This window comes from Chelonia mydas, chromosome 4 (genome assembly GCF_015237465.2).
Source record: "Chelonia mydas isolate rCheMyd1 chromosome 4, rCheMyd1.pri.v2, whole genome shotgun sequence".
In the NCBI taxonomy this organism is placed as follows: Eukaryota; Metazoa; Chordata; order Testudines; family Cheloniidae; genus Chelonia; species Chelonia mydas.
In genome coordinates, this window is record NC_057852.1 from 131,142,614 (window position 1) to 131,214,702 (window position 72,089).

General features: G+C 43.2%; 1 long non-coding RNA gene across 1 annotated transcript; it reads right to left on the reverse strand.

The window, feature by feature from the left end:
* Positions 1 to 31,693: 31,693 nt before the first annotated feature.
* LOC122465413 lies at positions 31,694 to 53,761 on the reverse strand. Its single transcript, XR_006290259.1, has 3 exons — positions 53,645 to 53,761; positions 50,901 to 50,998; positions 31,694 to 31,824 (listed from the first exon to the last, which is right to left on the reverse strand). It is a non-coding gene; the product is annotated as an uncharacterized LOC122465413 (long non-coding RNA).
* Positions 53,762 to 72,089: the final 18,328 nt, after the last annotated feature.

Below are 72,089 nucleotides of genomic sequence, written 5' to 3' on the forward strand. Positions count from 1 at the left end.
GATGTTAAAGTAGCTGTTGCAATAAAATATCTACACCACATCTCCATCATCAAACAGGCCAAGAGATTTCTAGCCTGCTTATGATCATCCTTAATTGAGGCTTTATGGCTTTTAGAGTGTTAGCTTAGCTTCAAATGGCTTCAGAATTTGAATGTCATGTTCTACTGTTTTAAAACAGAATTTTGCTGAGGCTCTCAGGAAAGAGCCTCTGGCCAATTGTCCCTCTGGCCAATAACTGGTTACTTCCAAATTCCTAAGCACAGTCTCAACCCACCCCAACCCATAAACTCCCAGATATCACTGCTATGTTCTGCCCAGTATTCCCCCCGTTTCCCACAATTGCTAATTCAACCCGCCATCGCTATACTCCTCTATGTCAAGTCCATATCCTCCCTTTGCAGCTCCCACACCAATCCATTATCCTTTGTCACTCATCCCCCCATATGCTCTGATCAATTGACCTCTTTACTATAGTGTCTTCTGGCCCACTACCTTGCCCTTGCCTTACCTCCCAGCCCTTCCATGCACACCAGCAATTCTCAGTCTCCCGCCCTGGGATTTCTTGCAAATCTACACAAATCCTGAATCCCAAAATCTTGCCTTCCATCTTCACATCCTTCAGCGCCTCCTCCCTTCCCAGTATCACTCAGCTCTTTGGCTTAGTTCTCCCATTTCTGCCCCTTTTGCCAACTCAGCATTCCCCCAGCTTCTTCCGCTGTCACCATGAATCAGGACTGACAGGCCTCCATTCTCACATTGTGGACCTGACCATCCAGCCAGGCTGAGCAGGTCAACGGCTCTGCACATTGCAATGCTTGACACCTAATCATTCTGTGGCTGGCAGAGGAGTCAGCCCTCTAACCACCATTGGCCATGACAATGAACTTCGTATACTCTTCAGTAAGCAAGGCCACACCTTGACTCCTCAGCCCAAAGTAGACAAAAGAAGAGATGGGTTTTAAAAGAGAGGGAGAAGAGATGGACTGTGTAGGGAATAAAGAGAGGGGAGCTAGATTTGGTTTGGACATGGGCTGCAAGCAATGAGAAGATTGTAAATGGAACTCTTCTGAAATAAGCTTCTCTTGTTCCCCATCACACCACATATATGTGTGACATCACATCACAACACTATGATGCAATCACAGAGTTTAAGGTCAGAAGAGACCATTATGACCATTTAATCAGACCTCCAGCATAACACAGGCCAGAGAATTTCACCCAATTACCCCTGTCAAGACAGCCACCAAACTGGTAAGCTTGGTTTGACCTTTCTTAACAGCTGCTCCCAGCCTTTGTTGACCCAATCAGTTTGACACAAACTTGTCTCTCACACCTGGGAGTACACTCACTATGAGGCAACTTCTGGTAGTGGGGCCTCAGATGTGTATTTGGTATGGTGCTGAGAATGAGGAACAGCAGAATTCAAATCCTGCTTCTACCACATGATTGCTATGTGTCTATGGCAACTCACTAGCTCACTGGGGAAGGGTCTGCCAAAGGCCTGGGCCTAGCCATGCAGATTGAGCTTCCTCAGCAGGTGGTCGGAAGGACTGGATGCAAAAGCTATTGCATCTCCTTCTGCGTCAACATTTTCATGGATTTCCTGAAGGTTTGGCTGGGGCAATGTACCTCCACCCCAGCCCTTCTTTCAGCCCTCCCGTTCTTCCACCTCTTCAACACAGCTACTGGGAACTGCACAGGAATGTGCATGGGGTCCTGGAAATGGGCAGCAGAGAGCCAATGCCACAGAGACACCAACTGTCCCTAACCCCCACGCTCGCCCCTCACCCCCACACACCTCCTTTGTTACTGGTTTGTAAAGAATTAATCAGAAAATATGGCCCATTTATGGTCTCATTAAGATCTTGTACAATTTGTTCCTTTTCATGCAGCTTTTTTTAGGTCGAATAAGTCATTTTTATAAGGGAATGTGCGGTTGCTATGCAACTGTGCATATACCAAATGGAAGAGAGGAAGAAGGAAAGATGAAGGGGAGGGAGAGAGAGAAGAGAAAAATCTAAGCAAGTAGTTGCCTGACCCTCAGCCTGGGTTAGGCCACAGTATCTTTCAGTCTTTTCCCCCTGGTTCCCCGATGTGAGCCCCCCCTCCTCTTCCTCCCTTAGGCAATCTCTCTGTTCCTGGCAGGAGTTCAGTTCACTCTCAGGATCCCTTTTGAGTTCAATAACCTCTAATCCCTGGCAGCATTCCCCAGGTCTTGTAGTGGTGCCAGAACACACTGGAGTGGCTAGCCAGCACAGAAACAAAACAGTGTCTGCCAAGTGGCCACTTGGAGGATGCCATTTTGTAGAGCAAAATGGCATCTTCCGCACATTGTAACCTTACATGCTCCATTGCATTAGTAAGCTTCGCCTTATTAACCCCCCCTTCTCCAGGTGGAGCATATTCTACAGGTACTTATAATTGGTGCTGATTGCAGAAATGCTCTTCAACCTTTCTATCAATGGGACAGGGGCATGTCCCATCACAAGGCGTAACTTCTGCAACACCAATGTGGTGAAGTAGGATATGCAGAGAGTTTTTCGGGGGGGGGGGCAGAGAAATCTCACAAATGTGATTTCCCCCCCCCCCAAAGCCTATACACTCAAGCATCTCTCTAACCTTCCACACCAAGCACAACCACCCCTCAGATTGTTTAGACTACTGTATGCCAATTTACTCAGCAATAAGAGAGGATTGATACTTCTGTGCCTAAAGTGCCAGATTAGGCCTCAGGAGATCTGGGTTTTATTCCCAGCTCTGCTACAGACTTCCTGTATCATCTTGGGCACATCACTTAACATCTCTTTGTCTGAGTTCTGTGTCTGCAAAACAGGGACAATAATTCTGTCTCATCCATTTAGATTGTAAGCTCTTTATGGCCGGCACGGTCTCTGGCTGTACAGTTCTAGCAGAATGAGGCCTTGAACTTGATCAGGTTCTTTAGGTATTACCATAGTACAGATAGTTGTAACTGTAAAATAAGGAGCTATCATCCCCCTCACCCCGGCACACTTTTTACCGCATAAACCAGGCTACAAATCTTGAAACAGGAACGTGCCTGGCCTTTCCACAAATCTCATCACAGAGACAGCACTTCCTCTGTCCTGTGCCTCATGGAGCTCATACCAGTGAAGTACATCTCAGTGCAGAGCTGTGCTTGAAGCCCTGGGTCAGGACTGTAATGCTGCCTGCAGTGACTCAAGAATATGAATACCAACCTCAGGGCAGACTATTGGATGTGAACTCTATACTCAGTTGTCACCAACCAATTATCAAGTGTAAACTCCTCAGGCGCTACACATGCTTAAGATGCAGTCACAGACAGTCCCCGCGGCTGCTCCCATCTGTCTCACCACACAGGTGAGTGTACCTTTGTGATAGACGGTCTCTTGCACCAAGAATCACAGCAATATCCGGGTTTCTCCCGATCTTAAAGGACCGGTCACTTACCCCAAGTCAATTGCATCTTAGACCTCACACCAAAGACAATGATTGTAGCCAATCCTACAATAAACTATATAAAGAATAGGAACAGGAAACCAGAGAGTTATTTGCAAAGTTGAAGCAGGTAAAGAGATATACACAATGAGTTGCAATCTCAAGTTTCAAAAGGTAATAGAAGCTTCTATAATCGGCAAGCTCTGCATGTCCTTTAGGGCTAACCCAGGCTAAGAAGCTGGGGCTCTGTCACTTATGCCTAGAAACACTTTGCCCCCCAGAGTCCAAGGAGCATAGAGATAACAAGTTCCTTTTGTTTGGGATTTTTAACTCCCTCCTGCCATATGCTCTGAGTTGCAAACTCAGCTGATGGAAGGAGTCCACTTGCAGGACTCATGTTCACAGGGAGGCGGCAGAATGAAAACAAAAGTCTTTTGTCCTCGTTGATGGTATGTAGGGAAATACCAGTTGCAACGTCTCACAGTAATCCTTCTGGCATTGTTGTAACGTGTAGTAGATACTCCCTTTCTTCCCTGCTTACTCTCAGGAGTGAGATCTCTGGCAGAATGAACCCCGCCTGTTGAAAAGCATGGGAAACTTTAGAATATTGTCCCTAGACTACTGCACCACCCTTTCATAATGATTTCCTCCCCATGTACAATGCCCCCTGGACCGGGGGGAAACTCACCATGCCTGGGGTGTTCACCGGCGTGCAGGCTTCTCAAGGTTCAGTGTGAAAGTGTTTGGCATGTTAGTCGAAGTGTATTTTACTGTCCGGTTTCAATGCTGTGCATGTACTTAACAATCATGCCTCTGTGTATTGTTCTTTGTGCTTCTGAAGATGTGGCCTCAAAGGGCACCCATACACATTGGCAGAGCGCCTATGCTGGCTAAGAAAGCATCAGACTCAGAGGAAGGAAGACATGTTCCTGGTGGTGATGGAACACTCGGATGCCAAAAACAGGGAACACAGGCAGAGGAGGGAAAGAGAATCAGCAAAGAGTAGAAAATGAGGCCTACTCTAGGGACTCAATGGAGAGGATGATTAAAGTCATGGAGAAGCAAACAGACATGCTACAGGCCCTCATAATGTTCCAGACTGAGCAGATGCGGCCTGTCCTCCCCTTCAGCACATTCAGAACTCTCTCCCATGCTGTCCCCAAACTCCACCTGCAATTTCCTTTCCGCTATCAGGCATTTCTCACTAGCCTGCTCCACCTCCATGGACACCTTTTTAAATGAGAGCTGGACATATGCACAGCTGTGAAAGTCGGTCCTCCCCTGGCACCCCTTTACCCAAGCATTTGTGTGTGTGTGTGTGTGTGTGTGTGTGTGTGCACGTTGTGTAATGGATTTTTTGTGTGTGCAATAAACACAAAGTTTTTGGAACAATAAGAACTCTTTATTTCTTTCCAGCAAATTATGATAGCAGATGCCAGCAACAAATAAACAAGCAGTGAAATCATTTTGCTTACATTGACTCTTAGGCCACAAAAATCACAAGTGCTGCCTTGCAAACATTGATTTCATTAAGCATTGCATTCCATAGCATGGCAACATTCATTACTGGTTCTGATGTTTAAAGTATTGCCTCAAAGCCTCCCTGATTCGAATAAGCCCTCTGTTGTGCCCCTCTAATAGCCCTGGTATCTGGCTGCTCAAAAGAAGCTGCCAGATGTTCTGCCTCAGCATCCACCCCTGAGCAAAATTTTCACCCTTCCTTTCACAAATATTGGGCAATGTGCAACACACAGCTATGACCATGGCAATATTATCCTCATTTAGGTCTAACCTGCCATAAAGGCATTGCCAGTGCACCTTTAATCTGCCAAATACACATTCCAAGGTCATCCTGCATCTACTAGGCCTATTGTTGAAATGCTCCTTACAGCTATCTAGGTTTCCCATGTAAGGCTTCATTAGCCATGGCATTAAGGGGTATGCCTGGTTTCCCAAGATCACTATGTGCATTTCAACCTCCCCTACAGTAACCTTCCGTTCTGGAAAGAAAGACCCCTCTTGCAGCTTTCTGTACAGGCCAGTGTTCCTGAAGATACGAGCGTCATATACCTTTCATGGACCAGATCCTCAAGGAATCATTTTTGAAGCACTTAGAGGAGAGGAAAGTGATCAGGAACAGTCATCATGGATTCACCAAGGGCAAGTCATGCCTGACAAATCTAATTGACTTCTATGATGAGATAATTGGCTCTGTGGATGAGGGGAAAGCAGTGGACGCGTTATTCCTTGACTTTAGCAAAGCTTTTGACACAGTCTCCCACAGTATTCTTGCCAGCAAGTTAAAGAAGTATGGGGTGGATGAATGGACTGTAAGGTGGAAAGAAAGCTGGCTAGATTGTCGGCTCAACGGGTAGTGATCGATGGCTCCATGTCTAGTTGGCACCTGGTATCAAACGGAGTGCCCCAAGGGTCGGTCCTCGCTCCGGTTTTGTTCAACATCTTCATTAATGATCTGGACGATGGCGTGGATTGCACCCTCAGCAAGTCTGCAGATGACACTAAACTGGGAGGAGTGGTAGATACGCTGGAGGGTAGGGATAGGGTACAGAGGGCCCTAGACAAATTAGAGGATTGGGCCAAAAGAAATCTGATGAGGTTCAACAAGGACAAGTGCACAGTCCTGCACTTAGGATGGAAGAATCCCATGCACTGCTACAGACTAGGGACCGAATGGCTCGGCAGCAGTTCTGCCGAGAAGGACCTAGGGGTTACAGTGGACGAGAAGCTGGATATGAGTCAACGGTGTGCCCTTGATGCCAAGAAGGCCAATGGCATTTTGGGATGTATAAGTAGGGGCATTGCCAGCCGATCGAGGGACTTACTAATGTACTCTACGAGGGACGTACTAATGTAAGCTAATGTACTCAATGCTTTTTTTGCCTCTGTCTTCACTAACAAGGTCAGCTCCCAGACCTTGGCAATTGAGGATTAGATCATTATGCATAAAGGGTTTGAAGTGGGCAATTAAGGGTAGCAGGCTGTGTGATGTGTTACAAATTGATGTAGGGAGCCATAAAACCAGTGTCCCTGTTAAGTCCATGTTTTTTGGTGTCTAGCAGAGTTATGAATTTAAGCTTCCAGCTTCATTTTTGAAAGTGTTGTGCAATTTTCTGTTGAGGATTGGTATTGTCTTCGGTTGCCCACTCCATTTCAAGTGACCATTTACAACATGTATTACCCCTTATGCTTAACAATCTGTCCCAACTTGTATTTAGCTCAGAAACTCTGCTTCCTTTCCCAGACCTAAAGAAGAGCTCTGTGTAGGTCAAAAGCTTGTATATTCCACCAGCAGAAGGTGGACCCATAAAAGATATTACCTTACCTAACTTGTGTCTCTCATATTCTGGGACTAACACAAGCTACCACAACACTGCAATCAAATGTTGGTGTTACCTTAGCCTCCCTTGCAAGACTGGAATTCCCTATTTCACTTGTTTTAAGCTATATCATTTCAACACTTTCACATAGACATATAAACAGTGTGTAATATGTTTTAAATCATGTTAAACAGAATCACCTAAAACTAATATTTTGGGTAAGCAGACAACTTTCACAATAATTTGGAAGTACTAATGAGAGAGTGAGGACATTGATCTTATACCATAAAAAAGAAAGACATCTTAGCCTAAACAGACAAATAGTTGTTCCTATTGTTCTAGTAACAGAAACCATTCTACCCAAATGTGCATTGTTAATCATTGGGTCATTAACCTTAACAATGTCAATGTGTTCCCACTATCAGATTCAACTAAATGACTGCCTAAGGTAATAGTTAAGCGAACATTTCACATAGATGAACATATTAATGCGTTATTTCATTCTAAATGCAGTGTGAAGGATTTAGGTGAGAGCTAATATATGCTAAACAGAGAAAGAAAGACAAAGAACAATCACAAGGAGAAAGTTAAAACTTACCAGAAAGAATGAAGCACAGAGTCACCAGTGCTCTCCCATTGTTTCTCATGGGCACATTGCTCAGGGTACCTTGTGTCAGGTTTCAGAGTAGCAGCCGTGTTAGTCTGTATCCGCAAAAAGAAAAGGAGTACTTGTGGCACCTTAGAGACGAAAAAATTTATTTGAGCATAAGCTTTCGTGAGCTACAGATCACTTCATTGGATGCATACAGTGGAAAATATAGTGGGGAGATTTTATATACACAGAGAACGTGAAACAATGAGTGTTACCATACACACTGTAACAAGAGTGATCAGGAAAGGTGAGCTATCATCAGCAGGAGAGCCGGGGTGGGGGGGGGGGGGGGGAAGAGACGACCTTTTGTAGTGATAATCAAGATGGGCTATTTCCAGCAGTTGACAAGAACAGTAAGGGGGAAATAAACAAGGGGAAATAGTTTTACTTTGTGTAATGACACATCCACTCCCAGTCTTTATTCAAGCCTAAGTTAATTGTATCCAGTTTTCAAATTAATTCCAATTCAGCAGTCTCTCCTTGGAGTCTGTTTTTGAAGTTTTAGTGTTGAAGAATTGCCACTCTTAGGTCTGTAATCTAGTGACCAAAGAGATTGAAGTGTTCTCCAACTGATTTTTAAATGTTATAATTCTTGATGTCTGATTTGTGTCCATTTATTCTTTTACGTAGAGACTGTCCAGTTTGGCCAATGTACATGGCAGAAGAGCATTGCTGGCACATGATGGCATATATCACATTGGTAGATGTGCAGGTGAACGAGCCTCTAATAGTGTGGCTGATGTGATTAGGCCCGATGATGGTGTCCCCTGAATAGATATGTGGACACAGTTGGCAACGGGCATTGTTGCAAGGATTGGTTTCTGGGTTAGTGTTTTTGTTGTGTGGTGTGTGGTTGCTGGTGAGTATTTGCTTCAGGTTGGGGGGCTGTCTGTAAGCAAGGACTGGCCTGTCTCCCAAGATCTGTGAGAGTGATGGATCATCCTTCAGGATAGGTTGTAGATCCCTGATGATGCGCTGGAGAGGTTTTAGTTGGGGGCTGAAGGTGATGGCTAGTGGCGTTCTGTTATTTTATTTATTGGGCCTGTCCTGTAGTAGGTAACTTCTGGGTACTCTTCTGGCTCTGTCAATCTGTTTCTTCACTTCCGCAGGTGGGTATTGTAGTTGTAAGAACACTTGATAGAGATCTTGTAGGTGTTTGTCTCTGTCTGAGGAGTTGGAGCAAATGCGATTGTATCGTAGAGCTTGGCTGTAGACAATGGATCGTGTGGTGTGGTCTGGATGAAAGCTGGAGACATGTAGGTAAGCATAGTGGTCAGTAGGTTTCCGGTATAGGGTGGTGTTTATGTGACCATCACTTATTAGCACCGTCGTGTCCAGGAAGTGGATCTCTTGTGTGGACTGGTCCAGGCTGAGGTTGTTGGTGAGATGGAAATTGTTGAAATCATGGTGGAATTCCACAAGAGCTTCTTTTCCATGGGTCCAGATGATGACGATGTCATCAATGTAGAGCAAGTAGAGTAGGGGCATTAGGGGATGAAAGCTGAGGAAGAGTTGTTCTAAGTCAGCCATAAAGATGTTGGCATACTGTGGGGCCATGCGGGTACCCATAGCAGTGCCGCTGATTTGAAGGTATACATTGTCCCCAAATGTGAAATAGTTATGGGTGAGGACAAAGTCACAAAGTTCAGCCACCAGGTTTGCCATGACATTATCGAGGATACTGTTCCTGACGGCTTGTAGTCCATCTTTGTGTGGAGGAATGTTGGTGTAGAGGACTTCTACATCCATAGTGGCTAGGATGGTGTTTTCAGGAAGATCACCTATGGATTGTAGTTTCCTCAGGAAGTCAGTGGTGTCTCGAAGATAGCTGGGAATGCTGGTAGCGAAGGGCCTGAAGAGGGAGTCTATATAGCCAGACAATCCTGCTGTCAGTGTGCCAATGCCTGAGATGATGGGGCATCCAATATTTCCAGCTTTATGGATCTTGGGTAGCAGATAGAATACCCCTGGTCGGGGTTCTAAGGGTGTGTCTGTGCGGATTTGTTCTTGTGTGACAGTAATTCTGAAAATGGATGATGCTCTTTGGGAACGAATGTAATGTAGTGGCCTGAGACCAACACTATAAGCCATGAACTCCTGACTTCTAATCTCTGCTTTCTTTGATCCATATAAATTCTCTGCTTTAATTTCCCCTTCTGTTACATGAGGATGCTAACACTTCCCCTTCCTCACAGGGGTGTTGCGCTTACGGTAGCTAACCATGCAATCACTGAAGTTGATGTATTCACACTGTCTCTCTTCCAATGTTGGATCTTTTTATATTACAATTTTTGGTGATAGTGCTTTCACCAATTTCCTTGGAAGAATATTACACCAGATTATGCATTTCACTACCAGGAAGCTAGTTCTGATATACAATTGAAGATCCTGATCCTTCAAACACTTAGTATCAAGGTGACATTTGCTACTGTTAGCAGTCACATTGAAGGCTGCTTTGGTTAGCGATGGCCAGCCACGTGATATTATCATATCTGTCTACATGAAATCATTTAGGATGCTTCATGTTAATAGAGCTACTCACAGGTCTAAGCATGACGCAAGGTGGCGGGTGTTTGAAGGATTGGCCACATGGGTGGCAGGTGAAGCTTCCCCTTGGGGAGGCTAGCCCCCTGCCCCACCTCTTCCATCTGAGGACCCGCTTCTTACGGCTGAGCCCCCACCCCCACTCACTGCTCTCAGTCCCCCACTGTGCCCCCCCCCCATTCCTGGGGTGGGGGCTGAGAGCTTGGTCAGGGTTATGGGGGGTTGGGGGGTCAAGCTCTCAGCCTTGGCTGGGACCATGGCAGAGCGCTCTGTCCTGGCTGGAGCTCTGAGTCTGGAGCCCCTCCCCCAATCTGTCCTTTCCCCCACAGCCCCGCCTCCATTCTGCCTGTGGCCCTGTTCACGTTCTGGCCCTTCTCTTGGGGCCCTGCCCCCATTCCTCCCCCACTCCACCTCTTCGCCCCGAGGTCCCACCCCCCACTCCCTTCTTCCTCCTTCCCTGCTGCAGCACCAAGACCAGAAAAGCTCTGCGCCCCAGCTGCAGCCCCGGGACTGCAGTGGGGAGAGAGGAGCACCTCCAGCCCCAAGACCATGACTGGGGGAGGTTTTTCAGGGGCCCCCAAAACTGCCACTACCTCTCACCCCCGGTGGCATGAGGCTTAGCCTCCCCCAGCATCCATTACGCGCCACCCATGATTGGCGATTAATTTTATCCTTCCTAATTTCATCCCTGATTTAGGCCAGGTCTACACTATACATTTTCCCTGGTATAACTGTGTCGCTCAGGGATGTGAAAAATCCACACCCCTGAGCAAAGCAATTACACTGATCTGGTTCCCCTGTAGATAGTGCTATGTTGACATAGCTACTGCCTCTCGCGGAGGTGGATTAACTACACCAATAAGAGAAGCAGCTTCACTGAAGTACTACACTGGTGCAGCAGTGTAGACCTGCCCTCAGTTGAGAGGCCTAAGCCAGCCAGAGGTGAGTTTGGTGGCTCCCACAATGGGAAAGGTGGAAAAAATGACAAGATGGGATGGGCCTCAAGAGATTTGGAACCGTGACAGAAGTCCTGTGCTCAGGGCCACTTTCTGTTTGCTGGTTTCAAGCAGCCAATCACCCTAATCTAGGTCACTGCAGGATATGCTAGTTGCCACTTTGGAGAGGGGAAGGAATATGTCCCTGTACCATGAGATTGGCTGAGGCTGGTCAGGTTTTTCAGCTGCCTCACAGCAAAACCTAGGGTTTGGGTTTTAGGCCACCAGAGAGCTGGAATTCTCCTCCGCCGGAGGGCGCAGTTTGGAACTATGGGAGAATTGTTTAGATGTTGAAATTTTTGGCAGGTGCTCAATGCAGGAACTCACTGATTTGGGCTCCAGATCCAAAAAGGTAACATAGTGGGCATTCTGAGGGCATGTCCTTATGAGATGCCCGCAACATGTCTAAACTCTTTGGGGCAAATGCGAACCAAGAGCTGGGACACTCTCCTTGGGGACCGCCCCGTCAACGCGCTTTACAGAGGTGCTGGCAGGGGGTTGAGGTCCCCTCGTGCCTCAATCAACCTCTGAAATTGGGAGAGATGCTAATGGGTGAATGGAGAAACCTCCTAGTGTGATTATTGGTTCTCCCTGGCATGGGAGCACCCCAGGAATTGGCAAAGGTTCAATGGGATGCTAGTGGCTGCACTGGGTTATGCTCAACAAGGAATCTTGGATTTAATTTGACTAATAAAATTGCAGCCTGGTTAAAACCTATATAATATGTCCTTGCCTTCTTCTGTGGGGTGAGCTCACCAAATACTCCCATGAAGCACTGAAATAATTTATCTGAGTCTCCTCGGTTCTAACGCTGTTTGTAGACTCTTATTTCTCCCTTAGTCATCGCTTAGCACAGCTGTTTGTACACTTGCAAAGGGCTTTGAAGATGAAAAGTGTTAATTATTATTACACAGGTATTTGTTTATTAGTGTGTTGTAAACATAATGGAGCATATTTGCATCTGATCAGCCTGATTCTCTTCTCATGTATGTTCGTGTAAATCTTTAGTAACACCATAGATTGGAATACTGTTACACTTACATTAAACTAGTGTAAATAAGAAAAAAATCAGGCCAATAATTCCACATTGGACAGACTTGCAAGGTTACTGGTGTGCCCGGACCTAATTTTAAAGTCCAACCAGGACCCATACCCAACCTGGGCACAACTGGCCCAAACCCGACCCAAGAGTGTCAAGTGATGTTCAGAGCCAACCCAACCTAGACCTGACACTTCCCCCCCCTGGCCTCGGTGGGGCTTCCCGCTTCCCATGCCTGTGATCCATCTCCAGTTACCTCCTGCCCATGGGGTCAGCACAGCAGTAGCTGCATACCACACTCCCGCCGGCTACCACCGCCTCACTGTGCGGTGTGAACTCCAGAGTGAGAGGCGCTGTGACTTGTCACCACCCTCACTTCACAGAGCACAGCAAGGTGGTGGGGACCAGCAGAAGTGGGGCATGCAGCCACCACAGATCTGACGACAAGAGCAGTGGGAGGTGATCAGAGGTGACCTGACCAAGCCCCAGATGCTTCGGTTGGTCTCAGACCTGACCCAAACCTGACACTGGTAAGGCTTTATGCCAACTCTCCCACTCTTTTGGAGGGGAACTGCTTGATCTTGGATTATTTTTTAAAAAGTTTTTAAAATCCTACCTCTTGTGATGAAGACTTTTCTGCTATTAGTTTCAGTGAGACACTTAAAATCTCACTCACTTATAATTTGCTGAAATCTCACTCATTCGACCTGTCACTCTGTGACAGCACTGTGCTATATGGATTTAAAAAATAAAAAGCTGGAATGGTCCAAATCTATTTTGAGAAGGGCAAAATGAGTGTCAGATAAAGTTATTTCTCTGTGTCTATAAGCAGACACTGACCAAAGTGGCAACCAAATAAAAGTGACTTCTGCAAGCCAGACAACAAGGCAAAATGCCATTGTTACAGCCACTGACATATAGGAGGGTGACATTTTTAAATGACATGAACTGCCATGGCAATTCACAGGTATTGTGTGTTTAACCTATGGGAAAACAAGTAAGCAGCAGCAAAAATAATTCAGCGATGTAGGGGAAGTTTCAGAGGAAATCTTATTGGCTGTGACTGCACCTTCTTCTGGCCCCTTCAGTATTTAAGTTAAACCTCAGAGAACGGGGGTAAGTTATATGCTGAGGGGCTGGAAGAGGAGTACAGTAGGAGGAGCAATTAACAGGGTGTGGAAGCAGGAGAGGACATGTAAGCTAGAGTGGGAAATGGTCAGTATGTTTTCTAAAAAAGTGGAGGGATACATTATTTAGAGGGAAAAGCAAGGGGGTAATGTAACAACCCCACCATCAAAGGTGATCAGTAGAGACTGAACCTTGTTTCTTCAGTGCCAGAGTGCAGGTATCTATTACCCGAGCTAAAGAAATAGCTATGTTTGCTAGTACACCTCTACCCCGATAGAATGCGACCCGATAGAACACGAATTCGGATATAATGTGGTAAAGCAGTGCTCCGGGGGGGCGGGGCTGTGCACTCCGGTGGATCAAAGCAAGTTCGATATAACGCGGTTTCACTATAAGGCGGTAAGATTTTTTTGGCTCCCAAGGACAGCGTTATATCGGGGTAGAGGTGTAGTAGTAGTAGACTCATCCTCTGGGTATACCAGCCATCAAAGGAGGATGTAATGTGGTTAGCCAGTGTGTCACAAGCAGTTCATCCCAAGCTTTTGAGGTAAATGGGTTCAAATCCCCATCCTCGTCAACACTTTGAAAAGAGCCCCACTGTGGACCGTCAGCAAGGCTGGAACCCTGGACTTTCAGCTTTAAAACACAGACCTCTCCCACTTGAACTAAAGCAGTAGTACTGTTAGCTGGTACCACTATTAGGCTATTATCCTCTAGTTGGATCACCCACAAGAGGGAGGACACAATAGACTTAGCCAGTGTGGAGCACTGGGAGTCCCCTCCCCTTGTAACCTGTGCAAGGACCAAACACAACAGCAGTCCCTGTGACTAGAGTGACCAGATAGCAAGTGTGAAAAATCAGGACGGGGGTGGGAGGGTAATAGGTACCTATATAAGAAAAAGCCCCAAATATCGGGACTGTCTCTATAAAATCGGGACATCTGGTCACCCTACCTGTGACTGCTCAGTCCTTGTTCCCTCCAGACAGCCTATAGGTGAGACAGGGGTGGGAAGAAGGCAGAGCAGCGGTCGCATGTTGCCCCAATACTGATTTACAGAAGAGAGCCAGAATCGATCAGAAGAGCAGTCTGTGCTATTCTACGTGGTCACCGCCTTCGGCATGCTAGGGGAGATTCTGCCTCCACTTTCAGTGCTTTTCCAGGGCACTTTGCCACCTGATCACCCACTACACAGGGTAGTGTGCAAACCACACAATCCAGCCCCTGCTGTGGGCTTTAAAAAGTCATCAGAATTTGCTGGGCAATTCTTTATTGACTACACAAGACCCATTTTCTCTCTCTCTCTCTCTCTCTTTTTTGCAACAAAATACTCAAAGCATCTATAAAAACCACTTGCATCCTGGAAGGCCTCGTGCTGTGTAAATGTAGTATTAGTGCCAGGATCGACTGTGCTGTGATGAGAAGCAGCTTGGCTTCGTGGCGTTTCCTTTTTCCCCTGTGATGCTATTTATTCCTCAATGGGAACAGAAACGCTGCTGCAAGAGACCTAGATCTGCAGTCTTGCTTATCTTTTTGGATACATAATTAAGGCCTGATTCTAATCTTAGTTCCACTGGTGTCAGTCAGCAATATCAGAGCAATCTGTGAAGCCAGCAGAAGGAAGATCAGTGTCAGGTCCAGGTAATGGAATTTAAGGAGGAGATTAAGAAAACTAGGGAGAACTGATGCTGACCACATGCTAATTTTACAATGGGGGAACTCCATGGAGTTCATTGGAGCTATTGGTGATTTACATGGGGGTACATGAGATCAGAATTGACCCCTGCTTTTTTTTTTTTTTTAACTATTCTGGATGGATGTTAAAGAAAGGGCCCCTAATCTACCTCTCACACTGGTTGTACAGTAGTGAATTCCATAGGCTTCTGTGGAGTTACTCATAATTTACACTCGTGTAAATGTCTAGAGGTTAAATCAAGGAACTAGGCTCAGGCTAGCTGGGTTCTAGCCCCTGCTCCAATAGTGATTCTCTCTGTGACCCGGGGTAGGTCATTTTGATACCTGAATCGCATGGGTGCTGGGAAGCTTAATTCATTAAATGTTTGTAAGCCATTTGCCAGATACTATTATGATGGGTTCCATGGAAAGATAGATAGACCCTAAGATAGAAGGCTGGGAAGTGGATAAAGGTAAATGTAGTATTTTTATAGATCTCATGGCACTTGTCATAAAATGGCAGTATTCTGGTGTCTTTGGCCCAATTTCCCTTTTCTGTTGGCTGCTGTTCTCCATACCACCAGAGGCTGCATTTCAGTGGTGCTAAGTGTCCATAGAGTGTATAAAGTCAGATAATTCAGGATGCAAAGTGCTGTGTAAATGTAAAATATTATTACAAGGTCAAATGCACCCCCTCCTGCTCTGGGGGTTCAGAGCCCAGCAGAGCTCTGGAGGAGAACTGGTCCACAGAGCATGACTCTCATCCTGAGAGTGGCAGGTCCATGCAGTAAAAACCATCAAAAGTCTCCCTCAAAGGCAGAGTCTCCAGCAAAGGTAGAGTCATGGACTATGGGACACTGAACGAAGAGTGATGTCAATGTGTAATCTCTTTGCATATCCCTGAGCAGCCTCCTTCAGAAACACAGTGGCGGGCAGCATACAGGAAGATTTGTCAGCTGGTTACCATTCACCCCCAGGGAGTAAGGAAACCTCTATCTGTTTTCTGCCACCCCTATCATGGTGGTCAATTAAATCTTCATAGTGGGTTTACTAGGGATCTCCAGGGAGTTTTCTATTCTTCTACCCCCTTTGCAAAATGATACTCCACTTAGGGAATATTTTAATTTAATTAAAGTCATCAGCATGTTAGTTCTGGTGGAAATGATTTCTCAAAAAGGAGAGTTTTGCAGCAGGCCCTGATGTTAGCCTCATCCCCTCCAGAAGTTTGCTCCAGAGTTGAATCTCCTCAACAGATCATGCCTCGTCTCTGACTCCCACATGCCTCTTCCCGGGCATTGTGAGCTGCGCTGTCCCAGTCACGGGCATTGTGTTAGGTTCTGAACAGAAATGTAGTCAGTGATGAATCTGGGAGGGCAGTCCCCTGTCGACTCTGAAGATTAGGACCATTGACTTGAACTGGCAAAGGAACTGAACTGGGGCCCTGATCCACAAAGAGACTTAAGTACCCAAGCCCCAGATGTAGGTGCCCATGCAATTCACAAGCCTCACCTTGGCTGCTGCTTATCCCTGTAGGTGCCTAAACTAACTCAGCACCTACATCTTTGCTGTAAAAGTCCCATAGGCACCTGCATTTTTTCCTCTGGCCACGTGCACTGCTGCTTCAGGCACACACCTGGCCATCTAACTCACACTTAAACCTCAGGACAGTTCTCAAACCAGGTGAAGAAAGGTGTCCCCTTGACTGGCGTTCCCGTGACTGTCTTGTGAATCTGGTAGGCATGCTCAGAGCCAAGCCTAACTCCACAGAAGATGACAATGGTAGAGGCCTCTTTAGCCCAGTGGTGACGGGACTCATCTGGGATGTGGGAGATCCCACTTCAATTCCCCCCTCTCCCTAATGAGGAAAAGTGTTTTGAACAAGGTGTCAGGTGAGTGATTTAACCACTAAACTAGAGTCATTCTTATTTTCTCTGTGCCCCAATTAATATTTAATTGTTGGGCAAAGTGAAACAGCTTCAAGAGGAGAGACTGAGAAAGACCTCACTCCCTCCCCCAGAATATCCAATAATACAGTGGCTAGGGTACTTACATCCTGGGTGAGTATCCTAAACACTAGGCTAAAGTTCAAATGGTAGATCACCTCCTCTTATACACCCCATTCCAGGCCGTTTTGTGTGGACATAGGCATGTGTCATAACCATACAGCTAAGGGTAGCCTAGAATTCCTCCTTACCTGTAAGGGGTTAAGAAGCTCAAATAACCTGGTTGGCACCTGACCAAAAGAACCAATGGGAAAAGAAGATACTTTCAAATCTTGGGTGGGGGGAAGGCTTTGTTTTGTGTGTTCTCTTGGGAAGCAGAGAAGCATCAGATCAGAAAACTCCTTTTCCTATAAACCATCCTAAAAGTCTCTCATATTACAAAAATTGTAAGTAAAAGCCAGGCAAGGCATGTTAGATTATCTTTTGTTCTGCTTGTGAATTTTTCATTTGCTGGAGGGAGGTTTATTCCTGTTTTTTGTAACTTTGAAACTAAGCCTAGAGGAAGTTCTGCTATGTTTTTGAATCTTTTGTTATCCTGTAAAGTTATTTTCCATCCTGATTTTACAGAGGTGATTATTTCCTTTTTTAAAAAATAAAATCCTTCTTTTAAGAACCTGACTGATTTCTCTATTGTCCTAAGACCCAGGGGTTTGGGTCTGTGATCAGTTTGTAACCAATTGGTTAGGATATTATTCTCAAGCCTCCCCAGGAAAGGGGGTGTAAGGGCTCGGGAGGATATTTTTGGGGAATAGGAACTCCAAGTGGTCCTTTTCCTGATTCTTTGTTAAATCACTTGGTGGTGGCAGCGTACTGTCCAAGGGCAAAGAATTTGTGCCTTGGGGAAGTTTTAACCTAAGCTGGTAGAAATAAGCTTGGGGGGGGTCTTTCATGTGGGTCCCCACATCTGCACCATAGAGTTCAGAGTGGGGAGGGAACCCTGACACCCCCTTCCAGGTCATTTTGTGTGGACATAGGCATGTGCCACTACCATTCTTTCAAGGTGCCTCCCATCCAAGAGAGGGTTCCTGGCTGTGGAGTGCAAGCAGAGGTAGGCACCTAGCTCCATGAAGGCTTTGAACACACCCTTCTTGGCATCTCCCATCGGCTACTTTCGACAGCTCCCCACCTACAGTGCTGATTTTTGTGGAGCTCATTCTCAGGTGCCTATATCTGCCTGTGCTTTATACAGGGAGCTAGGCAGCTCACCCACAGTTTGTGGCTTCCAGTGATTTTTGTAGGCACTAAAGTGTAAGCATTGCATGTTCTGTTGTGGATCTGGGCCTGGCAGCCAATGGTGGGAGCCCAGGAGTCATCTGCTCAAGGTGGTTTAGCCTAGTGAGGGCAGCCACATTCTTGTCAGGCTGGAGCCTCTGCATTGCATCAACAGATACAATGAGTTTCAAAGCAATCTGGTCTGGTGGGGCGAATGTGTGGCCAGACCCTATGATGCTACCTGATTATTTAATCTGGAGTGGCTGAACGGACATGAGTGTGAGGACCCCTAAATGTCTGCAGTTGTGTCCAAGACTCCTGCTGCATCCTGGACTATACCATGTTTTACACACATGGCAGAAGCAGAAAACAGGTGTGCTCTTCATCTACACGAGGGTTAAGTCATGTACGCAAGTGGTGTAATATCTGTGTCAAGCATGCAGTGTAGAAGCATTGTTTCCACACCCACATATGAATACTCTCCATGTACACACTCATCTCTTTCCTTTTTCGTTGATTACAGGATCAGCTCCTGATTCTCCTTTAAACAAGCAATTCTGATCATTTAATTCTGTTTTTTTTTCTGAATGCATTTTAAAGCAGGCATGTGAATACAGCTAATGATCTAGGCATACGGACTACAGTGAAATACTGAGTTGATAAATTGATATGCAATTGATTAGTCCCAGCTATCTGAAACTCTCCGAGCTGGAGGATTCATGGGCAGACCTAGTTATTCATTGTCTCTGTCTTTCTACCTTTGTCTTTGTCTGACACAACCTCCTTTCAAAACAATCATCTCTGTACTCAGAGAAAAGAGTTGATAGACCTGGACATACTATTATAGTATCACTGTCTCAGTTCTATGCATGCACTATACAGCTGGCAAGGTTATGGGCCTCACACCTAGAGAATGAAGATGGCCAGGCTCTGTCCTCCCAAATAGCTTCTTATCTATAACTCCAAGTAGAAGGTCAATTTTCTTCTTGCAATAACACACAAAAACATTGAATTTTCTTTTGCTTGAGTTTGCACTTTTCTCACCGAAGTTCATCAAGGGAAATGGATGCTGTGGAGTAGGAAATACTAGTATATGCTTGCCTTGTGAAATAGCAAGGAGCCTGGTTTAAGACCACAATCACTGCTGTTGTTTCTGGAAATACAGCTTCAGAAGTGGTTATGTTAGCCAACAGCCTTGTGGCTGAATGTAAAACAAGAGGTGGGGGAACTTGAGAGAGGGGGTAGTGGATGGATCTCCAATTATTTTATGATGAATCATGGGTTTGAGATGTTTTATGACTCTGTTACAGAAAAGAAGAACTTTTCCTAAATAGATGCTGATGTATTCCCCATCTCTGATTTTACTTTCCTGACTCACACACATGCATTAATGTCCCATCAAAATTTATGAGAACACACTTAACACTGACAGGAATGCTTTTTTAAAATGAAAACTGTTGATGTATTTTTGCCAGATGCAGAAATGTTGTTTCAGTCAGAGAGAGAATAAAGAGCCATTACTTTCAGAAGAAACCCTGCAGTTTTCACACTTGTTCCTATCAGTGTTTTTTGCCTATGGATACTGATTTCTGTATGCCTCAGACAGTCTAACAGTCCCCTACAGAAGTAGGGATATTGCAATGAAAAGCATGAAAAGAGATTTCTACCAGCTTAAATTTGCACATTGGCAGTATTTCAATATTTTAAATGCACATGTTAATTTATTAGATCACCTGCAAATGGAGTGTTAATAATATTCATAATACAGTTACATTAGTGGGAGGAAGACAGGTCTATTGTACCCCTGTCGCTCAGGCATTCATCCTACAAATACTGGGCCAAATTCTGCTTGGTTTCACAGGTGTTCATTTGGAATAACTCCACTGACGTACGGCGAGATACACATCACTGTAACTGAGAGATGAATTCGGCCCATTATATTTTAATTATAAAACTTGTGAAAATACATGTCAGTGAGGCATCTGACTCATTGATACGGTTGGCATGTCTTCCCTTCAGATGATAGTAGGTTGATAGATTCAATACTAGAGCTAGTATTAATATTAGTCTAACTGGGATGCACCTAGAACAAATCTATAGGTAGAGGATGATGGCTCCTCTATATCCATCTGTTGTCTCTCGTCTTATACTTGGATTGTAGGCTCTTGGGAACAGGGATTGTGTTTTTGTTCCATGTTTGTGCAGCAACGACAGGGTCCTTGTCCATGATTAAGTTCCTAGGAGCTACAGTTATTACTTTTATTTATTTATTGGCATAAGTAATAATTTTACACCTCCCCGGTCCCGAGTTTGGCGAATACACAGTTTGTTCTAATTTATGCCCATCTAAGTATGACCTCACAGAGCCAGTCTGGCAGCCAGAAATTAAGTAGATATAGGAATTTTGCAGTCTTATGGCCTGTCTCAAGATCACAGTACCTGCTCCAAGAGCTAGGAGAGGGGTTGGCATAGGGTCTATTGTGAAGGGCCTGAACCACCCAGGGAACTCCCAGAACACCAGATCAGCTGGATCTATGGTTGCTGTATGCCACCAGAGTGGCACAAGTAACTGGTCCCTAGTTTTTCATATTTAGATCATGCTCCTGCCTCCACTGAACTCAACCAAGACAATTTCCACTGACTGCAGTGACTGCTGGTTTAGACCCTTACTGTGTCTTGAGTATTCTTTATTGAATGCACACTGCTGACTGTCCTAAGTGGCTTCCTGCCTTTCAATCTGTTTTATTAAACAATTATATAAAAAAAGCTTAATTTGCCACACTCAGACAACTCCATTGTCAAAATCGGGCTGACAGGGTTTCAGCAAAGTTACAGCATAACACAGGAGAGTCTGAGCTACAAAATACAGATTCTGGCCAGCATCCAAACATCAAAAACCTCAGCCCTCCTCAAAGGGAGCTAGTCTCACACAATCACCAGTGGGTTACATGGGGTATGATTCACAAAGGGACTTAGATGCCTAAACCGCAGACTTTGGCACCAAAGTCTTGGGGTTAGGTGCCAAAGTCCCCATTTTGGCTCCACCATGATCCACAAGACTCCCGCTGAACATTACCTTCACTCGGCGCCTTTGTTGGTGCCATCCAAATGCCCTAGGTTCCTATGTTACTGCCTCTGAGGGTGTGCACTGCTCTCTCAAGCTAGGCGCCAAGACCCGTAAGGCCCAGAATGTCTCATTAGCTGGGGAAGATGTGAATTTTGCTGCATACATAGTATTTGGTGGCTTGATCTATTAGGTGTGCTCAGAGGTCATCTACCAGATTGGGCCCCACAAGTGAGTTTACACAAAACAGCGTGTTGATAACTTAGCTGACACGAGCAGCCTGAATTTAAGACAAAACAAGTAGAACTATTGTGAATATGTTTATAGTAAATAAGGAAGGCAGAAACTAGCTAAACTATTATGGGTATGTCGTGTTGTAGCTGTGTCGGTCCCAGGTTGGGTGAGTAAGGTAATATCTAACTCCTTCTCTTGGGATTATAGCATGCCAATTTTTAGTGACTATTTTCCCTTGCTGATGATAGAGACTTACATTTGTTCTTTTTTTGCTTTTTTTCCTCTATCTCAGATAAAAAAACATCCCACTGGAGTACATATTTTGCTCTTTATGCATGGAAAACATACATATTTCAAGATTCCTTTATTTGATCTGATTTTAATAACTTGAATGTGCTCGGAGACATTTTCATGAGGGTGCATGAGTGACTGGCCGATAGGTGGGACTGGGCTGATATCAGATTGCTAGAGACTAGAATTGCTATCAGTCCTTTCTTATTTGACTGGTATGTCACACTGATCCTTATGAGGACTTTATTGAGGGAGTGGGTTTTGAACCATGCATCTTTAGAAGAAGTCTTTTTTTTTTTAAACCATAAGCAAATAACCAGGACGTCTCTGTTATACATTTCCTACCTCCACAAGGGGATTCCCTGACATTTTTCCATTAGTACAGAGATGCTTTTCAGCCACTACAGAAGCAAACAATTCTCAGCTTGTTTGACACTATTTCTCCTTTGCTTCTTCCAATTGCCTTCTTTGTCATACTCGGCTGATCACATCACCGGTTACCATGACATTTCTTAGTACTGCAGCTGTGGAAGTGGAGTTTGGTATATTCCTCAAACTCAAAGTACACTCTCTATACACAACCAGATTACTGGGGCATCCAGAGGGCAGATCACAGTATCCTTGACTGCTACTCAGACTTAGGTTGCATGAGCAGTTGTGGTGACAATGCATTTTAAATCAAAAGGATAAGATATGGAAAAACCAAGTATGATTTATTCTATTCCTGAGCCCCTGCACTGCTCCCTAGGTAGGATATATTCTCCACTGCTTTATCAAGTTGAGTTCCAAATATTTCACACAATGGGGCTCCTACAAAATCACGTGGGAGATTGCTCAACAGTCTCACTAATATTTTTAATTGCATCCCATTAACCGTATTTGATCAACCAGCAAATTTCTAATGATCAATTATTGTTATTACAGTAGCGTCAAAACACCCCAATTAAGGCTGAGTGTGTTGTTGTGCTAGGCATTGTATAGGAAGCAACACAGACAGTCACAGGGAGGTATGGGGGTTGTTGGGAGGATGAATTTCTGATAAAACAAAGGTCGTTCAGCAGGAAAGTAGAAGTCGTAGCCAATACTAGATGGGACTGACACATAGGCTGATTTTAAAAGAGCATATGGGAGTGGTCTGACCAGTTTTGATGTGGAGATGGGGCAACATGGGGAAAAGTGCAGATTTGCTTGAGAGAGAAGCGGATGATCATGGCTGATATCTTTCACAGATCAAAGGGGATGATTTGACAGCCTGAGGAGTAAGCAGATCTGATAGAGAGGATAAATGGTGCGGTCTTAAAGACAAACACAAACACAGAGATCTTGGTTCTGATGTGCTGGAAGAAGGGGAACCATCAGGAGAATGTCATAAAAGGGGTAATGTGGTCAGAGTGAAAAGATGGTCCTAGCAGCAGAATTTTGAATGTCTTTAAGGGGGTAAGATGACTAGTATCAAGGCCAAGGAGCAGAGATTATGGAGGAAGGGTTGTTTGCCCATTTTACCTTCATTAATAATAAAGTAGTTGGTACATCACACTACGCCAAGAACTAACACTGGAATGATGACTTGAGGTATCTGAAAATTTTGCCCCTTTTTTTTTTTTTTTTTTTTTAAAAACAAACACTCACAGTTATTTACTTAGAAAATTTAACGATTTTGCAGCTCTTCCCACAGAGCCTGTGCTCTCAGTATTTATACGGTCTGCATACAGCAAGATTTCCCTTGATTGTTAGGCGATTAGTGGAACAAAGAATGACCAAAGCCATCCAAACACGATGCATGCTTTGACCTATGGTAATGTATTTGTATAGGAAGATGTGTTAAGTGCACTTCCCTCTAGCAGTGATGAAAATAGGCTCAATGGCCTGTATCATCAAATTACAGACTTTTGTGAAGCAGCACAATGCATGATACAGTGGGAAGTAATGGAATAAGAATGAGGCACTGAAGCAACAATTTGACAACCTTTTAGGGTTTGTTAACCTGCAAGAGCAACTACTTTAGCTACAACTAATTAAATCTATATTCAAATTGGTTCATTCCCATCAACGAAGTATACACATGGCTGAAAGGAGAGAGATGATGGTCATTACAGATTATAGACGGCTATTGAAACCATTTCTCCATTGTGAAAAAAAAGAGTTTAACTAAAAGCTGTGTATAATGTGCATGGAGGTCAACTTCTACACTTCATTTGTGCCCATACAACCGCACTGGAATAATGAACTATGCCCTGTCCATCTCTAACTGTAACATTACATCTCCAAGCCTCTGATTTGCTACAGAGCCCTGACTTATTCACCATACAAGGTGCCCACTAAATGAAGCAGATGTCCTGCATTACCCCCTCTTTCCCATGCACACTCTATGTGTGATCATGTAATTAAAGGCTGTATCATAGCGCATAGGCATAAAGGGACAGAGATAAGATTGTGCAGACAACCTTAACTTTGACATTTGTTCTTAGTAAATCCATGCTGGATGCTAGCGATCACGCCTTCAACCATCCAAACTGAATGTTTTATACATTGCTCTAGTAGCTTTCCAGGTATCAAGGTCAGGCTGACTGGTCTATATTTCCCTGGCTCCTCCTTTTTACACTTTTTAAAGATGGTCACCATGTTTACCCTTCTCCAGGCTTCCGGGACCTCTCCTGTCACCCATGAGTTTGCAAATATTACTGCCAGTGGCTCTGAGATTTCTTCAGCTAATTCCTTTGGCACCCTGGGGTGAATAGCATCAGGTCCTGCTGATTTGAATTCATTCAAATTAGTAAGAAGATCTCCGACATGTTCTTTACTTATCCTGATCTGGATCCCTTCCCCTTTGTTGTCTATGGTAACTTCACTAGTCATCCAGTCACATGCTATTTTTTTAGGAGAAGACTGAAGCAAAGTAGGGTACACAGCAATTTTTAGCCCCATAGCCCAAGCCCTACAAGCCCGAGTCAGCTGACAGGGGCCAGCAATGGCCACACTGCGGGTCTTTTATTCCAGTCCTTGTTATTTAGGGTCTGACCCTGCAAGGTTCTGGACACCTTCAGCAACAAGTATTGAGCAACCTCAGCTCTCACAGACCGCAATGGGAGCGGAGGGCATTCAGAAACCTCCAGGAGGCACACACCTTAGGTTGTTTACATTGCATTCTTATGTGCTCTGTAGTAGCCCTCCAACAGTTGCCATGGCAACCATCACTACAGCACAGCATATTACCCATTGCATAGGTACAACACATGTTTTCCTTACTTCTGCTGTTAAACATTTTATTTATTTATTTTTACCAAAATAACAGCGTTAGTACAGTTAACACTAGCCTGCTGTACTGCCAGAGGAACGCTCCGGTAGCTTCCCTATAGTCCATTCTGCCAAATCATGCAGTAATTATCTTGCATGCCTTTTTTATTCCACTGCTTCTGGAGACTAATTTATAAGAGGCACATTGGTAGAGATACCAGCAAAGTGCTTGTGTTTGCACTACTAAATCTTCATACAAATGAAGGCGAATTAGAAATTACTGCAGTCATGCATGATCTTTTTTGTATCCTTTTGGAGCCACTGTACAGCATTTATGCTTTTGTATGGCTATCACTTATAATTATGTTCTTTCAACTGTAGCCCGGTTGAAAATCTTGTGCATTGGATAAGCCTATTTCTTGCAATGCAGTATTAAAAATGACAGCATAAATTTTGCACATAGTATTGTACTATCCTCCAAATCTTTATGGAATTTGTCTGCATGAATACGGTTTAACTAGTACCCACGCTGCAGTCTCAAGGAAGAAAAGAATATCATCAGGCTGTCCGAAGCAACCAATATCTGCTTTTGGACATTTCATATTAGTGCTGACATTGCCTACAGGAAATCTTTTCAGTGGAGAAACTTTCTCTGTTTCCTAACAAGTGTTCCGACGGAGGGTAGGGATGGATGGGGGTGAGACAAAAAAAAATGTAATCTGAGAGAGAGAGAGGTTTGATTGGCAAATGGCTAATTGAGAAATCTTGGAAGGAAAATGCATAATAGCATAGATATGGCTTCTACATGTTCCTCCAGTAGCACATTTGAAGGGCCACTGTCAAGTATTTATCCTATGATGACTTACTTAAAACCTCTGGCCCATCCCTCTTTCATCTCTCTTTCCTTCTGTGTATCCAGAATGCTGCTGCCAAGATCATCATGAATAGGAAGTGTGCTGTAATAGATACAGCTCTGGCTTGAAACACAAAAGATGTGGGGTTATTTCCTGGCTCAGCCACAAATGTCTTGGGTGACCTGAGGCAAGACACCTAACCTATCCTGTATCTCTTTTGCTCACCTATGAAATGAGTTTAGTATGTACCCCTGGGGTGTTGTGAAAATAAAATCCATTAAAGATTGTGAATCACTCAAACACTTGGATGATGAGGGCAATACCTAAATTTCTCATGGTGCTATGACTATGACTGTGCACATCCCGATGTGCAGAAAGAATAGCAAATATGGCAGGCGACCAGCTTGGCTTAACAGTGAAATCTTCGGTGAGCTTAAACTCAAGAAGGAAGCTTTCAAGAAGTAGAAATTTGGACAATGACTAGGGAGGAGTATAAACATATTGCTAGAGCATGCAGGGGTGTAATCAGGAAGGCCAAGGCACAATTGGAGTTGCAGCTAGCAAGGGATGTGAAGGGTAACCAGAAGGGTTTCTACAGATATGTTAGCAACAAGAAGGTGGTCAGGGAAAGTGTGGGACCCTTACTGAATGAGGGAGGCAGCATAGTGAGAGATGAACTACTCAATGCTTTTTTTGCCTCGGTCTTCACAGACTAGGTCAGCTCCCAGACTACTGCACTGGGCAACACAGTATGGGGAGGAGGTGAGCAGCCCTCAGTGGTGAAAGAACAGGTTAAGGACTATTTAGAAAAGCTGGACATGCACAAGTCCATGGGTCCAGATCTAATGCATCCAAGGATGCTGAGGGAGTTGGCTGATGTGATTGCAGAGCCATCGGCCATTATATTTGAAAATTCGTGGCAATCGGGGGAGGTCCCGGATGATTGGAAAAAGGCAAATATAGTGCCCATATTTTAAAAAGGGAAGAAAGAGAACCCGTGGAACTACAGACCAGTCAGCCTCACTTCAGTACCCGGCAAAATCATGGAGCAGGTCCTCAAGGAATCCATTCTGAAGCATTTGGAGGAGAGGAAGGTGATCAGGAACAGTCAACATGGATTCATCAAGGGCAAGTCATGCCTGACCAACCTGAGTGCCTTCTATGGTGAGATAACTGGCACTATGGATATTGGGAAAGCGGTGGATGTGATCTATCTTGACTTTAGCAAAGCTTTTGATACGGTCTCTCACAGTATTCTTGCCAGCAAGTTAAAAAAGTATGGATTGGATGAATGGACTATAAGGTGGATAGAAAGCTGGCTAGATTGTCGGGCTCAAAGGGTAGTGATCAACAGCTCGATGTCTAGTTGGCAGTTGGTATCAAGTGGAGTGCCCCGGGGGTCGTTCCTGGGTCCCGTTTTGTTCAACATCTTTATTAATGATCAGGATGATGGGATTATTCACAGATGACACTAAACTGGGGGAAGAGGTAGATACGTTGGAGAGTAGGGAGAGGGTCCAGAGTGATCTAGACAAATTGGAGGATTGGGCCAAACAAAATCTGATGAGGTTCAACAAGGACACATGCAATATCCTGCACTTAGGAAGGAAGAATCCCATGCACCGCTACAGGCTGGGGACCGACTGGCAAAGCAGCAGTTCTGCAGAAAAGAACCTGGGGATTACAGTGGACACGAGTCAGCAGTTTGCCCTGGTTGCCAAGAAGGCCAATGGCACATTGGGCTGTATTGGTAGGAACATTGCCACCAGATCGAGGGAAGTGATTATTCCCCTCTATTCATAGAATATCAGGGTTGGAAGGGACCTCAGGAGGTCATCTAGTCCAACCCCCTGGTCAAAGCAGGACCAATCCCCAGTTTTTGCCCCAGATCTCTAAATGGCCCCCTCAAGGATTGAACTCACAACCCTGGGTTTAGCAGGTCAATGCTCAACCTACTGAGCTATCCCTCCCCATTCGGCACTGGTGAGGCCACACCTGGAGTACTGCATCCAGTTTTGGTCCACCCACTACAGAAGGGATGTGGACAAATTGGAGAGAGTCCACGAGAGGGCAACAAAAATGATTAGGGGGCTGTGACACATGACTTACGAAGAGAAGCTGAGGGAACTAGGGTTATTTAGTCCGCAGGAGAGAAGAGTGCAAGGGGATTTGATAGCAACCTTCAATTACCTGAAGCAGGGTTCCAAAGAGGATGGAGCTAGGCTGTTCTCAGTGATGGCAGATGACAGAACAAGAAGCAACAGTCTCAAGTTGCAGTGGGGGAGGTCTAGGATGGATATCAGGAAACACTATTTCACTAGGAGAGTGGTGAAGCACTGGAATGGGTTACCTAGGGAGGTGGTGAAATCTCCATCCTTAGAGGTTTTTAAGGCTTGGGTTGACAAAGCCTTGGCTGGGATGATTTAGTGGGTGTAGGTCCTGCTTTGAGCTGGGGGTTGGACTAGATGACCTCCTGAGGTCTCTTCCAACCCTAATATTCTATGACTAGGTCATCACTCCTCTCCTAGAATTTCTGTTTGTTTCCCCCCCACACACACACACCCTCAAGTTCCTCTCAATGAGATTCAAATCTTTCCAGAACTCTTCTCCTATCCCTACCTTAGGTCTTTACTTCCTCCACCATCTTTTCAAGCACTGTGTTACTCACAGGATTGTCTTCTCCCCATTCCCAAGGTTATGCCTCTTTCCTCTTCACTTTTTACACTTGGGACAGCCACACCATCACCATGCACGAAGAAGCCTTGTTCAAATCACATCTGATACCTCATCTGTTCCATGAAGCCTATGAGCAAAAACCAGCTTCTGCTATGTTATTAATACTACTTTTTAAGAGTAGCACCAACCAAAGCCCTATTTTGCTAGGCACTGTATAGGCACATACTGAGAGTCCCTACTCCCAATAGACGAGAGGACAATACAGGCAAAGGGAGATGAAGTGATTTGGCTAAGATCACATAGCAGATTTGGGCAGAGAGGGATTAAAACCCACATCTGATTCCCAGCCCCATTGTCCAATCTACTAGGCCACAATGTCTCCCTAGGTATTCTGCTCTTTAACTGTGTCAGACCTATTCACAAAATTAGATTGTAATTTCTTAGGAGGGTTGGCAAATGAGAGGTGCAAACATTCTCTGAGGTGCTGATACCCTCAACTAACTGAATGCAATGGGAGTTGAAGACACTCAGCACTTCACAGAGGTACTCAGTATCTCCCAGGGTTTTGCTTTCGGGTTTGTTCAATTAAAATCCGGAGGACTTTCTCCATGATGCTTAACAGATATAACATACTCCTGGGTCTGATTCTGCAACCCTTACTTATGCAGAGTAATGTGAGTAAAGGGATGCACAACCAGGCTCCTCTATATTATTATTAATAATTCACCACTCAATTAAGAACTTTTTAAAAGAAAAGCATTAGTCACTGTGGATATATTATTTTCTAATGTGCACTGCACAATGTGCATTATTAACTGAGCTCCGTTGCATTTTGTGCACCAGTGTCATGCACAGAGCTCCCATTGACATCAGAGGGAGATCTAGGCATGGGACTGTTGCTGAATGTGCAAACTGGGTTTTCAAAGGAGCCTTAGGAAGTTAGGCACCCAAATTAGGTGCATAACTCCTTTAGGATCCTTTGAAAATCCCTTCAGTGTAATAACTTTTCCTTATCTTAGGTAATTATATTGCCCCTATCACAATAGAATTGAAGTACCTCAATCTTTAATATATTTGTATTCACAACATCCCTGTAAGGCAGAGAACTACTATTATCCCCATTTTACAGATAGGGAACTGAGGAACAGAAGGAATGAGACCCAAGGTTATACAGTAAGGCCATGGCAGGGAAGGGAATTAGACCCAGGTCTTCAACAGGAACCCTAACCCCTAGACCATTCTCTTCCCCCGGTGCACAGTACAACATTTTCTTCTCTGTTGTTGTAGCGATAGTCACCGAATCCACAGAAGAAATAGCCACTAATTAACCCATACTGTTCCCAAAGCTGCACCGATGTCACCAACAATGCAAGGTGTATGCATCCATGTTGACTGGTGTTCTGTAAGAAACAAAGGAGCGATCATATGGAAAAGAGATAAGACGATCTGGAAAGATGTTTCACCGTTAAGAACGAACATTAGAGGCAACAGTGATTGACAGAAAGAGGCAAAAATACTCTGAATCAGGGTGAAGGATGTATTCAGGAATTTAATGTACTTCATATGTGAAATTAAACAAAGATTTATTTTAAAGATAAGAATACCCATTGGTATATTGGTGTGAAAAGTCTTTAGCGTATCTGCCTTTTATCATCATCATGCAACTATAAATTAGTGACTGGTGTAGGAGAATAAAACAGACACAAACACAACAGAAGGAACAAATGCAAGACACTAGATAACTTAGAATCATAGAAAATTCATAATAAGATTTCATATTTTCAAATGCTGAAAAACCGTTGATGCCAAAATTTTGTCCAGCTCTAAATTTTGTCTGTCCTAGTTACGTTTTTTCTTATTTGAACACAAGCCTTTTAAGCACTTAAGCCTTCCACTAAGGTTTGTAACCCTGGCCTGATTAGCTGCCCCATTAGATAGTAACTTATTTGGACAGCATTTATCTTTTGCTTTTTAGGATGTGAACTTGAGCTCCAATTTTGCATTTTGTCTACATTAGCTTGGCTTTGCTACTAATGGGTGAGTGCCACGTGAAGGCAGTAGACTTGCTCCCCTTATTATACTTCCTGTTGACAAATGCCCCTGTTTCCGACAGGAAACTCCCAGTGCCAACTTGAAGATCTGCTCACATTCATCGGAGGAATTCCACCCCGGACAACCGGGGTGTGATACCATGATTGATCTCTCAGCACCCCTTTGCTCCTGCAGCTCATGCACTCCTGGGCAAGAGCACTACTGTATGGATGATCCACACCACCAAGGAGCTGAGAAGTATGTTCTTATAGAGTGGAGGCATCAGTGGGAAAGAGAGTCTAGTACATCACAAAGTAAATTCAGGAGTCCATCGCTGAACCTCACTCCTTATCCACTTGATCCTAGATACTAGACGAGGCTCAACAGGCTACTCTCTGGCTCATCACAGTTGCCACAACTATGCATCAGATTGACCTGGTTTCCTCTCCACACTGTGACTGTGGGGAAGGGTTGCAGACAATAATTCATGTGATGGAAGAGTACCCTACCTGACATCTGGAAGACAGTTTACAACTCCTGAGTCTCCCTCAAGAGGTTACCTTGTGGTTATGGAATCTGGACATTGAGCTCTGATGACTGCATATGACAAGAAGGAGAAGGCCTTCTAGTGGGCAAATCAATTGGGTAACTACTCCCCATAAGATATTTTCCTTCTGTTCTTCACCCTCAGGCTTCCCCAAAAATATCAAGTACAGTTCAAGACACCTTAAAGATTGCCTAAAGCTCCAGAATGAGAACCATGGTTGACAACTTTTCTCCAATGACAAAATGTAACTTACTACCCCCACGCTTCTCTATGCAGAATAGAGTTTTCCTGGAGGCTGGTCCAAGACTGTGGAATTAACTCTCCCAGGAAGTAAGGGTGGCCACCACCATCTGCTTCAAGTTCAAGGCACACTTCATCAACTGGTCTTCTCCAATATATGCACAAAATAATGTGGACATGTGAAAAGAAGTGGTAGTTATTCATAATTTTTTTCAAAAAAATCCCCAAACCAAAATTTTTCCAAACAAAATACTCCACTGAACACACTCCCTTTGGGGAAAGAAAGAGAATGAATGACCCATGTTAGTCACGTTTCTTAATACACTACTGAAAATGCTCAGACACTGTGGTGATGAGGGCAGTATAAGCATCTAGATAAAACAAAATTCTAGTCTGAATTCCCAAACCCTTTCTGGATTCATTATTCCACAAAGAACTACTCACTCACCTCAAGAATTTTCATCCTCCTGGGACAGGAGTCAGGCTGAGGCATGTACAGGGGTAGGGCAGTTAGGAGTAAGTCCTCACAAAACTGTTACTCTTCCAGTCTTGAGCAGGATATTTATTTGGTGCTTAATGTTCCACAGCCCTTATCAAGTCAACATAGGATGCACTTTCCCCCATATTTCAGCTAAAAAGCACACAAAGAAGGATAGAGTGTGATACACAAGAATGATTTTCTATTGCTTATGAAAATATCTAGTGCTGCCCCTTAAACTTTAAATTGTTACACCATTGCCCTTTAGTTGGTCAAATCATTTGCGCACCTAGGTATTTATTCATGCCCCCCTTGGAACTCTCCTTTCTTTCTAGGTACCTATATATCAACCAACCCTGTATATAAGCACCTCATAAATGTTCCTTCATTTATTCTTCATCCCTGTCTTTCAGATTGGGAAATGAAGTGGAGACAGATTTAGTTACCATACCCAAGGTCACACAGCAAGTCTCTGGTAGAGCCATGAGCTGAACATAAAGCTCTGGAGTCCAAATCTAATGACTATGACCATATTGCCTCTCCACCCAGCAGGCATTACCACTCATGCTGATTGCACTAAATCTCCATCTCTTGTGAACCAACACAAATTGCTATCAGACTTTCCTGAGGAGACCATCTAACGTAGTGGGTTTCAACCTTTTTTCATTAGCAGACCCCTAAAAAAATTTCAAGTGGAGGTGCGGACCGCTTTGGAAGTCTTAGACATAGTCTGCGGACCCCCAGGGGTCTGAGGATCACAGGTTAAAAGCCACTGGTCTAATGCATTAAATTAGGACATTGTTGGGTTCCTAATCTACACGATAACACCCATTTATGTTTTGCTTTGAATTAGCCACTGTGGTTATTGCAGATGAGCTGGATGTTTTTGAGTTGAAGTGCTGGAGGCTGAAGAACAAAAAGGTATTGTAAATTTAATAACCGTAATGAATAAGTAATAACATAATTAAAAAAAATAATAAAGATACTGTACTAAAATCCTCCCAATGAAAGGTGCTCTGGTCAGATGCAACCTTTTAACCTCTATTATTCCAGTGCCTGGACTATGGACTGTGTCCAAATATATTACTTTGAGTAAGCAGATACGTATTCTGATTGTGCTGATAGGGTGTCTTTATCCTGCATGGCCTCCACTCAAAATCAATCTCTGCTTATTAAAGCATTTCCTCTGGATGGAAGTGTCACAGTGTTGTGGTTCACTCTGCTTAGAATTATGCAGTTATATTTCAAGACTCTGCCTCTTTGTTAGTCCACAAACAACAACAACACTAAAACAAACAGAGGTGTAAAGGTAACAGTCATGTATATATTCAGTTAACACAGTATAAAAGCTGGCAGATAAGAGTTAAAATTCAGATATAGGCTACCATAATTCATTTGCCTCTATGAGGTTAGGAGACCTAATGACATTAGATGGCTACAATTCCATACTTTAAAAAACAAAATAAAACATTACTATATTTGGGTTTATTCTTTGATTTACTGCATAGATGTACAGTAAGCTGATGAAAAACCATTTTTTGGAGAGAAAGGTGATTTATATGCAGTTACCAATAAGTAAGGCTATACTTTAGTCATGGAAGTCATGGCAGTCACGGATTCCCTGACTTTACCGGACCTCTGTGACTTCTTCAGTTTCGGCTGTCAGTGACTGCAGCTGGGGCCATGCACCCCTGCCCTGTGGCTTGAATGGTTATTTTAGTAAAAGTCACGGACAGATCACAGAGTCTGTTAATTTTTGTTTATTGCCCATGTCCTATCTGTGACTTGTACTAAAAATAACCATGACAAAATCTTAGCCTTACCAATAAGTATTCACTACCAGGGAGGCTGTTTCTGGGGAACACAGAGGACAGCCCTTGTCCCAGTGGGGAGTGTGAATGAAAGAAATATGGATGGACTGTCTCGGGGGAAACAGGGGTATATATGTAGAGGCCTATGTCAGAGCTCCAGTTAGCTGAACCACACTAGAAAAAGTAAAAAAGACCCTCAGGGAAGTAATAGTCTTCTCTCAGGATGAAGAATAAATCTTTCCAAATATACAAACCCCAGTAGATTGAAAAATATTGGGAATTTACATTGCATACAAACAGCCATTGAGGTGGGAGAATGACCCCTCAATGATCCACATGTACAGGAGATGTTCCGCTCAATGAGTCTCCCTTCCATATGAGAAAGGGAGGGTACTTCCGGTGGCACTAACCTCCTTCCCTATAGGGCATGCCACTGTGCCAGAAATCTGTGAGAGGAGAGGGTGGGAGCAGGCAACACCAGAGCACAGCTATGGACATCTTCCCTCCATCAAGCTCTGTGGAGAGTTTTCTAAGACGTGCATGTGCCTTGAGGCTGTGCTGACTCTTGCCTTTCCCTGTGCAACTCACCTTTTCAGGAGGGTTCTAGGCACAGCTGTGCTTCCTGGGATCCAGGGTGGAGGAACAGGAGGTGCTGCAGCCAGGACATGAATACAAGCTCTTCGAGTCTTAATTCCAGTGGCCATGTCCTACTGTCGAACGCAACCTATGTTTACACTGCAGCTGGAGGTAGACATGCACTCACAGATTTTGATCGAGCTAGGTCCTAACAACAGAAGTGTGGCCATGTCAGGCACAGGTTATATGCCCGAGTACAGTCCTGTGCAAGATGCTAGGTATGTACTCAGGCTGCTAGCCCAAGCTGCTGCCTTTGCCACTGCTATTTTTAGAGCACTAGCTCAATCAGCGCTCAAAATTACACCTCCAGCTGCAGTGTAGACTACCCTATGGGGACGGCAGGTTCTGAGGAGGGATTGTTCCATAGGGTGTAGGGATTGGAAGGAAAGAAATATACATAGGATCTGGGGTGAATATGGAAATTCTCAATATTATATTATTTGAGAAACAGTCTGGGATCATGTAATTAAAACTTAAGGTGAAGACCTGTCCCTTGCTTTGAAGCCAATGGAGATATACTAGTTTACACCAGTTGAGCATCTGGGCCAGCACTGTCATGAATTAGCACAAGGGGGCAAAATTAAGGTTATATGGGTGACCCTAACTTTAGCATTTTCTGACTTCTGAGCACTTAACGTTGCAAGTATAACGTTCTCTTTATATATTTTTCTTCTTATTTTTTTAAAAAGATCTTTACCAATTCCATGCAGAAATACAAATAAAATATTGTAAAAATTGCTTTGGAAACTGATCAAATAGTTATCCATAAGTGGATTTAACTCCCAAGTTTGTCTGTGCTCTCATTTCCTCCTGTTAATAAGGAAAAACATTCAGAAATATTTATTATGTGGTGAATATGAATATCTTATCCATTGTAAAACTGTGTTCTTATCTTGGCAAGATTGATTACATCAATCATGAATAATTTTCTTGCACATCATCTGCTCCTCCAAATTAAAAGTAAACACTTTACACATATCATACTAAGGAGAAACATATTTTTAATCTGATCATTTTGTTCGGACAGCAAGTAGTCTGCTTTATGGAGCTACTCCGTTATCACTCCTCTCAGAGATCTACCCATGCAGCATCTCATAGTGTAGTTGGTATTTTTAATAACAACAAAACAAATCTAAATGGTGCTACTGATATTCAAAACAGTAGGCAGCAGCTTCTGTTCATCTCGAATTCTTTTGTACCTGGATTTGCTTACTGATGCAAGGCAGAAAATTTGCCCTTTCATTTTTGCCTGCTCACAGATTATTAACATCTCTCTGCCCACAAAAACCTTCACTAAAAAGTTTTGCCATGATTATCCTCTCTAATGTCAAATAAAAATTACTTTAAAAATCCTACTAAATCCCTCATTTATCTAGATAAATCAGCTGTTTTATACCCATGTTGGCAGCCTCAGTAGGATGCAGCTCAGGGACCAGGTTCTTTGTAATTTTCAGCCTCTGCTAGCAAAACTGAGAGGAAGAGCTGTCAGGGAGCCAGTCACAGCAGCACCTTGCTTTGTTTTTGGTCAATCCCTGACCCTGAAGAAAGGTTAGAACAGCCTGCAGACTGCACTAAACTATGCCAGCTGGCTATGGTCCCCAAGGGACCATATCCCATTTGGGAGTCTCTGGAGCACATCACACTCCCGCTATTCCATGTGCTCCACCTGACAGACCTCTACATAGTGGTATTTCCAGCTGGCAGGTTAAAGGCCATCTCTGTAGCCTGAGCAGCACAAAGGGAGGGGAGCAAGACTGAGAATCCAAACCTTTATTTTAAAGGGATCATCTCTTCCTTAACATGAATTTGGGATTTACTAGGATTTTTCCCTCACATCATATTAGTAATGTCTTGCAAACTCCTAACAATTAAATACGCTTGGAGTAGGTTATTACTCCCTTCCCACACACCCATCTTCATTTTGCAGGTTTTCTAGCAGCATAGCTGGAATAGCTTCTCAAAAGAAAAAAAACCTCTTTCCTTCTTCCTCTAGCCACAAGGTCCCACAGGATGGGTTATTGCCTTAAATGCCAGAGCTCAAGCAGCGATACCTTAGGGGAAAAATTGACCTCATGTTGTCTTTGCCCTTTGGCTATCTGGGTCAGCTTAAGCAAGGCCTCTGGAATTCTACCACCAAAGCCCGGAGCAGCACTAGAGATACAAGGAACTTTACAAATATTAACTGTGTCTCATAACACCCTTGCGGCACAGGTAAGTGCTGTTCTAGCCATTTTATACATGGCAGAATCTCAGCTGCAAAGACGCTAATGGACAGATTGCACAGCAATTACTAAAACTGATGACTCATACGTGGGCCTATTCACTTCAAGGGCATTACTCACATGAATAAGTACCCACTAGTCTGCGCAAGTGGTCCATAATCTGGCCCTATGTGATTTCCTTACACTCAGTGATGAAGATGGGAATAGAACCCAAGAAGTTTGACTCTTCTGCTTTTTTTCCAAACTGTAAAACTTAACCTTCTATGACACAGCCTATTAAAATTGGAGGGCTGACATAACAAGTTACTAGAGCTAACTATCTTCAGTCACTTCACTGATTTCTGCAGAATGCCATGATTGGGCTAGTTTTTATAATGACTTGGGTGTGGAATCTCTTATTGATTTGTTGTTTTATTTAATCTGTTAAGACTTGGGTTATTTTCAAGCGCTCTGGAATTCCAGTGAAATGAGGAGATTGTATGCAACAGTGAGATCTATTTGACTCTAATCCAAATAAACTGGAGATAGTACTCTACATTAATGAATTTTCAGTCTGGAAGAAATGCTTATGATCATCTAGTCTGATTGCCTTCATAACACCATAGAAGGCCATAGAATTCCACGCAGTGAATCGAGCGCTGCAAAAAAAATCATTTCAGGATGAACAGATTTTTTTTTCCCCCCCCGCAAACAAAAACATTTCAGGTGAAGTGAAATATTTTGATGGACTCAAACCAAAATGTTTCATTTTAATTTTGAGCATTTAACATTTTCTAAAATAAAGTTAGAGGAAATGTTGAAATGGAAAGTCATCCAGAAACAAAAATAAATCAAAATGTTTTTATTTTGAAAGCAGTGAAGCAAAACATTTCCATTAAAACCAACAACAATTCAATAAAATTGACATGAATTTTCAAAATGTTTCAGTGTCACTGAATCTGCATTTTGAAAAGAAGTTGTGAAAAAACGTTTCCCTGGCCTATACGGTTAATACATTCATACTATTAATATATTGCTTTATCTTTTTTGCTGCAGCATCACACTTTGAGCTCATGCTCAGCTGAGATACCACTTTGCATCACTGGAGCTGCACAATGTAGCTGGAGTGTACCTGCAAAATTGACCATGAGATAAGGAAAATAGACTTCAGCCCAGTTCTTCTCTCCGGCTAGAATAAATCAGGAATAATCCCATTGAGATTAACATGGGCTTTTGCTTGAGTTCAGTTTCCAGCTCTGCCACTGGTTTTCTGGGTGACCTTGGGCAGGTTTATTTCCCTCTTTGTGCCTCAGATTTCCCCATCTGTAAAATGGGGACAAAGATACTGACCTCCGTGGTAAAGCAGTTTCAGAACTTTGTATGAAATGTGCTAGATAAGATCTGGGTATTTATTATTAAAAAGTTTTAGATTAGAAGGAGGAGTCAATTAGACCCTGTTTTCCAAAGGTGGCTATGTATATTGTGATATTATTGTGTGCCATTTCATTCTTATTTCCATTTTTACACTGCTTTTGTTTTTCTAAAGGGAGAAAAATTACACACACAAAAACAGACTGTGGCATGATGTAATCAAGAAATAACGCAATCACGTTTCCAGGCGTTGCTGTCCAATCGTCATTGTTTCCAATGTAGTTATTGTGAAAAACAACATGTTTATTTAAAATGCACAATTAACTTGTGCAACTACTTTACACAGTAAGGCATTGATCCTGCTTTATATTCCACTGCTCTTAATCTCCTCAAGAAGACACATCCAATCACAAACACAGGGTACGTGTACCACACAAAGAAAGTCATTTTATTCTTGAATAACCTGTGAGAGAACATTCAGTTGTCATGTGATTAGAGAAAAGATGCATGCAGTGGGAAGCTGACGATATTATTCATACTTTTTTTTAATCTGATTGCCCTTCTTAATACCGCTTTACATACAGTTTGGATTACCCTCCTGGTAACCAAATTCAAGCAATTATCATTTCAAATGTAGTTGTATTTGGTTGCTGTCTGCAAGTGTGCCCATCTTTAATCTATCATCATCTTATTTGATTTAGCTCAGAAAAGCAGAAGGAAAGCATCAGGAATTGTGGGATGGTAGTATGTCTTGTCATTGTGTGATTATTTTACAGCCCCAAGCGTGATTCAATCGCCTGCATTGGTTTTGTATTTGTAGGTGGTGTCAGGAGACCAATAAGAAGCAGAGTGAGGATCGAGCAGCCAACATACTGATCTTTCAGCAATGAAGACACAGCCTCATTCCTCTTTCCCCCAAGCTAAATGCAGAAATGCTGAGTATTTTCCACTAAGGGCTTAAATAATTTTGCCTCTTTGGGCCAAGTGGTTAGCTCCTATTCAAGGCCTTACATGGTTGTTTCTATTTGGATGAGAAATCATAGAAGTGTAGGGCTGGAAGGGATCTCAAGAGATCACCCAGTCCATCCCCCTATGCTGAGGCAGGATTAAGTATACTTAGACCATCCTTGACAGGTGTTTGTCTTAAAAACCTCCAGTGAGGATCACAACTTCCCTTAGAAACCTATTCCAGTGCTTAGCTATCCTTATACTTAGAAAATTTAACCTAAATCTCCTTTTCTGCAGACTAGGAGGATTACTTTTTGTCTTATCCCCATGGACATGGAGAACAACTGATCATTACCCTCTTCATAACGGACTTTTACATATTTGAAGACTTATCGTGTCCTCCCCTCAGCCATCTCTTCTCCAGCCTAAACATGGCCAATTATTTCAGCCTTTCCTCAGGGTCATGTTTTCCAAACCTCTTATACATAGTTGATATCATTCAGGTATATTCTTGGTGTAATCTTGTTCATTTACAGGGTGGGAGAAGGTACACAAAATCCCATTGCCCTGGACACAGGAGAAACAAATAGCTGCAGTCCATTCCCTTACTCAAAAAGAAAAAGAGTACTTGTGGCACCTTAGAAACTAACCAATTTATTTGAGCATAAGCTTTTGTGAGCTACAGTTCACTTCATCATATGCATCCGATGAAGTGAGCTGTAGCTCACGAAAGCTTATGCTCAGATAAATTGGTTAGTCTCTAAGGTGCCACAAGTACTCCTTTTCTTTTTGCGAATACAGACTAACACGGCTGTTACTCTGAAAGCTGTCTTTGTAAAGCTCGTTGAAAAAGAAAAAAAAACATGCAGTTCACTGTATCAACACAATAATGTCTTCTGTTGTCTTGAATTGTTTCTAGAGAGTAAATTATTGATATCCTTGCACATACAGGGCCAAGTCCACGCCTGTGCAAAGAACCACCAAAAACCCCTATGTACCACCAGCTTCTACTTAAATCCTGTTCTGAGGATTTAAGCAAGATTAAAACGTTGTACCACCCTGGGACAGACCCTCTGCACAGGGGGATATTTAACTAAGGCTTTGTCTTCACTGCTAAAAAAAAGGTGTATTTTTAATCTCAGAGTAACTAATGGCATGAGCTACACTGAGGCAGAACAACATAATGAAGGCCAGACACTTCAGTTTTAATGGAGCAAGAAATATGGCATTGGATAGATGGAGGTGGAAAGTGTGGGTTGCCTCATGTGTCACAAGGCATGAGAGCATCTAATAAAGTAAAATTTAATTTTACCTTAAGGTAAAGTTGCCCTGGCTGGGGAATACAGCAGTTTATCTCACAGTAAAACTAAACTGGTTGGTCTTCACTGCATTTTTGCCTCAAGTTAGCTCATGCATGTTAGTTACCCTGAGGTTCCAAAAACCACCCCTTTTTTTAAGCACTGAAGACAAGGCCTATACGAAAGAAATTTGCCTGGTTTCATGTTTTGTTACAATCTGAAACCTTGGGCTGGTGAGGCAGGGCTCCTGCCACTCCAGCCCCAATCATGGGTAATGGATTGGGGCTGGGCCACTAGCTAGGCCTGGCCTGGAAACTGGCCACACCTGCCAGCCTCATTAACAGGGGCTAAAAGCTTGGCAGGAAGTGAGTCTGGGGGAATCAGTGTGGGCATGGAGACCAGGAGGGGAAAGTAGGCTCAGAAGGAGCCAGGAGCCTGCTACCTGGTTGCAACTGAGGCCTGTGCTAGGCCAAATCTATAAATAGTTGGAGCTTTGTGGTGGGACCGGACACAGGAATAAAGACCATGGGTGTTATACCAGCTTGAAGCGGTCCTGACTCATTGGGGAGCAGGACCAGGAGGCTGAACCCAACGGGACACGGTGAGAACTCTTTTCAGAGTAGCAGCCAAGTTAGTCTGTATCTGCAGAAAGAAAAGTACTTGTGGCACCTTAGACTAACAAATTTTAGCATAAGCTTTTGTGAACTACAGCTCACTTCATCAGATGCATGCAGTGGAAGATGTAGTGGGGAGACTTATATACACAGAACATACACACTAACAAGAGTGACCAGGTAAGGTGAGCTACTACCAGCAGGAGAGCGGGGAAGGGGGAGAAGCCTTTTGTAGTGATAATCAAGGTGGGCCATTTCCAGCAGTTGACAAGAATGTGTGAGGAACAGAGGGGGTGGGGAAATAGTTTTACTTTGTGTAATCACACATCCACTCCCAGTCTTTATTCAAGCCTAAGTTAATAGTATCCAGTTTTCAAATTAATTCCAATTCAGCAGTCTCTCCTTGGAGTCTGTTTTTTGAAGTTTTTTTTGTTGTTGTTGTTGAATTGCCACTTTCACATCAGCCACACTATCAGGGGCTTTTTCACCTGCACATCTACCAATGTGATATATGCCATCATGTGCCAGCACTGCCCCTCTGCCATGTATGTTGTACATCTCTACGCAAAAGAATAAATGGACACAAATCAGACGTCAAGAATAACATTCAAAAACCAGTCAGAAAACACTTCAGCTTCCTTGGTCACTCAATTTCAGACCTAAAAGTTGCAATTCTTGAACAAAAACCTTCAAAACCAGACTCCAATGAGAAACTGCAGAATTGGAATTAATTTGCAAACTGCACACCATTAAATTAGGCTTGAATAAAGACTGGGAGTGGATGGGTCATTACAAAAGTAAAAACTATTTCCCCATGCTAATTTTCCCCCTAATGTTACTCATACCTTCTTGTCAACTGTTTGAAATGGGCCATCCTGATTATCACTACAAAAGATTTTTTTCTCCTGCTGATAATAGCCCACCTTAATTGATTAGGCTTGTTACGGCTGGTATGGCAACACACAAAACATGAAAAAATGGGTATATATGTCTTCCTACTGTATTTTCCACTCCATGAGTCTGAAGAAGTGTGTTTTAGCCCTTGAAAGCTTATGCCCAAATAAATTTTAGTCTCTAAGGTGCCACAAGTACTCCTCTTTTTTTGCTGATACAGACTAACACGGCTACCACTCTGAAATCTATCAGAAGAGGAGGGCTTCCTAGTCAGCAAGCCAGAATCTTTAGCTCAGGGAATGATACCTATACTTAACGTTGCCTAACACTTTCCATTTTAAGACTGTCTTTTCAATTGCTTATAATTTTACCGAACTTAAACTGTTCAAGATGAAGGTTCCCAGGCTGGTTGACTGTTTCAGTTTGAACATTTTCAGAAAGTCTCGTACAAAAGGGTCCAGCCATTTCTTAGAGGGAGACTAGGGGACAATACATCATTTTATCCATGATACAAATTCTCTCAGTCATTTTGCTGAGAAGCACTGGTGCCTCCATATTTTGGAGCAGGATCAGAAGTTTGAAATTCCCCCTGGTGTCAGTGATGTGTCTTCAACCACCCCCATGAAAACCTGTCCAAATTATAAGCCTTTGAAAATTGTGGTTCACACATGCACAATAGAGTCTTGTTAGCATATGCAAGCTAAATTCTCTAAAGAGCCCATCTATACCTAACATGCTGCATCCAGTTATGGCTCTGGAGGAGTTGGAGGGGCATAGGATCAGAAACTGTGGATCCAGGGACTGCAGATGGAAGGGGCTGGGAGAGAAGAAAAGGATCTATGAATAAAGGAGTCAAGGGATGGGGTAGGAGCAGAGGAGGACAGGGCCAGAAGCTGGTAGGGGGTAAATCAAGGTACCAGGGGAAGTATGGACAGAAGCTTCTTATGTAGGGGAGAAAAATCAGAAGTGTAGGGGAAATAAGGTTTATAGCTACTTGGTCAAATTCTCTTCTGGAACTTTGAATTGAACCCGATTCCTGATTCTCACCATTCCCCTTCAGTCAGCAAATAGCCCCCTGGCACCAGTGCCTGGTCCATAAAGAGAAAGACAGCCTAGTAATGTTACCAGTTATTGAATTAGCTTAAGTGGCAGAGGTCTGATGTGCATTTAAAGGCCTCCAGCCCAGCTGCTGATCCATGTGGGGGTCAAGATGGTTTCATATGATGGAATTTCTGGGGGGGGTTAAGTTTTCTTAAAAAAAAAAAAATCAGTTTACATGAGGAAGCCCTATATTAAAACAACATGGTTAAGGCTAGCACTCAAAAACGAGAAAATGCCAGAAATAATGTTGCCTGTGTAACCTCCTTGTGCATAACACAGACTGTTTATATGATTGCACACTATGTTTTCTACAGGACCCCTGCTTCTTTCAGGGCACAAGCTGAATGGTGCTCACTTCTTTTCGTCCTCATCATTCGTTGTGTGGCCCCAGGCCTTATTTACTGCCCATTATTTAAAACCATATTAATATGCTGATGGACTTCTCTATGATATTCATCCCCGAGCATCAACGGGGTCATGAGCAGCTCTGTCGATGCTCATGACCTGCTCAGTTAATTCCTGCCCTTCCTTCTCTCTCCATGGACTCTGCCCCTGCATTCCTGAAATCACTGAAAGGTCCTTTGCCATGATCTCCGATGACAAACTGAGTTAGAGGTACAGGGTCCGTTCCTTCATTGCGACTGCTCCCATAGCCACACCTTTCTTAAGTGCCCCGAGAAGGGAGCTGCCATGATATTTGGGCTTAGCTGTTACAAGTTATTTTTCAAAGTCAGTTTTTAGATTGGAAACACTGTACAAAAAAGAAAAAGCCTTAATAGCCAAAGTTGCTACTATAGGGGGTGTTGCTTCATCCTGTCCCCCACCCCCAAGTTGACTCCTTGCTCAGTCATTTATTCTCTATTGTAGTTTCCTTCTTAATCCAACTATTCTATTACTCTCATTTTTGCCTCCTGTGATCTGTTTTCATCTCCCCTGCTGCTGCTTTTTTTTTAAATGTCTATAACGGCCCTGGTTCTCTCTACTGCTGTCAAGCAAAACCCAAGTCCCTAGTCAGAGAGATTAAACAGTCGGCATTGAACAGACCAACAGCAAAATTGATGGAATACTGCCTGAGATTGACCCTCTCTGCCTTGGAGTTCCCTTTCTTCCTTTTGGACAGCGAAACTCAGCCTGTCTTCCTCACCGAGTATCCCTGGATGAGTAGCCTATATTGGTTAGCTTTTTAAAGGACAGACTTGATGGGTACTGGAAGGAGTTGTGCTCTGAGCAAAATTATGGACTTTACATCCTATCCATCAATGGCAGGTGAACCTCCAAAGAATTAAAATTCCCAAAGCTTTTCTGAAGCTTATCCAAGCAATTTGAAAGACATAAGTCACCAAGGTCAGGGAATTTTATTATTGTGTATGTAATGCAGGTGCCCCAAGCTGGGTCACCAGCAGTGTGGATTGAACTTTTGATCTCTAGATTTTAAAGCATGAACTGCTACTGTCTGAGCCGAAAGACCCAGTTCTCTTAGCCAACCCTATGGCAAGTTCATAGATCTCTAGTTGACCTAGCCCCCACTAGATGGGGGACAGCACCACAGAAAGTGGTCATAGTTTAATGCATTACAATAGTATCTAAGAACCCAAATGGAAACCAGAGTCCCACTGTACTAGGCTCTTTGGAAACACTGTGAGAGACAGACTTGCCATGCAGAACCGACTGTAAATAGACAAGGCAGACAAAGGATAGGAGAAGGAAAAGTATTATTATCCCCATTTTACAGATGGGGAATGGAGGCACAGAGAGATTTAGTGATCTGCCCAAGGTCACATGGGAACTTTGTAGTACAGCCAGGAGTATTCATAGAATCATAGAATATCAGGGTTGGAAGGGACCCCAGAAGGTCATCTAGTCCAACCCCCTGCTCAAAGCAGGACCAAGTCCCAGTTAAATCATCCCAGCCAGGGCTTTGTCAAGCCTGACCTTAAAAACCTGTAAGGAAGGAGATTCTACCACCTCCCTAGGTAACGCATTCCAGTGTTTCACCACCCTCTTAGTGAAAAAGTTTTTCCTAATATCCAATCTAAACCTCCCCCATTGCAACTTGAGACCATTACTCCTCGTTCTGTCATCTGCTACCATTGAGAACAGTCTAGAGCCATCCTCTTTGGAACCCCCTTTCAGGTAGTTGAAAGCAGCTATCAAATCCCCCCTCATTCTTCTCTTCTGCAGACTAAACAATCCCAGCTCCCTCAGCCTCTCCTCATAAGTCATGTGCTCTAGACCCCTAATCATTTTTGTTGCCCTTCGCTGGACTCTTTCCAATTTATCCACATCCTTCTTGTAGTGTGGGGCCCAAAACTGGACACAGTACTCCAGATGAGGCCTCACCAGTGTCGAATAGAGGGGAACGATCACGTCCCTCGATCTGCTCGCTATGCCCCTACTTATACATCCCAAAATGCCATTGGCCTTCTTGGCAACAAGGGCACACTGCTGACTCATATCCAGCTTCTCGTCCACTGTCACCCCTAGGTCCTTTTCCGCAGAACTGCTGCCTAGCCATTCGGTCCCTAGTCTGTAGCGGTGCATTGGGTTCTTCCGTCCTAAGTGCAGGACCCTGCACTTATCCTTATTGAACCTCATCAGATTTCTTTTGGCCCAATCCTCCAATTTGTCTAGGTCCTTCTGTATCCTATCCCTCCCCTCCAGCGTATCTACCACTCCTCCCAGTTTAGTATCATCCGCAAATTTGCTGAGAGTGCAATCCACACCATCCTCCAGATCATTTATGAAGATATTGAACAAAACCGGCCCCAGGACCGACCCCTGGGGCACTCCACTTGACACCGGCTGCCAACTAGACATGGAGCCATTGATCACTACCCGTTGAGCCCGACAATCTAGCCAGCTTTCTACCCACCTTATAGTGCATTCATCCAGCCCATACTTCCTTAACTTGCTGACAAGAATGCTGTGGGAGACCGTGTCAAAAGCTTTGCTAAAGTCAAGAAACAATACATCCACTGCTTTCCCTTCATCCACAGAACCAGTAATCTCATCATAAAAGGCGATTAGATTAGTCAGGCATGACCTTCCCTTGGTGAATCCATGCTGACTGTTCCTGATCACTTTCCTCTCCTCTAAGTGCTTCAGGATTGATTCTTTGAGGACCTGCTCCATGATTTTTCCAGGGACTGAGGTGAGGCTGACTGGCCTGTAGTTCCCAGGATCCTCCTTCTTCCCTTTTTTAAAGATGGGCACTACATTAGCCTTTTTCCAGTCATCCGGGACTTCCCCCGTTCGCCACGAGTTTTCAAAGATAATGGCCAAGGGCTCTGCAATCACAGCCGCCAATTCCTTCAGCACTCTCGGATGCAATTCGTCTGGCCCCATGGACTTGTGCACGTCCAGCTTTTCTAAATAGTCCCTAACCACCTCTATCTCTACAGAGGGCTGGCCATCTCTTCCCCATTTTGTGATGCCCAGCGCAGCAGTCTGGGAGCTGACCTTGTTAGTGAAAACAGAGGCAAAAAAAGCATTGAGTACATTAGCTTTTTCCACATCCTCTGTCACTAGGTTGCCTCCCTCATTCAGTAAGGGGCCCACACTTTCCTTGGCTTTCTTCTTGTTGCCAACATACCTGAAGAAACCCTTCTTGTTACTCTTGACATCTCTTGCTAGCTGCAGCTCCAGGTGCGATTTGGCCCTCCTGATATCTTTCCTACATGCCCGAGCAATATTTTTATACTCTTCCCTGGTCATATGTCCAACCTTCCACTTCTTGTAAGCTTCTTTTTTATGTTTAAGATCCGCTAGGATTTCACCATTAAGCCAAGCTGGTCGCCTGCCATATTTACTATTCTTTCGACTCATCGGGATGGTTTGTCCCTGTAACCTCAACAGGGATTCCTTGAAATACAGCCAGCTCTCCTGGACTCCCTTCCCCTTCATGTTAGTCCCCCAGGGGATCCTGGCCATCTGTTCCCTGAGGGAGTCGAAGTCTGCTTTCCTGAAGTCCAGGGTCCGTATCCTGCTGCTTACCTTCCTTCCCTGCGTCAGGATCCTGAACTCAACCAACTCATGGTCACTGCCTCCCAGATTCCCATCCACTTTTGCTTCCCCCACTAATTCTACCTGGTTTGTGAGCAGCAGGTCAAGAAAAGCGCCCCCCCTAGTTGGCCTTCTGCATCCAACTTCAGGGCCTTAATCACAAGACCAGTGTTTTTAAGACCATTTTCCCTCTCTGATTGCAGCTTTGGAGCACAGCCCCTTGTTGCAGCTCGTGCAGAGAACTCTCCAAGTTCTCTCTGAAAGACACTGTGCTTCCAGTAGCCACAGTACCTTCCACAGTTGTGAGGGCCATGGCCACTGAACCAAACGTCCTGTTACAGGGTGCTGCGTGTAACCCCTGGGCTTGGGTAGTTTCACTGGTGATGATGTACATGTGTGACATCACCAGCTGACCAATTAGAGCTTGACTTTAAACAATCAAGCCTTGTCTACACTGAGGGAACAAACCTTTGTATCAGAACCTATTGCACTGTTTTAAGCACAAACAATCCAGTGCATTCACATTAGCCACTCTGAATTGGTGTAAGTTTTGCTTACACTAGTGCTGCCCCAAACATCTCCTCTGGGACCCTATTCCACAATTTTTAACTCCATTCCCAGAAGCCATGCATTCTGGGAGATTTTGCAAGGCCACCAATGCTCCCTGGTTGGGTATTTGGAGGACTACTTGACCTATTTCAGCTTTCCAGCATCCACATTGGCACTAAACTAGCTTAGAACTGCACATGTTAAACTTTAACTGATTAGCAAACCTGTCGAAAGGTAGTTGTTCTAACTGGTTGTTTACATTCCATGTATAGACCATTGGGATATTTTTGTGCATGGGCTCAAAAGGTCTAGGGGCTTCAACTGATCAGTTTTCTAATGCAGACCAAACCTCAGTATCCCCAGCCAGACACTAATAGAAATTAGAGAAGGAAAATAGGAGACCTAACTGTGTTTCTAAACTATTTACCACAGTTCTGCAATTTACCCAGAATATCTGGCAAAGGGCAATGCAAACAAATTTCTGTAGCTATTGAACTACTAATTAAAAAACAAAAAAAAAACAAAACTGACCTTTTTGCCCCCCTCAACGAAAATTGTAGACTCTGAACGTCTTTCAGAGTAATTATTTCATTTGCTTTAAATTAGTCCTGTGAAAGACGTCACTTCTGAATTTCATGTTTGTAAGGAAAGCATGACATTATTTAATTTGACTCACAACTGAGAAGGTAACAAGAGCATTTTAGGATTCACAATTTTATTCATTTGATTCAGGAGATAATGTTCAGTGCTGCTACCTTAACACAACAAAATACTGAACATGCAAAACTCACGTGTTTCACAATGGGTTGGGGATTCATTGGTTATCTTCAATTCTCGCTCTTAAAGCAGTTTAGGAATCAGGAAATATATTAGTTGAACCCTAGGGGAGTTCCAGTATTCTGCAAGAATTCAAAAGGCTAACACAATAATGAACACACTGAAGGGCAGTTTGTTTTCTTAAAGCAGTGGCTAGGAAGTTAACACATAAAAGTATGCATCACTTTATGAATGGTTTCAGAGTAGCAGCCGTGTTAATCTGTATCCGCAAAAAGAAAAGGAGTACTTGTGGCACCTTAGAGACTAACCAATTTATTTGAGCATAAGCTTTCGTGAGCTACAGCTCACTTCATCGGATGCATTCAAGTGCATTCAAGGTGCCACAAGTACTCCTTCACTTTATGAATGTAACCCTAAATATCGATTTAATTGTAGATTAATTTAGTGGGGCCAACAGAACAATCTGAATTATGAAGAAAGCAATCAGCAGCCCACCTACTGATATCTATTTCCAGCATTTGTAGATTCTGGGTGCATGGTATGAAAGAGGGAAAGTGGAAACAGATGTACAGTATTATTTTATCTACAGTAATTGCCCTATAGCTAACAGCAGCCAAAGGGAAGATGGGAAAAGGAAAGCACTGAAAAATCTACATACTTCCCTTAAGCCTCTTCTGCATGCTACTCTAAGATCTTGATTATGCATTTTTAAGGCTGTACAGGATTGGGAATCATACTGCAGCATTCATTCAAGCAGTGATACATGGCCTAGTGGAAGATATCAGATTCAATTTTCCAGCTTGGTCATGGCCCTTTTTACATCCTTAGGGTATAACTGAAGCCATGACTAATGAGTCAAAAAATAAAGCACTTTCAGTTTGTCCATGTAGCATCCTTTGGATTCTATTCTGATCTTTCAGAGTTTTTCCCCTACTCTTGTGTGTCTGACTTGGTTACCTATAATCTTATGGCAACCCAGGGATAGAGACAATAAGTCAAAAGGGCAGACTTACATACAGTGTATCTCAGCATTCAGTGAGGTAGGAACGAGGAGTACTGTATTTCCCTTTACCTTGGCATGCCTCTGTAACCTGTCTGATTCACCTTATAACACCCACTTGTCCCCAGAGATTCTATGATGCAGGAACTCCTGTTCAGTTGATATTGGGGCTTCTTTACAACCTTATGCTGGTCCTTCTATTAGGACAAAATGCAGTGACACCATCGGAATCCCTGTCATGCAAATAAAAAACTTGAATGGAAGCCAATTCAAAACACTGGTTCGCGCAATTATGGAATGACCTGCATTTAGGAAAAGGTTCCCCCCCCCCAGTCTTGTAAATCAGTGATTCATTTATGTCACGACGAATTAGGACAAAAATCTCTCAACAATATAAATATAAATAATCTAATAACAGAGGGCTAAATCCTAAACTCCTTAATCAAGCAAGTGGTTCCATTAATATTAATGAAACTGGAGAATTTGCCCCATATATCATAAGCTCATTGGGGCAGGGAAAATGTCTCTCCTTTGTATGTAAAACACTATGGATGATTACATTGCTGTATAAATAAATGATGGCCTATACTAAGGGGGCTCACAAAAATGATTACAACAAGCCAGATTCTGAGACTACTGCACTAAATTGAAACCCAGGTGTAATTCATAAATTACAAGGCCAGAAGGGACCACTGTGATCATCCAGTCTGACCTCCTGCATAGCACAGGCCATAGAACTTCCCCCAAATAATTTGTTAGAGAAACATCTAATCTGGATTTTAAAGTGGTCAGTGATAAGGCTACCCCCATCTGGAACACCCTCCCTGCAGAAGGCCATGGCACAAGTAGTGCACCTGCCTCGCTTTCCCCTCAGTCCAGCCATAAAAGAGCCGTCTCTTTCACTGACTATAATTATTCATGTAAACATACAATAGTAAAAAACTGTTCCCCTAATTCCAACGGTAAACCAGAGAAAGGTAGTGTGTTTTTCCATTCCCCTCTCCAGGGGCACCACTTCCTGATCAGCCTCCCATGAGACCACCAGCACTCAGCTCCCAATTCCTTTCTGCCCTTGTTCCAGGGCCCCATTCCCCAGCCATCCACCTGAGATTGGCCAGTCTCATGACTCTTCCACCCAAACACAGGCCAGCAATTCAGCCCAGTTCAGCCTCCCAGCGCTAGCTCTCCAGCTCAGCAAGTTAGCCCCTCTGCTATCTTCTAGTAATAGCTCCCTTTCTGCAGCTTCCCTGTCCATCGCAGGCAGCTCTCACCTGCCGCTTTCCTTTTTCTTTTTTTTATATGGCCCAAGTGCCTTCTTTTAACCCCAGTTGGGAGGCAGCTAATCAGTCGCATTTGATTCTGCTCCCTCTAAAAGGGGACATTCACCCTGTGACACCAGAGTATTGTGTGTGGAGTAAGATCTTCCTCAATGTGAAGAAGAAGAGTATTAGATTCTGGTCTCAAACTACAAACAAACACACCACCATTTTTAGTTCATGTTTAGGGCAAATGATCTGGTTAGGTTTTATTACCCATCCTTAGTTTGTGGGGGTTTTGTTAGGCCAGGTCTACACTACAAACTTACATCGGCATGGTAGCATTTTCAGTGAAACCTTACAGCGGCACAGCTGCACTGATGCAGTGTTTTAAGTGTACATTTGCCCTAAATCATTTTTCCAACATCACTGCAAACAAACAGAGGTTTACAATTATAACTTTGTATCAGTCTTGTTCTACAGGAAACAATCGATATAGATGGAAATATCCCCCTGGGCATACATGTGTATAGATGGGTGTATTTTTATTAAATGAAACCAGAAGTGTCTAATGAGTATCTATGTGAGTTATCTGCAATGCAGCAAATCCCTATCCGAGTCCTGGTTCTGATTTATGTAGGTGTCTCCTGCAAGTATGTTTTATAGAATAATCTCTCTCCTTGCATGAATCCTTCCTTCCTATCTCCCAGTTGCTGAATATTACGTACTACAAAGCTCTTAAATCTGACTTGCCACTGAAAAGTCACTTACTTAGGTGAGCAGGTGTATTGTTCTCATCTTTCACAGTAGGGCTCTCAAGTCTTGAAGGAGGTGAAAATCTGACCATTCTCCTCTGCATAAGATGATCACTGCGGAATAAATGTTTTACATGTAAAGGGCAAAATCCTGGCTGTAGGGAAGTGAAGGCAAAACTCCCAATGGCTTTAGGCAGTGCGGTCTTGTGGGTAAACCACTGGACTGGGACTCAGGAGACCTGGGTTTTATTCCTTGGTGACCTTGGGAAGTCATTTTCACCTTTCTATGCCTCTGTTTGTCCATCTGTAAACAGGGGATAACAACACTAATCTCCTTCATTACAGATTTTGAGATCTATTGATTAAGAAGTGCTATATGAAATCTTGGTATTATTATTTATTGATTTATTATTATTATTATTAAATGGGATCAGAATGTCAGCCATAGATTTTTCCAGAAGGAACCATAATCGTGGAGTCTGACCTCCTGCCCAACATAAATAGGTCAGACAATTTTGCTCAGTGATTTCTGAAGCAAGTCCAGTAACTTTTGGTAGAACTTGAGCAGATCTTTTGAAAAAAAGTATCCAGTGTTGATTTAAAGACTTCGGAATGGACAGAGAATCCATCCTCACATCCCTTGTTAAGCTGTACCAATGCTTAGTTACCATCACTGTTGAAGTATATGCCATTATTAGAATTTGTGTAGCTTTAACTTCCAGCCATTGAATCTTATCATTTCTTTGGATACTAGATTAAAGTGCCCTCTAATATCAGATAATTGACCTACTGCACTGTAGATTATTTCCATCTTCCTTGCAGGCCCTGATTATTTCCCACTACCAGTGACAGGATATGCTAGGCTTGAATGTTTTCACGTGGTGAGGTAAAACCTGCATTCTTGTGTAGAATCTACTTTGTGATTTGATGGTTAATTTTTCCAGGAATGCATTTTCTCTTCCACTAGTTCCTTTTTCATGAACATGCACATACTTTATTAAATATCTGTGTAAATGTACCGCTTGTGAAAAGTGCAAAGTGCTAGAGACAGATGATCTCTTTAGCCTCAGAAGACAGGGTTGCCATCTGTCAGCCCTGCTCCAGAGGAAGCCTCCATCAGGGGTCAGAAGCCCATTATGTAGGTCTCCTGACACGAACAGGAGTTTTGGAACTGACTTCAGTGTGAACTAGGTCAAACAATTAGTGTGTATACCCGGTGTGCTGAGACAGTCAATGAGATTACAAAGCAATTTTGGTGACTGCTAGCATGCAGAGACCAAACTAATTTCACATTGGATATTTAAAAATATTGAGATGCAACTTTTGATCATGGTATGATCAATGTAGGTTGGGAGTAAGATAGTTTCCAGTCAACAGGCTGCATGTGGGCAGAGATATGAGTGCAGAATTAATATTTTTAGAATCTACAAAGTTACATTAGTACATCCTGAGTTAACTTTTCCTAACTTTTAATTTCTCTGCTTTTACATGCTCAGGATTTCAAAACTGCAACATTTCTTCAATAGAAATAAGGCCTTGCATTTATTCCTTTGGCCACTAAAATATAGCTTTATATATATATATATATATATATATATATATATATATATGAAACTGTGTCAAGCTTGCCTAATTTCATGCATCTATACAAATGTGAAATAGAGATCACGTTTTTGAAAAAGAGTCACTAAAATCTATTAAACTTTCAAGCAAATTTCAGAGGATTTATGCACTGTATTCATGCTAAATTAGTAGTTCACTGACAAACCAGGTGAAACTCAATGGCGAGACTGTGGGCCTGATTCACTCCTATTTTAGTCAAGTCTTACACCAAGGACTTCAGTGTGACTCCATGTAGCGGGGTCGTATTGGAAAACCCGCTCGGGCCCAGAGGGGTTTAAGATAGTCCTGGGAGAGGGCTAGGGCAAGGGAAGAGCTGGGCTGATTGGCAGAGCAGCCGCAGCTGGGGGCCACGCCGCAAACAGACCCAGCGGGCCTTATGAAAGCCAGGGAACAGCACTCTCTCTAGTTCTGAGAGGGAGGGACCTGGCTGCAGAGACCTAACTAGAGGACCTAGTTTGGAGCAGGGCTGGGGAAAGGCCAAGGGAGCTGGGGAGCTCTGGTCTAGGAAAGTCCCAGGTTGCAGGCCTGGAAAGGCCTATTAGGTATGGGGGCTGCAGGGGCAGCCACGGCTAGGTAGAGGCAGCAGGTCCAAACCCAACCTTGCCTGTGATGAGTGGCTCATACTGCAGTCTGCCCTAGGGTGTGGGGGCTAGCTGGTGACTGGCAGGAGCCTACAATTGAGGCAAGGTAGGAATAGTGGGTGGGGGATTCCCCTGGGAGGGGGAGACCCAGAACTGTGGGGTACTGCCAGGGGGCAGCACCCAGAAGAAAAGGGTACCAGAGTCCTGGGAGGGACATGGGAGCCAGCAGCAAGGCCAGAGACTAGCCTGAAGAGGGTGCTCTAGAGGTTGGAATGCTAATTTCCTGATGTGACCAGCAGGAGGCGCTGCTGGTGAGTCCGGTTACACTCCATTTTTCTCCACTGATTTCAAACCTAGCACACCGTGGTACACACCCATCATGAGAGCACCCCCCTTCACCAGGGCATGATGTTATAATCCTCTGCATCTCTAACACCACCTGCAGGTCATCTACCTCCGTGTGCAATTCAGCCCTCTGGCTGAGAGGCAGCCAAGTTCAACCCTTTCAGGGCAACAAAAGCTCAAACTAGTCATCAGAGTCTCTCAAGAAGCCTACCCTTCTCTGGGCTCCATCTTCAATCTCCTTCTGCTACTCCTCAGTCATCTTCTCCTCCAGCTCCCGTGGTGAGCATGGACCTCTGAGGAGGAGTCTCTCTGGCAGACTCTGTGTCAGGCACTGTCCCAGAGTCCTTGGGATTCCTCCCTTCATATTGCACTCTCCTTCTTTAACAAGTCCCAGGTGTCCATTAAGTTCTCACCTGCTACCTCCCAGTCCTGCCCCTCTGGCCCAGCAGCAACAAATTAGGTACATCTATTGCACCTGTGGCATAATTGACTAAGAACCCCTTTCTAGCTCATGATGGCATTTTACCCCATCACAGGGTCCCTTTCTTAGTTGGGGCTTTTAGGTACAACTTTAATAACTGGGATATGCTAATATAATGATGATAAATAAGGCCCTTTGAATGTATTTGAACCTAAAATTCAAAATAAAATATAGTGGATTAAAGAAAAAAGGCATTACAGGAACCTCAGGTAAAGTGAAACATCTGATTTTGACACAGTGACAGACTGAGGTCAGCTTTAAAGAAAACTGGATATGTGTCTGAACATTTTAGGCCTAATTCTATCTATTACTCCAGGGTAACTCCTATTATCTTCAGTAGGAGTCCCTCCTGTAAAGAAAAGGGGAGAAAATGGGCCTTTTGTCTTTAACAAACTCTCTTTTCTAATTAAAATGAGTGCACGTTAAAAGCTCAATATATGTTGCTGCATTAGAAAACTAAGATAAGTTTGCAGACTGAACTCGTATCTCCCATGTGACAAAGGAGAATGTGCTTAATGGACTGAAACTGCAACAAATACCAACCAGTCAAAAGGAATTATAGAACTGCTTTGACTTACCAGTTACACAAGCTATTCAAAACTTAACACAGGCATTCACCTTACAGATTGAATGAGTTTTCAGCACTCAGGTAGGCACAGAATGCATAAGCAAGGAGGATTTCAGAGCAACATAAAAGCAAGATGAAAACAGCTGTGACCCAGCCAGACACATGAGATGACAAAGGTTTAGAAAACTTTGACCTTCTACTTTAATAAAAGTATATGGGGATGTTCTGCTGAATGTAATAGAACCTGTTGACCTTTCTGTAGAGTTTTTATTTTAGCCATACTACAGAATTTAGTAGCAAATTATCTCTTTATGAAATTCTAAAGGATGTTTCAAAAAGCACATAGAAAAGCCATCATACTCTTTGCTTTTACAGTAAAATTTTATAGAACCCTGGTAGATTTCTAAAGAAATCTATTGGTTCCATCTCTCTACTGTTCAGAAATGGATTATTCTTTACAAAGAGGCAAAGCAGTTTTTTATTCATCTTTTTATTTATAAGTGAAACATTTAGAACATCATAACAAGCAATGAAGATAATCCCCCTCATCCCAGTGTCTTTCATTAGTTGGCAGCTCAGCTGGTTAACACACTTTCCTTACAACTATAATGACTTGGGTTTATACCCTAACCAAGCCATAATAATGGAAGGGTGAATTGGTTCAGTACAGTTAAGAACTTCGCCAAACCATTACCCATTTCTACAAATGAACATAAGTTCCTCTCTTTCTTTTTTTAAAGTTCAGATAAGCCCTTTATCTTTCTGCACTTCCAGGCCCAAAGCAAAGGGAATTGGGATCAGATCTGTAAGTGCCAAAATACCACAAAAATATCTTTTTCACAGTATTTCTAGCTGTGAATGGTGGCAGAAGTTTCATGAGCAGGTGCATTCTCTCAAGAGAGACTTTTAGCAGATACACTAGGTTTGGATAGTTCAGAATAGTTCACTCATCTCCAGTCACAAGAGAAAGTGATAATAAGCCGAGATTTATTCTGCTGGATTGCTACCTCATTAGAGCAGGGATACTGCCTTCCTATATGTCTGCAAAGCAAAATACACACACACATAACTACATTTAATATAAATCGTAATACAAACAGAACTGTTCCCCTGTCAAAACCCCAGAACATACTCTGAAACAATCAGGAATAGGCTCTGTAGAACTCAGCTAGCATTACCACTTAAATAAAAACCTTACTAACCAAACTGAAGGACTTTCTACCATTATGGAGGGACCGGCAGATTCAATCCCATCACACAGCCCAAGCAACCAGGCTGTTCACTGAAGGATTATACAGAGGCTTGGTGGAAGAAATTACTCAGTACAGCTGCCTCCTGGCTGCTGTGATGGCTTCTGTGGCCCAACTCATAATAGGGTATGTTCAGTGGGTCACTTTACTTCTAGCAACAGTGTGAATTGGCACAGTGGAGCTCTGCATGGTGGTTAACCTTCCTCAAAGCAAGTCTACTCCAGTGTTGCCATTGTCTGTACCCCACTGGGAAGAAAACTGGACTCCAGGGGACATGCATTTCCTGTTCCTATACTGCTCAATTTATGCCTTCCTAAGATAACACTCAGTACCACCTGGTTACTTATTGCAGCCAGCCTTTATCTGTTTCTGTTTATTAAAGTTTATTATGATTAATTATCTCTAGTAGAGTCCATCAAGCGTATTTTATTTCAGCACCAATACAAGCTCAATTAATTCCTCCACAAACTATCTTTCTTTATATAATTCATATAGCAATTGTAAATAAAAAATCCATAACATTTCCACAAAGATAAATCCATCCCCGAGTCAGGGATACTTGTTGTTAGCAACAATTAATAATATTTATTGCTGAAACAATGCATTCCCCAATTAATTCCTCCACAGACTGCCTCATCTTAGATCAGATTGTTTGTAAATCAAACCTAGGAAAAAACAAAAAAACCTCACAGCTACTCTCGAATGTCACTAGCAAAGCAAGCCATGATGTTTGTTCGCAGTTAGAGCTGTTAGGAAAATGAAAAATAAATTGCTAAAAATTTCAAAGCTGTTGCCATTTCATAGGATTCAAAACAGGCTACTGTTCCAGAAAGTTTTTAATTCAAAAATTGTATTTAAAAAAGTAATTGAAAATGGTATGGAATTTTTTTTGGGTGTGGGGGGGAGGGAGAGAAATGAAACATTTCAGTGATGCTTTCCATAATGTTTTTGAAAAAGATATTAATACAAAGTGTCATGAAAAAATGTCATGAAAAAAAATACCTTTTTTTTGTGGAAAAACTCATTTTTAAAGAGGTCTTTTTTTTTTCATTTTAAAATTGTCAACCCATGCTATTAGCTGGCTCTTAATTCTGAGTCCATGTGTTCATCCCCCCAAATCCTTCCCTGAATAGATAGGTGTACTGAGCTTTCCTAATGCATGCTGGCTGCCTTAATGCAACGTGGGTTGATGTAAGCTATGGACTCAGGTGGGTCTTTCCACCTGTGCATAATTATCAGCAAGTCCCACTGTCTTCTCACTCCACAGTGTATTGAATATCTGCCCCATATTTCTCCAGATATTATATAAAATGCAAAAGGCAGATACTGTAGCAGCCACACCACCAATTGCACTGTCACTAAGCATCAACAACCTCCTTGTATTATACTTTCTAAAAACACAATCCACCCGTCACCATGTTGCACATGCTGAGTTTATATGTGAATTGCTACCGGTCCAGGTGTGCCTAGCCAGAAGATGTTTTCTGAGCCATGGCAACAATGGGAAGAAAGCAAAAAACCCACTGTGGTGACAGAGACACCATTAATGCCAGCATTGAAAGCTGGGGCTTGTGTCTCTTGAAAAATCCAGAGCTTTTAAAAATTCCAACATTAATTTTGCCTGACCATCCTATGTAAATGTCACGGAACTGGCCATATGATCCACCATGGCTTCCATCAACAATCTCTCTTTGTGGTCAATCTACCCCTGGGGCTGGTGCAGGAAACACAGTGTGGGCACATGGCTTTCAGCTTTAGCTCCCACATAGCTGGGGAAGCTCAGTCACTCCATATGCCTCAGTCCTGTGATGGCTCTTTCTCCATCATCAGACACCCCTGACACTAAACACTCCTTATCATGACATGCAACCCTCCATGGTACCACCACTCATTCTGGGCTTCCCAGGCCCACACTGGTGCCAACTGGTAACTCGTGTAGCTAGCTTCCACAGGGCAATCATTATGCTTTTTTTCCACAGTGGGCAATGCTGTCTCTCTCATGCACTGTAAAGTCAGGGTGAGATCCCCACAGAGGGACAGAAAAGTCTCTTTCCTCATTCAAAAGTTCTGGGGATACTTGGCCCCCCAGCATGCTGGGCATGGTCCAGACACAAAAGCCAGGGTTGCACTTCATCTGGAAATACTGCACAGATCCAGTCACTTGGGGGCAAAGGAAGGCATGAACAATGCAATAGGAAAACTAATACCCGCTGGGTCTTGCTCTCTGGGTCTTCACTGGTAACCCTCCACTGGGCTGCCAAAGATGCTTGGTAGGTGTTCCAGCAGAACACTCTCTGGCTGAACAAAGAATGTGTGGGTTTTTTTTGTTTTTTTGTTTTTAATGAAAAGCTGTCCTGGAAGTAACAGGGGCTTATGGGAATTTCACTCCCTTTTTGACATAAACTCCCAGAAGGCTTTTCACACATGCCACTTCATGTAGCTATGGGACAGCTACCCAGGAAACAATGACGGTTCCATGCTGGAGCAGACTGCTATTGTGCATGCAAGACAATACTGCACCTGACAGAGCTGGTTAGTGTGGATGTACTGCTCCGCTGCTTTCTGGTTCTGGAACAGCCTGAGGCAGCCAGTTCCTGAACCATTTTTGGGCTTTGTCAATTAAAATCACCTGTAAGCTGAATGCAGATTACAGCAACCAGGTGAATGTACTGTCTGTGTGAAGCACCATTTAATAAGACTGTTGTCCAACAGCATTAGCACAGTGCAAACTGGATGTGATGGGGTTAAAACAGGTTGTGGAAATTGCATACAATCTAAGGGCTGCATAAAACAGCACAAAATGGCTTGGTCAAGGCGATTGAGATGCAAGGCAGAAACTACCCAGCAAACTGGAAATTGCAAATTATTAATGATGCATATTGCTCCATGTACAAATTAAATTGTGTTAAAAGTTCACGGCTGTGAAGTCAATAATTTTTCAGCATAAGCATTGCATTTAGAACCATTAAGGGGTTTCTATGGATGGAAACCCTTTTTTGTTAGTGAGCTGCTATTTGATGATTATGTCTCTTTCCTAAGAACCCTAAATTAAATTTTTAAAATGTCAGGGAAAATTACCCATGTGTGCATTTCTGAGACACAAAAACCTTTTAAGGATGTTATTTCTTCATCTTGTATGACCTACGATAACTGAACATACAGTACTGCTCAGCATCCGGCCTTTCAGGCATTAAATATCTCCTGCAACTTTTCAGAGGATAAGAAGTCATTATGAGGTGTATTTTTAAATTAATCCAATAAATTACATGAAGGCTTATTCAATTCACTTTACATTTATATGTTTTCCTTGTCCACAGCTCTGAAAACAAACAAACAAAAAATGCAGGACTTGTTTTGTTCCCTGTTCATTAACTACTGCACTGAAAGTGCCTAGATAGCAAGTATGTAACTTATTCACTTAACAGCTTTATTTCTTTTCAGGCATTAATTTGTTTTTATAGCTATTTATTTTGCCAAACTGGTACAAAGGGCATGTATTTCTTTGAACGGTTTTATGCCTTACTCATGTATTTACATTTTCTCTATGCAGGATATATACTACCAGTATAAAAGATCTCACTAGAGGGAAATCCCTTTTGGTTTGTCGTTTGTAGGACATTTTGCTCTCTGGGCTTGGTTACCTCAACTCCTTTCAGCTGATGCAATGTTTGTTTTTTACAGCTCGGTGTTTCATTTGGTAGGTTAAGAAAGCATTCCTTCAAAGATCATCTCATTTCTGTTTAAGCAATGGAATTAGCTTATAGGGGAGTTTGTGAAATAACCTTCATTGGAGGTATTCAGGGCAAGACTCAATACCCATCTGGGATGGTTTAGAGGTAATGAAACCAGCTGTAGTACAAGGTAGGGGTGGGAGAGATGTCCCAAAAGAGGACTCTTCAAACTTTGGAGCTGTAGGACGCATTCTCGCTGAAAGCACAATATAAAGCTCATCTTTTCCATTACCAACTCAAAGACATATTCATTGTGGAGCCGCTTTGGTACAAGATGCTGATGCTGTCTCTTCTGATGTTCGGCACTTCCCGCACGTCATATAGAGTTGCTGCCAGGGCTCATGCTGGTGACATGGGGAAAGAGGCACATTCTAGATTTTACAAGCAACAGTCATTTAAATCCATATTCGGAACTAAAAAAACCCAGCAGTTTCTCTAGTGTGAACGCTCACTAAGCAATTACCAAAGGAGCCTCGTCTCTGCATTCTAAAAGGGGATCATATAGTAAGGGTGGAGGGTTGAAACTGGTTTGAAAATAAGTTTAGCTGAGCTGGTTTTAAAATGGTTCAGAAAATTTCCTCAAGTGTGGACAGGTCCAAAATGACTTCAGCAATATCACCCCGTTTTCTTGACAATCCAGTCTATGCCTGAGCCACAAGAACATCTTTCCTGTACAATGCAATTCTGATTGTACACACAGCACCCTGTTACTAGAATGGAGCTGCCTATTTTGCCTGCACTCATTCACAGAGAATTATTGGCTTCATGAATTTTAAATATTCATCCAGCAAATGCAGGGATACAGCTGCTCTGCACAAAATCTCCAACATGAGTTCAAATCCAGAACATAAGAGTGACCACACTGTCTCAGACCAATTGTCCATCTAGTCCAGTATCCTGTCTTCTGATGGTGGGCAATGCCAGATGCTTCTGAGGGAATGAACAAAACAGGGCAATCATCGAGTGATCATCCCCTGTCACCCAGTCTCAGCTTCTGGCAGACAAAGATTTAGGGAAACCCAGAGCCTGGGGTTGCGTCCCTGACCACTTTGACGAATAGCCACTGATGGACCTATCCTCCATGAACTTATGCCATTCTTTCTGAACCCAGTTATACTTTTGGCCTTCACAATGTCCCCTGGCAATGAGTTCCACGGCTTGACTGTATGTTGTGTGAAGTACTTCCTGATGTTTGTTTTAAACCTGCTGCCTATTAATTTCATTGGTTGAACCTTGGCTCCTGTTTTATGTGGAGGGGTAAATAACACTTCCCTATTCACTTTCTTCACACCAGTCATGATTTTATAGACCTCTATCATACCCTCCCTTAGTTGTCTCTTTTCTAATCTGAACAGTTCCAGTCTTTTTAATCTCTCTTCATATGAGAGCTGTTCCAGACCCCTCATCATTTTTTGTTGCCCTTCTCTGTACCTTTTCCTTTTCTGATACATCTTTTCTGAGATGCAGTGACCAGCACTTTATGCAGTATTCATGGTGTCAGTGTACCTTAGATTTACATAGTAGCGTTATGATATTTTTTGTCTTATGATCTATCCCTTTCCCAATGGTTCCTAACATTCTGTAAGCTTTGTTGACGGCAGCTACACACTGACCAAATGTTTTCAGAGAACTATTCACAATGACTCTAAGATATCTCCCTTCAGATAATAGTGAAGAACACAGTTTAAAAAAGCAGAAGGTGAAAGTTCCTCTTTTCTTTACTGATAAACAGAAATATTTGGTGCTTGTGATTCTAAGCAGAACAGCCAGTATCATCAGACCTCTTTCAAATGGAAGTTTGAGGTGAAGTGCCTTAGGCTTAAACACATCACCACAATCATTTATGCCAACATTTGTACTGTCAGGTTCTAAAACATGGGGGGCACTGGTTGTTACTGCATGCATAGGGCACTGGAAATGATATTTCTGATTCTCTGTCAAGTGAACAAAGACAGAGACTAAGCTAATGATCAGTTCAGTGCTGAAGCTCACCCTTTCCCTACTCTCGCTAGGAATGGCACATTCATGTTTAATAGATCTCTACTTCTTAAATTGTAGGAAAGTATTTCTCTTTCCTGATGGCTGCCCTGAGTAATTACCAGAAGGAAGCACAAAACAGGGAGACATTTACTTTTTATTTTCCCCTCCCCCAAAATACAGCAGGAGGTAGGTTCTAATTGTGAGAATTTCAAGAAATACAACACTGCTAAGTGTCCGGCCTGGATCAATGATTCTGGATGTTTTACATTTTTAATGCAACATAATTTTTTGCTTCTGCAAGTATTTTCAATGATCATACCTCCCCTCACCTCCTTCCCACAGCATTTATTTATTGGTAATAAATCACTTATGAAGCACTATATATAAACATGCCACTGCACAGAGATAGGTCAGTGTCAAAGGTCTCTGTTATGAGGGCCTAATAATGGAAAGGAACCAGCGAGGAAATACAAGACAGATTTATATAGAATAGTGCATGACCATTAGAGCTTCAAAGTTTCCTGGGAAATATATTTTTAACGGGGAGAAGGAAGGGGCTTGGTGTATGTGGGGAAGTCCCTGAGCTACATTGGGGTGTACCAGCTAAAGGTATGGCCCATTAACTCTATAGGGCTATTAACATCAGGTTCTGAGGTGTGATTTTGCAAATAGTCCTTGAACATTCATGAATGAATACCAACTTGAAGATGAGATGAGGGCCTGAAATGGTTTATAACCTTTTTTGACATCCTCCTTCCCATCTTGAGTCAAACACTTATTTAAATACATTCACTGTAGCCAAAGCTGGATGTGAAGACATTGCACAGGTTCCAACCATTAAAAAAAATGTGGCTACCCTCCTCCTTCTTGGTCTAGACTGCCATAAGCAGGCGCAAATTTCTCTGCTGGCTCCCTGCCAGTTTCAGATGTCATTTTAAATTCTTGCTCCCCATCTTCCAAGCAATTAAGGGATTAAGTCCCAGCTACACCAATTACAGGCTCTTCATCCATGAACCACCACAATGGCTGTGCTCCTCTAGAACAAGGCAGTTCACAAAGCTCAGGATGAAGCATGTGACGGCTAGAGACAAAGCATTCTTTGTCAAGTGGACCTTTCAGAGGAGATGAGGCAAATCCAGAGTCTGGCCATCTGTAGGAAATGCTGCAAGACCTTCCTCTTCAAAAAGACCATTCCACCCTAGTGAGAATGACGCTTTCAGCACTGATTCCTCTTTCTACCCACACATCCCCTTTATGATGGAGCTCTATTGTCTTACATCCCCTGTTAAAAAAAAAAAAACACCCTGAAAGAAGGCAACTAACTAAAACAACAACCAAAATCCCATCAACCTCAGGCAGTGATTTTAATCCTCAAAATGGAAAAGAGCCAGGTACTCCATTACATTCACTGAGGATTTAGCTGTTGCTCTGTTTTCCTTGGAAGGCACTCAGATATTCTGAAGATGGGCAGCAGTATGAAAGCCTAATGTCAGATATTTTGAATGTTGCATTGTGTTTATAGGAGCAGAGAATGGGATCTTCAAAAGCAACTCAAGGAGTTAGGCACCTAAGTCCCACTGAGAGTCAGTAGCGGGAGATTGAGAGCCTAACAGTTTAGGCACTTTTAGCAGTCACACCCAGAGATACTTTTGAAATGAAATTAAGGTGCAAAGTCTAAGGTTTCCTTTTTGTATTGAACAGCAGCATCAGGCACAGAGTCCACAAGGCCTACAGTGAAGATAAAACACCAGCTTTCCAGCCAAACCCCATGGCTAGAACAAATGGCAGCTCTGGGAAAGATTTTTACTACTACAAATGCACTGAGCTGGAAAAGAAATGATTTCTGGAGTCCTGGGGGCAGGGTATGTGCAATTGTGTGTAGATAGATCTATGATACAGGATGTGTACCTATTATAACTGAAAGGAACAAAGATACATAGACATCCTGTATCTATGGCTACTCCCCACTCCTCCTAGAATGGTGGTAACCCTCTTTTTTTCATTGCAAACCTTCCTGGAGACTTGGAAGTGGGACACTATAATGTGTTACATTTTAAACCAATAGGATCTCCATTCAAGGGATTAAGGGTCTTTCTTTTAATTTACACAAGGGGAAAAGGGTTTACTGTTAAACTTCCCTTAATGTAAAACTACTATTAAGAAAATTAAAGCTGTTAATGAGGTCTCTTAATTGCTTTCTGAAATAAGGCCCTCCTGGATTCTGGTTGCATGAAAAAATCGAAACCCCCTCCCTGTTCATTATGCACGTGAGAGGTCTCATCCATTGATATGCACTAGGGAATTTTTCACTTATGTCAGCAGTGTCCACCTGGACCTACCCGTGTGTGTTCGCTAGAATTTACAGCCCTCTGGTGGAGATTAAAGCACCATGTAAACAAGCCCCAAAGTCTCATTTTCAAAAAATGCCTAAGTCTCATTGAAAGGCAATGGGACTTTGGGCTCCCAAGGTCCTAAAGTACTTTTGAAATAGAACTTAGACATTTTTGAAAATTGATCCCTAGATCTCCTTGGGGTCTCTTTGACTGTCATTCACTGTATGTTTATACAGCTCATGGTACAGTGGGATCTTGACCTAGTTAGCCTCTGGGCACTGCTACAATAAAAATGTTAAATAATAATAATAGCTGGAGCACTGAATTGATGCAGCAGGACAACTCCTCTCTCCTCATGTTCTAATTTAGCGCTTAAAAATTTCAGAGAAGGTGACATTGATTCTCACACCTTTTTATTTTCTTTAGAGCAATAGTTAAAAAGGGTGAGATGGTTATTCCCCTATGGGCAGAGCAAGGTGAGGAGCAGCAGCTGCACATCACTGTCTGGTGAAGAATAAAATCATGAGGATTCATGAATGAGTCCTGAAGGGCAGGACAGCCTGCTTAAAAGATAAAGCGCATTTGATGCCATACAGAAATCTGCGGCAAATGAACAAAACAAGACAAGCAAGAGATGCTTGTACAGAAAAACGAGGACGGAACAAGGACTTTATGTACAGTGTCTCATGAGACACCACTTGTGACCAGTTATAACTTATTGCAGCTTCACTCCCATTGTGCACACAGTGAGTGCAACAGTAAATGAATCACCCTGGAGAAAATGTCCTGGAAACCAAAGCTCAGAATTCTCTGAACTTAAAGGAACCAATGAAAAAGTAATTACTCAGTTGTTGCAAAACCAAGCTCAGGGCGACAATTATTTAAGCAGTACTGCCTGCTGGCCATGCCTCCAGCTAACAAACAAAACAAGGAATCTGCTTACCTGCTTTACTTCCACTGAGTTTGAAAGGAGCAAATCAATCTGGCACAAGAATGTCGTTTTTTTTTTAATTAAATAAAATAGCTGCAATATATTTTTAAGGATGGGTGAATTGGCTTGGAAATAATGAAAGCACCCCGAAATTTTTGCTCTTCACTAAAAACAAACCTGAACCAAATGTTTTGTAATGTTGGAAAAATCATCAGTTAGTTCTCACTGTTCCCAGCTGCTATTCCCTATCCCTCTGACTTACTTGCTGTTACAGTTTTGCTTGGGTGGAGAGACTTGGGGGAGAAAATTAGTCCCATTCAATCTCTTCAAAAGGAGGTTGTGAAAACTATTTCCCTATCCCCGATCTTCTGTGGCGGCGATCCCTCAAGGTCAAGGATGATCTTTCACAGGTTTTATTTTTGTATGGGTCCTTTGTTGACTGAGGAGTCTGATCCTTGAACCGCAGGCTCATTGGCAGACATTGTGGATCGTGTTGGAAGTCAGGGTTGGGCCACGATTGCTGCGTGACGGCCATCCGTTCTTTCTTTTCCAGCATTTTTCTGCATCTAGGACAAGGGGATTTTACTCAAAAGTGATCGTTCCTTCTCTGACAAGTCTTTGCCAGTTATCCCTATCCTGGGCTGCTGTCTCCCAGTGTCTGGTGTCAGTGCCCCAGCTCTTGATATTTATCTTGAGGATGTCTATAAAGCATTTCTTTTGGCCTCTTCATTTCCTTTTTTCTTTGGTGAGCTGGGCATACAGCAGTTGTTTTGGTAAGCGTATATCAGGCATGCGCACACTGTGCCCATTCTACGTCAGCTGGTGCTGGATAATCAGGGCCTCAATGCTGAAGATGTCGGCCTCTGTGAGGACATTAGTGCGGCAATCCTCCCACCTTATGTCGAGGATCTTCCAAAGAATGTGCTGGTGCTCGACATCAGAGCAGACACTAGATTTTTAGTTTATAAAGCGATGGTAACCCCAACCCTCCTCTATGGCTGTGAGACTTGGGTCACCTATAGAAAACACCTAAAAAACTGATCTTCAATGTGAAGTCAAATGGACCCTCTAACAAAATGCCTTCTCCTTTTTCTTTTTTTTTTTTTAAGGGTAACCTACCTGGCCAGATGAATGCTCTCAGCACAGCAAGGCACCTCCATGCAAATATAAACAAGTAATGAGGAAGATCCTGTTGCAAAGGAGGCTTGTGTGGGGAGAAAGCAGACCTGGTGGGGAGGGAATAGCCAGAAGGGCACCATTGGTTGGCATAATCTTTAGATAAGCAATTGCGTTTAGTATAGGTGAAGAATGTATGTGTCTACAGGGAGGTTGGGGGAAGATTAAATCTGTACCCCAACATAATTCCAGTAGAATAACAACTGTAGCTCCTTTGTGCCACTTGTAAGAGGTGGTAGGTCCACCATTTCTATATAATCAAGCGACCGGAGGTCTCTTCCCTGGCTCATCCTCCCCCCCCCCCAACACACATACATTTGAAGATGGCAAGGATGCAGCTTCAACAACAAGCCTCACCCCTGACACCCCTATAAGTGAGCCATAATCATCCCATGGGATTTTAAGAATTTCAGAGTGTTTTGCTTTGCTCTTCTCCTTGCTGAATGTTGGGGTCTGTCTCAATTGGCCATGTCATAAATATAAAGGGAAGGGTAAACCCCTTTAAAATCCCTCCTGCCCAGAGGAAAAATCCTCTCACCTGTAAAGGGTTAAGAAGCTAAAGGTAACCTCACTGGCACCTGACCAAAATGACCAATGAGGAGACAAGATACTTTCAAAAGCTGGGAGGAGGGAGAGAAACAAAGCTGTTTTTGCCGGGGATAGACCAGGAATGGAGTCTTAGAACTTTAGTAAGTAATCTAGCTAGGTATGTGTTAGATTATGATTTCTTTAAATGGCTGAGAAAAGAACTGTGCTGAATAGAATGACTATTCCTGTCTGTGTGTCTTTTTTGTAACTTAAGGTTTTGCCTAGAGGGATTCTCTATGTTTTGAATCTAATTACCCTGTAAGGTATCTACCATCCTGATTTTACAGAGGTGATTTCTTTACTTCTATTAAAAGTCTTCTTGTGAGAAAACTGAATGCTTTTTCATTGTTCTCAGATCGAAGGGTTTGGGTCTGTGGTCACCTATGCAAATTGGTGAGGATTTTTACCAAACCTTCCCCAGGAAGTGGGGTGCAAGGGTTGGGAGGATTTTGGGGGGAAAGACGTGTCCAAACTATGTTTCCCAGTAAACCCAGTTAGAGTTTGGTGGTGGCAGTGGAGATCCAGGGACAAAGGATAAAATTAATTTGTACCTTGGGGAAGTTTTAACCTAAGCTGGTGAAAGTAAGCTTAGGAGGTTTTCATGCAGGTCCCCACATCTGTACCCTAGAGTTCAGAGTGGGGGAGGAACCTTGACAGGCCAGTATCACGTTATAGGATGTTTTTGCTTCTGCAAGATAGGATAATGATGGCTAATAGATGGTCAGTGTAAAGACAGGACGTGCACAGATTGGTTGTGCATACTACTGTGTCATCACTGATGGCAGAACTGAGGTCCACTCTTCCCTTCCAACATTTGTGAGCATTGCACAATTAATGCTTGATCGTTCTTTTAAACCTTTTCACTAAAGATTGAGAGAGCAGCTGACCTTTTGCTCCTGGCCCTGCGAAAGGGGCTGCAGGTAGCTGCCTGAACTAGGAACAGCCCAAGGAAGCAATTGTGCCACCCAAAGTCAAGTCCTTCCCTGTTCTTCCCTTGCTTCTGGGAGGGAACAATCTACGACTGGCTCTGACTGATAGTAAACTCCAAACCCCTTCCTCCTGGCTGGTGCATTTGAGGGAGGAGCAGAGCCTCTTGCTGCCACCCCCTTTCCTCCCACAACTTACCTAATTATGTGGGGGTGGCAGACCATCTGTAACAGCCTCCATCTTGCCCAACCACAGGGACTGAACTGGAGGCTTCTAGATCTAAAGGTGTGAATCTTTACAACTTCAGTCAAAGAGCCAGCTGCTGTATGTGAGAGAGGAAACCAGTCATTGGGAGTTAAGCATCTAACCTGCTTAGGTGCTGTTGAAAATTTCACAAGGTGCCCACCTGGGTCTTTGGGAGCCTAAATATCATTGAAAATGTGGCCCAAAATGACTACACCCGTGCAGCCCCTGCTATCCCCCCATGACTGCGGTGAGACACAGAGAGGCATTACAGGGAGGTGGGGTAGCCTTATGACTCCTCATCTTCCACTGATGTGGCCTTTAAATACAAAACCACCATCCCCTTATTCTAGCTCAGGGGTGGCCAAGCTGAGCCTGAGAAGGAGCTAGAATTTACCAATGTACATTGCCAAAGAGCCTCAGTAATACGTCAGCAGCCCCTCCGCCCCCCATCAGCTCCTCCCCGCACCTCCCGATCAGCTGTTTCGTGCCGTGCAGGAGGCTCGGGGGGTGGGGGGAGCGAGGGCACTGCAGTCTCAGGGGAGGGGGCGGGAAGGGGTGGAGTGGGGGCAGGGCCTGTGACAGAGCCAGGGGTTGAGCAGTGAGCACCCCCCGGCACATTGGAAAGTTGGCGCTTGTAGCTCCAGCCCCGGAGTCGGTGCCTATATAAGGAGCCGCATATTAACTTCTAAAGAGCCGCATTTGGCTCCGGAGCCACAGGTTGGCCACCCCTATTCTAGCTGCTTCCCTCATTCACCAACAGAGCAGGGTGCATAGTGCAAAACAGGATTTGCAACTGTTTTTACCAAGTTATAAGCAGCAATTATTAATAAAATGTACCATTATATCAAGCATTTTAAGGCTGCAAACAAATAGCTAAAACTTTGACTTTAAATTCTGGGATTAATTAATGTTTGTGCTGATTTATATGCTAGACAAACAAAGAAAGGACCAGCTTTGACTACACTAAGGACTTCGTGCAATATAAATGTTTGCGAACTTAATTTGAAAACATGAAACAAACGTTTTTTGGGGGAAAGGCTTCTTGACACGATAAAAAAGCTAAGACAGCAAAAGGCATGATTCAGATCTCACGTTGGTTTTATCAATGTAACTTCACCGAGTACAATGAAGTTACACTTGAGTAAATCAGGGATAAGAGAGTTCTGAGTCAGGCACAGAGAGTACAATTTTCAAAAGCACCTAATTGAGTGAGGCACATAAGTCCAATTTTTAAAGGTAACGTAGGCCCTTTGGAAATTTAATCCTGCTGACACTCTGCGCGCGTTTCCTACAGGTATGTCTACACTGCTGCTGGGAGTGTGAGTCCCAGATGTGCACGAGCTCAGCTCCAGCTAGCACACTAAAAATAGCAGTGTGGATGTTGTGACATAGGCAGGCAATCGGGCTAGCCACCCAAGCTGGAACCCAGGATCTCATGCAGGCTTGGGCTCAAGTGGCTGTTTAGTGTATTTGCTGGAGCTGAGCTAGTGCAAGTATGTCTACCCATGCTGAGAATCGCACCTTCAATCTGCAGAATAGACATACCATTAGGAGACTGTCTACCCAGGCTGGCAATCACGCCTTCCAGCTGCATTGTAGACATATCCTAAATCTCCAAAGGCTAGATTTTCAAAGGTATTTAAGAGTTTAAAGATGCAGATTCCTTCCTAGTGGGATTTTCAAAAGCACTTAAAGCAGGTTAGGCACCCAGCTCCCATTGCTTTCAATAGGATTTAGGTCCCTAGGTGCTTTTGAAAATCCTACTAGGTGCTATTTTCATCTTCAGGAAGTTGTCTGGCATACATTAATGCAGTATTGTTTGAAACGGGACCACATAAACATTCACTGAGGAACTTCTAGTGCTCACCGGCAGGGTCCACATGTGCCAGTTAGTACGCATCATGCTTGTGCACTAGAAGTTACATCCTTCTAGTGCGGACTCACACAACATGTATGCAAGCCCTTAGATGCCTAAATCATGCAGGCATTTTTGAAAATTCTGTTCACGCCCTAACTGATGTCACAGCCTTATCAGTCATATTTGCATATGGAAGAAGAATTGATACATTCCTCATACTGTGCTCACTTATTGCAGGGGAAGCCTTTACACACTGTGGCTCCAGATCAGGAAGTGCAAAGCTGAGCTTTATGCTCCCTTTGCTCTGTTGATCTCTCGATTCACTCTGCGCACGCCTCATCAATAGCAAAGGATCTGGCCCTGGCTTCTGAACCCAAAGGCGCTTACTTAACATGTTTCATCTCTTGAGCTCAAGATATACTACAAACACTAAAAAGCTATGTTTGATCCGTGTGTTCCTCATGATCATCCTCATGTTACAGATGGGAAAATGGAGGCCCAAAGCAGTTAAGTCACTTTCCTAAAGTCACCAAAGGGGTCAATAGAAAAACTGGGAATTTAACCCAGCAGTCCTGACTCCCAGACCTGAAATGACTGGAACACACTGCGTCTATCTACACAGCAATTAAACACCTGTGGCTAGCCAGGATCAGCTGGCTCAGGCTCACAGGGTTCGGGCTGCAAGGCTGTAAAATTGCAGTGTAGATGTTTGGGCTCAGGCTGGAGCCCGAGCTCAGAGATCCTGCAAGCGGGAAGGGTCCCAAAGCCTGGGCTCCAGCCCAAGTCTGAATGTTTACACTGCTATTTTAGAGCCCAAGGCAGCTGGCGCAGGCCAGCTGCAGGTGTTTAATTGTTATGTAGACATACCCACTATCTTTCTTGTCTCTCTCACCAACAGAAGTTGGTCCAATAAAATATATTACCTCACCCACCTTGTCTCTCTCATTCTTCTTATAGCAGCTGTGGATTTTTTTCTGTCCTTGAGAGCTGATAATTAATTATGTTGATATTCTTCAGGTCTGGGAAAGGTACCTGAAGTGTCACAGCTTAATGCAAGGTAGAACAGATTGTTTCGCATAAGTAAATAGCACATATTCTAAGAAGAACTGATGACATATTTTTAGTGAAATTTAAACTTCCTTATATTCAAAAGTTAAGAAAATTCCATCTCATGCAAATTCATCACTTCTGAAAAGGGTTTAGATTATTTAGCAGGATCCTTTTCATAAGATTGTATAATCTACAGATGGATGGGGGTATGTGTAGTTATTAGCACACCAGAAATGCAAAGCACTGGCTGTTTTAAAAGGGAGGTTCAGTTTGAGATCTCAAAGCTGAGCATTGGGTTACTTAATTCCCATGAAAGCCCCATCCTGAAGGTCATTCAACACTCCAGCCCTTTTATTCCCTTCCTGACAAAACCACAGTATTATTTTAAGGCATTTCTCTTCAGAAATTTTTAATAGCACAATAGAGAAAAGGGCTTGATTTCTCCTTACACCACAATAATGAAGTGAGGTACAGTACTATGGTAGCTAAAGGGATGCTGTCAAGTAAACAGGCAATGTCAAAATTAATGTGAATACCAATTTGATCTATGCATCTGATTTGTAACAAGGACTGCTGTATAGATCGGAAAGGAATGGCTGTTGTAAGCGAATGTGTTCAAATATTAATTATTATCTATTTGTACTGCAGTTTCACCTGGGAGCCACAGTCTTGGATCAGGGCCCCATAGAATCATAGGACTGGAAGGGACCTCAAGAGGTCATCTAGTCCAGTCCTCTACACTCATGGCAGGTCTAAATATTATCTAAACTATCCCTGACAGGTGTTTGTCCAACGTGCTTTTAAAAATCCCCAATGATGGAGATTCCACAACCTCCCTAGGCAATTTATTCCAGCGCTTAACCATTCTGACAATTAGGAAGTTTTTCCTAACGTCCAACCTAAACCTCCCTTGCTGCAATTTAAGCCCATTGTTTCTTGTCCTGTCCTCAGAGGTTAAGAAGAACATTTTTTTCTCCCTCCTCCTTTTATGTACTTGAAAGCTGTTATCATGTCCCCTCTCAGTCTTCTCTTCTCCACACTAAACAAACCCAGTTTTTTCAATCTTCCCTCACAGGTCATGCTTTCTAGACCTTTAATCATTTTTGTTGCTCTTCTCTGGACTTTCTCCAATTTGTCCACATCTTTCCTGAAATGTGGTACCCAGAACTAGACACAATACTCCAGTTGAGGCCTAATCAGCGTGGAGTAGAGCGGAAGAATTACTTGTCATGTCTTGCTTACAATACTCCTGCTAATACATCCCAGAATGATGTTTCCCTTTTTTGAGACAGTGTTACACTGTTGACTCATATTTAGCTTGTGATCCACTATGACCCCCAAATCCTTTTCCACAGTACTCCTTCCTAGGAAGTCATTTCCCATTTTATATGTGTGCAACTGATTTGATTGTTCCTTCCTACGTGGAGTACTTTGCATTTGTCCTAATTGAATTTCATCCTATTTACTTGAGACCATTTCTCCAGTTTGTCCAGATCATTTTGAATTTTAATCCTATCCTCCAAATCACTTGCAACCC